The following is a 69,742-nucleotide window of genomic DNA, read 5'->3' on the forward strand; positions in this document are numbered from 1 at the left end:
AACCCAGCAAAAATACCTACGTTTTGATGTATAATTTGTGGAAGTTGAGTGAAAATTGAGCAAGTAGCAAGAAGTTGTTCGGACATGAAGAGAAGACTGCAAAACCTTCAGTGGCATACTGGAAGCCAAGTGCATAGCAACCATAACAACGCATGTATTTTGTGAAAAATCACAATTTTGCAACTGAAAACTTTAAGAGGCATAAAAGTAAAACGGTAAAGATTTGAAAAAGCTGAATCATACCTGAATAGCCCAATAATTTGAGAACATTTTAAGTTTGAATGGTTGTTCTACGTGAAAATATGAGGAAGTAGTTAAGTTTCAGAAACAAGCAAATTTTAGCAGAATTGCAGAAGTTTCCCATTCATTTCAATGGGACAAATTAAGCTTAATATTTTAAAAAGTATAATAGTGAAAAATACAAAAGACATAGCAGGAATTAGCAGAAATAGCAGAATATTTTAAAATTTGAACGGTGAAAATCGGCTGAAAATTGGTGGAAGTAGTTAAGTGCCAAAAAGTGTACGGAAGTCCCAAGAGGAACTCAATAGTGTGGATGCTTAAAGCATCCACACAACTAGAAAGATTTGCATTTCCTGCGAAAATGCAGTGTGGATGCTTTAAAGCTGAAGCTGTATGCAAAAACTAGCTGAAAAAGCTGAAAGTTGCAGAAATTGTAAAAACTTTGCAGAAGCAAAGGAACTTTGCTAAAATGGAATAACTTAGCAGAACTGCAATATCTTAGAGGAAACATAATACTTGGCAGAAATACAATAGCATAGCAGAACTTAGCAGAAATATTGTAACTTACCAGAAACATGATAACTTCTCAAAAATACAAGAATTTAGGAGAAATAGTATAAGATAACAGAAGAATATATTTAGCCAAAAATACTTAAGCATTACAGAAACACTATGATTTAGAAAAATAGTACAACAGAGCAGAAATACTGTGATTTACCAGAGACACTGTGATGAACTATGAATATTGTAATTTTAAATCAATACTATGTTTTAGCACAAATACTATAATTTGACAGAAATACTATATTTAGCACAAATCTTATAAAATAGCAGAAATAGTATGATTTAGCACAATAGTAATAACTTAAACAGAAAAATTGGAAAAGCAAAATGGACAGCTGAAAAAATGCTGAACATGCTAAGGGTCCCTCAAATATACTTGTTAAATGAAAAAAATTGGCAAAAAAATATAACAGCCACACAATCACAAATATGGACACATATGGAAACACACATGCACAGAGAGAGACACACACAAGATCCAATTCAGTCAACCAGTCTAAATATATTGAATTTGAATCTTACAATGAGATCATCCCATAAAAAGGCTCTCTCTCTCTCTCTCTCTCTCTCTCTCTCTCTCTCACACACACTCACACACACACACACACACACACACACACACACACACACAGAAGTAAGTTTCTAGCTCAGTCAAGCAGCCTTGGAGCTGCTGAATTTGAATCCACCAATCAGAGAGCCTGTGCACTTTTTCCCGCCAAAACAGGTGCATGCAGCACAGAGAGACACAGGATTTTTGCAGTCTATTTCTCATAATGACGACTCCCCTCAAACAAATGACCATAATTTCCTAACCGTAGGGGCTAGAACGGTCATTCTTACACCGTTTTGTTCAGAAGAGATGGGGGAATCTTAAAGTGTTGACAATTTATCATTAAAATATGAATTATTAAAGATAATTGACTTCTAATGCACCATAACTGAGTAGAGCAAAGCAAAACTGCCTTGACTTGCCCTCAAACAACGCTTTCTAACTCTAAATCTATTTGGAGTATCAATATCATTCTTTCACCGTAAGAGACAGCAGGCTTTGGTGAACAATCATGGAAATTTTCAGGTCTCTGTGGAAATCCATTAAAAAGATATGACGAGAAAAAAAAGTGGTTCATTTCCAGAGTTTGAAATCTGAAGAAATCTGAGCGAAGGACGAATTTCCTACCCTCAAACAAGTCTAACTCATTTCAGAACGGTAATAGGTGAGAAATAATTCTTGAATTGTGAGCGTCAGGAGTGTCTGAAGATATACTGGGACAAGCCTTATGTCTTAACTTTGCTTCGTTAAGGAGATATGACGATTCGAATATGCCTCTCATTACAGAAATCAAGCGGTGATTTTGAACAAGCTCTCCATTGACTTTCTATGGAGAGTTTTGCGACTTTGTGTTGGTCTGAGGAGATTTGCCAAAATTCTATAAATCCCACAACAATGATAGTGACATTTTCGGAAACCCAGCAAAAATACCTACGTTTTGATGTATAATTTGTGGAAGTTGAGTAAAGATTGAGCAAGTAGCAAGAAGTTGTTCGGACATGAAGAGAAGACTGCAAAACCTTCAGTGGCAGACTGGAAGCCAAGTGCATAGCAACCATAACAACGCATGTATTTTGTGAAAAATCACAATTTTGCAACTGAAAACTTTAAGAGGCATAAAGGTAAAACGGTAAAAGATTTGAAAAGCTGAATCATACCTGAATAGCCCAATAATTTGAGAACATTTTAAAGTTTGAATGGTTGTTCTACGTGAAAATTATGAGGAAGTAGTTAAGTTTCAGAAACAAGCAAATTTTAGCAGAATTGCAGAAGTTTCCCATTCATTTCAATGGGACAAATTAAGCTTAATATTTTAAAAAGTATAATAGTGAAAAATACCAAAAGACATAGCAGGAATTAGCAGAAATAGCAGAATATTTTAAAATTTGAACGGTGAAAATCGGCTGAAAATTGCGGAAGTAGTTAAGTGCCAAAAAGTGTACGGAAGTCCCAAGAGGAACTCAATAGTGTGGATGCTTAAAGCATCCACACAATAAATGTGGTTGTTTGTGTGTTGTCAGATTGAGGAATTTCTGAAATGCTTTGTGGACAGGCAACAAGGTGGTTAGGGTTCAGGAGTGAGCAAGGATCACTAAATGGAATGAGAGCGGTGAAAACACTTCATTAGTTCCACATTAGATTGACAGGTGGTGACTGTGGAGGCTATTTGAGTATAATAAACTGATTGTCACGTTCAAGAAACCAGTTGATGTGAGCTTTGGGACATGGAATGTTATCCTGCTGGAAGCAGCCACCAAGATATGGTCATAAAGACATGGACAGTACTCAGGTAGCCTGTGCAGCAGCCTGATCAGTTCATACAAGGCCAGATGGAATCATGCTTTCATTTTGCCTATGTCTAAATGTCACAGTAGAAATGGGACCAGACATCTAATCTTCTTTTGTCTAATTTTGGTGAGCCTCTGAATCATAGAGCCAGTTTTCTGTTTTTAGTTGAGAGGAACAGCACTTGGTGGGGTCTTCCACTTCTGTAACCAACATATTTTTGTGCATTCAGAGATGATGTTCTTCACACCTTGGCTCTAATGAATGTTTTATTTGAGTTGCTGTTGCCTTAGCATCAGCTCAATGCAGTCTGGCCATTCTCATTTCACCTTGGGCATCAACACGGTATTTTCACCCAGAGAACTGAGCAAAAATCCCTTCAACAGTTTCACTGGATATTTTCATTGGGTATTTTCTTTATCCTGGAATATTCCCTGTAAATGTAGAGATGTTTGTATAGGAAATTCCAATAGATCAGCAGATTCTTAAAATACTCAGACAGTCTGTCTGCACCAACAACAATGTCACATTCAAAGTCACTTAAGTCACTTAAATCTCCTTTCTTCCCTATTCTGATACTTGGTTTGAGCATTGTCACCATGTCTCCATGTCTTCTTGCTTTCTTTGAGCTTTCGCCATGTCTACCTGGTATGCCTAACAAAGTGGCTTGTGAGTGTACTTGTAGCTTGAGTAGGTGACAAAAATCAAATTCATTATTGTGGGGTTTAGATATAGGCAGCGTCTGTCGCACTGAACACAATGGCTAATTGTACAAAGATTGTTGTGGGTATTACCTGTTGGTTTAGTAGTTGGAGCTGGTATTTGGGCTAGAAAAATGGAAAGACAATGACAACAATATAAAAACATATTTATATTAAAGAAACATGTTAAATTTTAAATACATATTCTTAACATACAGTTATGACTTAATTTTTCTTGCCCAACAGGTACCAAAAGTACGAGGACTTAAATACATAGTAATGATATTACTTTCCTGCCAGTTTGAAGGTTCTTCTGCATCTGTACATTGCCAGACTGTAGCATAATGGCCTTGGCATCAGCATCAGCTCAAGCACCATGATAGATATTTAGAAATTCAGATCTACTCAGTCCATTCCTGAGATATGTATTCGAGCACTAGAACCAGCTAAAGGAGGCTCAGCACAGGGAAGTAAATATCACTAGAAAAATTTGCATTTCCTGCGAAAATGCAGTGTGGATGCTTAAAGCTGAAGCTGTCTGCAAAAAGTAGCTGAAAAAGCTGAAAAGTTGCAGAAATTGTAAAAACTTTGCAGAAGCAAAAGAACTTTGCTAAAATGTAATAACTTAGCAGAACTGCAATCACTTAGAGGAAACTGTAAAGCTGAAGCTGTCTGCTGAAAATAGTTGAAAATAGCTGAAGAAGCTGAAGAAATCAAAGTCAGTGTTTAAAAAGTTGCTGAAATTTTAATAACTTTGCAGAACAATATCAAGTTAAGAAAAATGTAATAACTTAGCAGAAATGCAATAATTTAGAATAACATAACTTAACATAACATAACAAACAAAAGTAGTGTAACCTAGCAGGAATAATATAATTTAGTAGAAAATTAAAAACTTGGCAGAAATATTACAACTTATCAGAACTGCTAGAAATTTGCAGAAATGTAATAATTAGGCAAAACTGTCAACAGATAACAGCTGAAAATGCTGAAGTAACCTCAAAGTTACTTGTTTAACTGTGAAAAATTACCAAAAACATTAGAAAAGGAAGAAAACGTGCCGGCAGATAAACTAATGTGGAACAAAACCAAGGTAAAATTGCGAGTTTGCACAGCTGGTGAAATCTAAAAATGGCAAAAAACATAACAAAGGCAAGACCCACACAAACAACATTTTAGGTAATAAATGCACAAGATGCTGCGGTCAGAGATTAAAACACCCAAAAATAATGTTATTGAAATGCCAAAAAGTGGCAGAAAGTTTAGAAAGTAGAAAACCAGTAGTAGAAAAGTAGAACATTCAAATATTTTTAGAAACATATGATACAAAATATTTACTCAGTTGTTTCCAATGATTACAATAATGGCATAAAGAAATAAAAATACCATTTGGGACAAACAGAAAAATATTAATAGAAAATGCAAATCAAATTGATCTAAAATCTATACAAACAATTGAAGCATCTGTTGGAATTGTGAACATATCCTTGTTTGCCATGTTTATGTTTATGGCCCTAAGATGCGCAGACACATGATAGGCTATTAACTGCAAAAATATACACAATATAGCAAGTGAGAGACAAAAATATATCCTCTGATTTGCTGGAGTTTTGTGTAAATACCATTTGGCAAGGATAAACAACATGTTCCTATGCCACATTAAATTTTCATAAGCTTAATTTTTTCAATTAGTTACAGTTTCCTGATTTGATGATAAATATGGTACCAATCTACAAAATACTGTCAAAATGAAGTCCACATTGTGATATATTTGAGGTGTGGAGAGTCACACAGCTGAACAATCGATTTGCATATTTAAAGAAACAAGGATCAAATAAAGAACATCGTTGTGGAATAAATTACAGTGAAAAATAATCACTGCTTTGCGTTAGAGAGTGACTTATGATGAGGTATTAATTGGCTTAACTTTACCTCTAACAGCTTTTCACATAGTGCTGTGACCAGGGTGAAATCCATCATAAAGTAACTGTAAACAGTAGAACCATTAGCATGAATGTCATGGTTCTACTCTGATCAAAACTCAAGTCAGCTGTTTGACCTGATATAAAATGATAAAGAGGAACACATATAAATGACCTTTATGAACTTTTCAAAATGACTTTATATGTCTGACCCATTATCTATATATATTACAGCAGCGGTCCCCAACCCCCGGGCCTCGGACCGGTACCGGTCCGTGAGTCGTTTGGTACCGGGCCGCGAGAGACGAGGCTCAGGTGTGAAATGTATAGTTTTCAGGGTTTTTATCGGTTTTCAGCGTTATTTTGTTATCGTTTTTATCGTTTACTTGGTTTTCCTGGGTCTTTTCACGTGTGTTATGAATAAATTTTCTTTTTTTCAGTACCGGTACTAGTTTTATTTTGTTATATTTATCCGCGACACCTTAAAGGCCGGTCCATGAAAATATTGTCGGGCATAAACCGGTCCGTGGCGCAAAAAAGGTTGGGGACTGCTGTATTAGAGCAGATGTGGAAAACCACTGTTAGACCTACTCTATACTAATGTAGTTACTGACACCCCATACTAAGGCAGGATTCATACAAACACACATTATTTATTCTCTTAAACACTTTCTTTTTTCACATTTTGAGATTGTGTAATTTCTAAAAAGAATACATGTAATGGTTCAATAGATATAGTTATTTAAATGTCCATAATAATCACATGATCATTTTTGTACATCCTACAATCCAGGATTTAGAGCTGTGTGTCTGTATGAATTCAGCTTGCTATACTTATAGACTTAGATATATTAATCCACTATTTACCCAAACAAGTTACATTGTTTGGGTAAATAGATTGGGTTTGTTCTACAAAATAATTATTCAACAATAAAAAAAAAACACAAAAAAAATCTGCACATTAATCCAGAGTTCAGTTTCATATGTCTGATATTGTTAGTTAAATCTGATGACACAAACACAGTCAATAATTCATTGCTAGTGTGACATGTGGTCCTTTTTGCCTTTGACCAATGATATGCTGGGTACTTGGACCAGTTTAGTATTTGCTGTCACAGAGGAATGTTAACCAGAAATCCAGAAGACAAAACTTAAAAAAAATATGTTAATTGCAAACATGTTTTGCTTAGTAAAAGGATTGAAATTACATGGAAAACTGTCACCTTAAAGCCTCATTGTAAATATCATCACAAACAGATGTTTTCCACACAGTTAACAAAGCTCCACCACATCCGATCACTGCACATAAATCTAAAAGAAAACAAAAACAAATAAAAAAAATAAAATTAACACAAGGGAAGACTTTTGACTTAATAACTACGCTTAAAATAAGTGTTACCTTTGAATATTTGTGGGAAAATCTGATGCTACCCCAAGAATACAAAGCCACACTGGAAACGATGACAGGCTTGCAGCCCTCTGTCTTCCTGGAGTCAGGTGCCTGATCAGTAGCAGTGAGTTGACAGAAGTCGGTGTCTGTAAGAGTGGCCAAACACTGATACTCTGTCCACTTGAGTAGAGTCTAAGAAGCTGGAATGCAGGCACACTGGACGAGCTTGTTCTAAAAAATACAGAAAAAGGAACATTTTATTTGTGTTAAGGCCTAAAAACTACAAATAAGTTATGCAATGAACAATGTTGAAATACCTTATAGGTGCTGCAGGCCACATAACCAGAATCCAGAGCAATCTCACACTCACATGATGGTGAGGAAAGACATGAGCTCTGCAATGAGGTTTGAATGTCTCAGTTGGGACACTGAAGAACTCAGAAGACAGCAATACCTGCACAGAGAGACAGAGTAGAAAAAAGCATAGATTTGTAATCCATAATGTGAATTAAAACTCAAAAAGTGTCAACAAGTATAATCATTTGAGTGTGGAATTATTTATGCACTAAACAGGATTTTAATTAATTAATTGAATTAAAAACACTGACATTTTTTATCAAAGATAAAGAATCATACCGCTCTCTGCTCTGAGGATCACTGAGCATCTCTGACAGGAAATACAGTTTCCTCAGTAGAGTCATCATTCATGGTCTCAGAGGTGTGTAGTGTGGCAGCATCATGATGGTCTCCAGATCAGGCAGGAGGTCAGGTGATGGGTGTGTCATCTTCTCCATTGAAGACATACTGGTATGGCAGTTCATAAAACAGCAGTCTCTGTGTGGCATGTAGTTATCTGTGCAGTCCAGCACTGATGGATCAGGTTTGGCTCAGCAGTTCATGAAGATGGTGTTAAGATGTTGTTGTTTCAGCTGAGGATGGTGAAGTTTGAAGGTTTTTCCCACAAAGGAAACAGGACTGTGTGTGCCCTGTCTGAAAAAAAATACATCTACAAAACATAAAGTGCTTTTAACACCACCCACCCCCCCCTCCCCACCCACCCATCTCAGCCCCCAAGTGTCTATATAATGCTGGTATGGGGTGTCAGTTACTAAATCTAATTAGTGCGTCAGAAAGCGGGGGCTACACCTAAAGCCCCCGCTTTCTGATGTCTTTGTTTATTAGCAGCTTTTTCCAGCTGCTCAGAGAATTCTGACTTGGCCTTTATCCACCCAAACCCAAACCCACCCGGATAAAGGCCAAGTCAGAAAATTGATGCAGAAACTTTCCATGTACTTCTAAATCAGTTTTTATACAAATTCTGTAAGCTGTGAAAATGTTTTTCTCTACATAATGTATAATTATAGACATCTCAATTATAGACATCTCTGGTAGCCTAAAGATAGTTTAAAACTTTTAACTTTTTTTACCTGTAAAACATGATAAGCAAACCTCATTCATCCAAAAAACATTTGATTCTACAAAATTTACTATAATCAAGAAAATATAATTGTCTGTATTTATTCATGTGACCCATAATAAATACCTGCATTTATCTGTGATTTATTTATTTACTATTTCATATTTGAAAGCATCTTGGAGGGGAAGATCTCGTTTGTTGAGATACATAGTCAGAGTAAAAAAAGTATCAAAAAAGGAGATGACAATTAACATCCATGAAAAAATGTATAAGTAGATTTAGTCATTTAAAACATGAGAATAAAAAAATAAATTATGTCCGTTTAATGCAGTATATTTCAGATCTGAGGTGCATGATAACAGAAAGCAGATCTCCCGGCTCTGCATGAAGTACAGCCATGATTTGGTGACATGATAATAACATTGCAATAAGAAAGGGTCTTCTTACAGACAGAGTAGGGAAGACCCTTTTTTCAATGAAAAATCTTTTTCATACTCTACAATCAGTAAACTCTGTAACAAACATGATCTGTAATTGTTTCAAAACTCACCAGACGACTTCATGATTGGCTCGAGGACAGGACACAAAACACAGGGTTGTGGTAACTGTAGTATGATCTCAGAACACCGGAATGGAGACATTGATCTGGCTGAGAAATAAAAATGAGGTCAAGCAGGGGTTCTTGTCTGTAGTGGCAGAAGTGATCAGCTGTGAATACCCTCTCGACTGAAACTGCTCCAGAATCTGTTTCTTCCACTCTGCAACTGGTTCTCATTAAAATCTCCACACACAATGATTGGGTGACAGTCCATTATTTCAAGGGCATCTAAAAGACTTACCAGGTTTTTGCATGAATGGTGTCAAACTGTAGTCAGGGGGTCTGTACACAACAGCAATGAGTGCAGGGAATGGAGCCTGAACCTTCAACACTAAAAACTCAAGATCAGTGACATTATGCAGATACTGTTTACCTGAACCTGAAAATGATTCCTCAAATACACAACAACTCCCCCACCACTTCGGCTGGCCATGTGAGGAAAGTTTGTGTAGGACACATGTCTGTTGCGTTTGAACATGGTGTAGCCGTCCAAATGAAGACTGTCTGCAACACAGGAGCCTTGGAGGTGAGACTCTGTGAGACACAAAAACATCTGCTAAACACATTTCATGATGACTCTGATGTCACTGATGTTGAGATGGGCAACCCTCCGTAGTTGTGATGGATCTGAGAGAGTTTGTTGCCAAGTCTGCTGCTGTTTGTCTGACCTGAAGAAGAGGCATCATTTCCTCACGCTGGCTTGTCTCATGGTTTGGAGTGCTGCAGTTACCCTCGGGATTGGAGTAAATCTTTTTCTCATCCAAGTCCTGCAAATAGAGTCCACTGAGAGGACGTCACCCTGCTGAGAGCAACATAAGCCATACCTGGTTCAAAAATGTTCTTCATTGAAACTACAGCTGTCTGTGTTGTAAGACCCTGAGTTTTGTGAATTGTGCAGGCAAATGCTAGCTTTACAGGAAACTGTCTGCGTACCGCTCCTTTAAACTTCAGACATCTCTCTGCTCTCTCAATGTAAACCAGATCATGCAGATGCTGCATTAGCACTGCGTTGTGTCTCATAGGCTGCCGGTTATCCATCCTGAGCCCAGTTTGATATGTGTCCTCATTTCAGATCTCACCACCTTTACCAGTATACAAAAGCACCGTTGACTAAACCGTTTAGTGTGTCCAAGTTTCTGGTCAGCATGACTCGAGCTCTCTTCAGCAACATTCAAGTGTCAGGTAAATCATTTCTCCCACTTTAAATGGTTTGGTCTCTTCGTTCCATTCTGCCTGTACGTTTATCCTTCTGGAAATCGTCTGCATTGATGATTATGATGTTTCGAATGAAGCTTCTTCAGGGTATCTGTGTTATGGGATTCACATTCTGTTGGTGGCATAAATGTGTAAGACCTCAGTTGGACATTCTTCTGGTGCAGTCACAGCCTGTGACACAAATCTCTGTCCGCACCTGAGAAAGCTCATCCATCTTTCTTTCACTCTAATCCTGTTCAGCATCTCTGCAAAGGCCACATCATCTTTCTGACGCATGATCTCGGTTTAGAGGTGATCATCTGAAAATGTTCCTGCCATAGTCAATCTGTTCTGCATCGTAAACGCAGAGAGTTTAGACTGTCGCACTGGTGGCAGCTGGTAAAATCTCCAACAGCTAAAACTGACATCCACACCAAAAGGTCTCTGAGTGCCTTGATTTGTTTCAGTCTTGCATCCACATAAGCAAAAAGGGGTTTTGAAACCATTGAATCTCATCAATAACAATAATTTCTGCATTCATCAGCTCAGATCTGACTTCATCCAGTTGTTACCAAGTCCTTGAATGGTGGTTTCAGACTCCTGGGTAGTTTAGTAGAGAATGTAATGTAGAGCCATTGATAAAAAAAAGCTGCTGTCCCGGTAAATGAAGTAAGTAAAACAGTTGGATTTGATATGTCAGCTTCTTCTGCATTAGCAGCAGTCTGCTCAGGGATCTTTGATGCTTCAGAGTGAATACATTTAATCAGATGTGACTTTCCAGTTCCTGCACCACCGTTGATATAGAAGAAAAATGGATCTGGGTTCAAACCACAAACTCGCTGAATACACCAGTCTCTTATGGCATAGAACACGCAGGCCTGCTTCTGGTTCAGATTCTGATACATTACACGTACCACGGCTGGATCTACTGCAGGTTGTTCCTGATGGTCTCTGATCTTTGTTACAGCATCAGACTGACGACTGTAGTCAGGGACATTTCCTGTTCGTTCTCATCATCAGAATGTCTCTCAGGAAGATTCTCATCACATTGCAGCCTCACAACTTCAGATTCAGGAGCAAGATTACACCATTCATCGTCACAACATCCCCTATTTTGTTCAAACTCTTCCAGTGCACTCTCAATATCCTCAGAGTTCTTCTCATACTTGTCTTTATTTCTTTTCACAATCCGTTTCACAGACTCACTGTGGTCTGAACATGGAAGTCGCACAAAACCCGAGTTGTAGAAGGACTGATAGGTTTGGAAACATTGTGGTTTCAGTTCCTGCTCTGATCTGTGTGGAAGGTAAAGTCTCAACAGTCGACCATAATATTGCTCAGGATCTTTTTCCTGTGAACAGTGGTAATACCTGATTATAGCTGGTTTATCATTCTTTCGCCTTTGTACAAATCCAAGCTGGTTTAGAAGAGGAAGCACATCTTTTCCTTCATTTGGACACTCACCAACCGGCACAGGGCAGCAAAATCAGCCAGCGACATTTCCTCATATTCTGGGGTCTCAGGTCTGCATTTGTATTTATCCACTCAAACTTGTCATCCAAATATTACAGCTGTCATGTGTTGTGCTTTCCAGGAAGCTCATGGCCGACTCATTTTTACTGGGTTATCATCTGTTGGTACAAATACAACACTGCGGGAACATTTTTCATTTTAGGCCACAGACTCGAGTCACACACTCCTGTGCGCTGATCTCTCTCTTTTTTTGAGTAAGCCTGCATCACAGCTCTCATTTCATCACATTCATTGACGGTGTTCTTATCAGAGTTATCGATAACTGTCTTCAGGTATTCGGAGAGGCCAGATTCTTTCTTTGTTATATATTTACAGAGGTATTCTACACATGAATAGGCATTCAAAATGAATGAGACATCTAAATTAGAGTTCCAGGCTTCAAGCAGATCTGGGTTGTAATTGTTGATCCAACAGTCCCTTTGGGTCACGTTTCAGAATCAGAGCTGTTTTCTTGTTTATGTTCTGGAGGCATTGTTCATACTCATTCATTTGTCAAGTTGCATCGTGACAGAATCTGCTCTATGGTGAGGGAAGCAGCTTCAGGTTCCTTCAGCAGGTTCAACAAAGTCTGAGTTTGGCTTTTGCAGCTTCAGTGTCTGAATCCTCATCCTGTCTCACCAATCATTGTTCTTGTGGATGGTGGTTTTGGAAACCCAAATCTACAACAGAGTTCACACTCTTAAAGCATGTCTTTGTGTGGTTCTTGCTGTGCTTTTGTAGTTCAGAGACTTTTTTGTGCAGTTCAGGTTGTTTTTCTGGATCAGGGAGTTGAGCTGAGATGTATCTGTCCACAAAGTCACAGACAGTTTGGCTCATCATCCACATCTGCTTCTACCTTTTCTCGAATCCACAGCAACATGTGTATATGCGGACTACCTCTGTGCTGGAACTCAACTCTGTAAAAGTAATCAATGATCTCACCAAGGGGCTGTGCAGGAGAAAAAAGCAAATCTCTGAACAACGCTCACACGCTTATCAAACATCCGCATGGTGGTACTGGAGTTTGATCTTAGAATTTCACACTTTTCTGACCAGTCCAGGGCTTCAAAATCAACCTCTTCACCTTGCTGTCTCTTTATTGCTTGGATCACTTCAGGCCATCTCATCTCAGCAGCAGAGAAAGTGACAAAGAACTGAGGTGTTCCTATTTGACGAATCATACTGAATAAATCTTTGGTAGTTTTCTGCCAGTAAGCTGGAGTTCCTCTGAGTGGCTGCATAAATCTGATTGCATCTTTATTTCTTACCAGCTTCTCTACTTCTGTCTTACTTTGTAACATTCCTGATGTGATTTTGCGTCCATCTTTCGTCATAGTTTTACCTTTCCTTAGCTGTATTGTCATGCTGGAATTAGCCAAATGTATTTCAGTGACAAACTGTGAGAAAAACAGGTAATTTGTGTCTTTAGCAAATCTTGCATCAATGTTGAAAAGCCTTGACTTGAAGTAAGCACTTGGTGTGAGTTTAAGAAGTCTCTTTTCATCCAGTGTATTCTGACCAGTAGGAAACTGCACAGGAAATGCCATGGCTTCCAAATGAGGAGTTCTGAAGAAGCTGACAGGATTGTTTCTTTCTGCAGGAGCCACACAATATGTGTTATCACTGAAACAGAGAATCTCTTCTGAAATGTCAACAGGCTGCAGACAACTTTCTAGAGCAAAACCTCCATTGTTCAAATCACTTTCTGGTTCATCTGGATTTTGTTCCTCTGGTTGTTCATCACAGGATTGCATATTAATAGCTTGTTCACTTTCAGACTCACTTTCGCACAAAAGGGCATCTTTTTCATAGTTGTCAATTTCCATTAAATCTGCTTCATCATAATCATCACTTCCCATGCTGGCTTCATCACTGCTGTCATCATCAGGTAATGTTGGATCACAAAGCAATGCATCATCTCTGATAACAATATCTGTGTACTGTGGGTGAATCTGTTTCAGTTTACGCAGAGCTTGAATGAGTTTAGACCAGGTGACAGTCTGGAACAGCTGATGGCCTTTGTAGCACAGTCGTCTTTTCAATTTCACCCTCATGATCTGTGATTGGCTTCTGAGCCGAGGTAGATAGTCAACTGTTTGTTGGACTTCAGATGGTACACACACCACATTACCACGTATGAGTCTTTGTCTGCCCTTTGGAAGAGGAATAATCTTTGCAAATGGTATGCATTTGGCAATCAGATGTCTCTCCAGAATGTTGAGATCACACAGTTCAGCTGGAATATCCTGCAGTTCTAAACCGTTGACAGCAGCAAGCCTGGGCATGCATCCACTTTTGAGGGAACTGTGACACGTGTGACAGATATACTCCTTTTTTCTCTCAACGGGAAAGCTGCAGTGATCATTACATGCTTCATCACACACATGAACAAATTTACCAGTTAGACACTGCTGAGCTACAGTTTGGTGTTTTGAGTAATTTTCTCTTTTGCAGATTTTCACCTGATTAGGAAAAGAAGCTTTTAGACAAACAGTACAAACATAAGATGGTGCTGACTTAATGTTGGATCTGAAACGAGATATGGCCTCATTCATTAAACTGTTATCTGGATGACACTGTAAACTTTCAGCTGGTCGATGCATCTGACGATATTTTCTTTTTATGTTCATTGCACATCTGATATTATGCATCTGTCTAAAAGAAAAACCGTTCCAATATTTTACTCTCATTCGTTCTCTCATATTCTCTTTGTGTTGTTGCTGAAATTGTCTCTCTTCTCCATAACGTTTAGTGATGTAACATTTTTTTTTCTGTCTAAATTCTACACTTTCTTTATATAGGTTAGAAACATATGACCTCATGTAAGCTTTATGTTTCTCTCTGAATTCGGCACAAGTTCTGTATGTTCTTGTTATTCGTTCCTTCTGCTTTTCTCGGAACACGGGAGATTCTCTGTATGTTCTTGCTATTCGTTCCTTCTGCTTTTCTCGGAACACGGGAGATTCTCTGTATGTTCTTGTTATTCGTTCCTTCTGCTTTTCTCGGAACACGGGAGATTCTCTGTATGTTCTTGCTATTCGTTCCTTCTGCTTTTCTCGGAACACGGGAGATTCTCTGTATGTTCTTGTTATTCGTTCCTTCTGCTTTTCTCGGAACACGGGAGATTCTCTGTATGTTCTTGTTATTCGTTCCTTCTGCTTTTCTCGGAACACGGGAGATTCTCTGTATGTTCTTGTTATTCGTTCCTTCTGCTTTTCTCTGAATAAAGAATCTTCTTTATACATCCTTATGACACGTTCTCTTTTTCTCTCTCTAATTTTAGCACTTTCTCTATAGATCCTTCTCATTTGCGCCTTCTGTTTTTCCTTAAAATCATCTCTTTCCTTATAGATCTTTCTCAAATGTTCCCTCTGTTTCTCTCTATATATAGGATTTAGCTTATATAGATTACTTTTGTACACACTCTTCTTTTGTCTGTGATCAGGATCCTTTCTTTTTGGTAGTTTTTGTTGGGCCAATGATCTTCTCCTCATTTTTTTCCTTCCCTGTTTACTATATTTCAGCAGTTTATGTGAAAGTTCCTGTGTTGTCTTTGTTGAACAGCGGTTGGCAGCGGTTGGATCCTTCTGAGGAACAGAATCTGATGTTACCTGAGGTTCTCTCACAGAAGATGCAGAGGTTTCTATTTCTAAATAATCAGAATTGTTCAGCTCAGCAGCTGGCTCATTTGAATAATCCACTCTGGATGACATCACTTCAGTAGCTAAAGTGTCGGCCACAGTTTTCTGTGTCTGCTCAGTGGACTTTGGGGTTTCAAATTCAGGTTCATTTAAAGCTGGTGCTGAAACAGTTGTAGCGGTTTGTCTGTTTTCATCAGCATTTCTTTGGTCAGCAGCGTTTTCACTGTGGAACTCAACAGGCTGTAGCTCATAAGCACAGGTTGGTGCAATGCAAAACATTTGGTACAAACGTTTGATCCTGTCAATCATGTCGTTAAGACGTGTGAATTTTAACATAACTGCAGTTCCACCACTTACACTTAGCGACAATGGCATTCCTGTAGACCTACGTGGGTGAGGGTCAAAGTATGCGTATTCACCTGAAGTCAGCCTGGAAACTGCGATGGCTGTTCCTCCCATGACTAGCAAAGCGTAGCGAAACTCTGATGCCAAACGCTGTAGTCCCTGTTCAAGGCTCGGAAGATGATCTGTACCGTCAAATGTGCCATAATGAGCAAACTGAGACATGTCGACTTGATACTCGTGTCTGCGGCTGATGATCACAGTGGGAAGTTCATCACAGGCTAGAAACACGCTGTTCACAAACCTCTTTCTGGCATCTGAATACACGGCATGGCCTTTGTCCAACACACGGTTGAGATCTGCTCTGGTAATGAATTCATCCTCGTGTAAGAATGACAGGAAAACCAAACTATTCGCCATGCATTGCTGATTCCGGTACTTTCCATACTTAGCATTGGCCTGGCTTCGAGACGCACAGATGCTACTCACTCGTGGACAACTTTCACTGTTTGTAACCTGTACATGAGACGGTCCTGGAGCTTCTCCATCATGCTGCGTTTGCACAGTTAGCTGGGGTTCAGTCTGGATTACCTGCTGTACTTTAGCATTTGGCACTGATGATGAGCAAACACCTCTCTTTACCACATCTGCATAAGACACTGCGGCCGTCTGAACGCTGAGCTGCACTTCTGGACTGGGAATACTTGTAACAGACACCTTTACCTGCTCACCGGTCTGAGAAAGATTTACCTGTTCCTTCTGCTTTTGCCATCTAAGCTTCTGGGACTGTGACCTTTGACCTTTCCTTGGCATTTTGTGCAAGTACAAATTGGACCTTATATGTATTTATACACAAATGTATACAAAACTCAACCTGTAAACACTGAAAAACTCCTCAAGTTTCTATTAAATGGATCAACTATACAAATGGTAAAGTGTTCTTATGACCGTTTAATTGATGTAAAAGGCTGGCTTAAATACAAACTCAATATAAAAGTTATTGAAAGATCCTTAAAACGTTTTATTGTAGCTTTTTCAACAACTGTATATTATTACTTCTTTTTTTTAACCAGACTGGTTAATGAATAGGTCTATACTTCTGTGAAGTAATATGCAGAATAAATCTCAACAATCAATCAACAGGCTATAATAAAACTCTTAGCTTTGAAGTAGACTTTGTGTAACTCTTTGAGATATCTAAAATCTAAAGCAAATATAAGGAGCTGTGGTGGTGTGGTGATCAGATGACAGGCGATGAGGATTCTTCAGCTGGATGTTCTGCAACAGTCAGGAAACAGGAAGTCTGGGTCCTCAGGGCAGCTTCTCAATGACAATTGTAACTCAATACTTACACTGAGTAATAGAAATGGGTTTGTCCTTAAATAATATTAGTATAAACTTACTGTAGTCAAATGTTATAGTCAATGATACAGACTTGAAAAATGTATTTGAATCTAATTTAATATTTATGTAAATAGAGCAGTCTGAATGTATATATTACAAAATAACCAGATTGTCTTATTACAAATAAACCTTTAAGAGGTGTATATTTTATATAATTTATCAAAGCAATTGCACCTGTAAGCCAATCAATGTTTATTCCAAAGTGTAATGCAAAATTAAAATGACAAATGTAGGGCTGTGTAAGTAGTTTCTACTGTGAGTTCTACTGTACTGTAATTCTACTACTGTAATTTTAACTTTCTACTTGTGATTTCCAGAAAAATGACTGGATGTGAGAGAGTTTAACGACAGGAAAGATGGAGCAGTGAGAGCAGAGATCTCTCAGAATTCTGAATACAGACTGACAAAGTTCAGGTAACTTCAATTCCAAAAACTTAGATTCTGGTAAAACTGGATTTCAAGTCACAGGATTGCGTTTCAACTCAGGTTCAAGTTTGTCAAATTAGATAGAGCACATGGCGGAGAATGGATAGAAGATAGAATGGCTTGTCAAAAAAGATTGAGCAGGGAGAGGGAGAGTGATAGGACAGACTGAATTGCTTGTTAATGATAGAGGGAGAGGGTTTTCTGCAGCAGGTCACCTGTAAGACAGAAAGAAAGTGGAATTAGACACACTTCCAATAAACCTGGCTTTACCGTATTTTTCAGACTATAAGGCACATTTAAAAGCCTTTAATTTTCTCAAAAATAGACAGTGCACCTTATGTATGGTTGTGCTTACTGATTTTAAACCAATTCTATGTGGTACACGGGCACCACTTGATGTATTGTCGGAGCATGGATACCATAGTCAGCACCCTCGTAGAGTAATTCGTACTGTGCTTCAACATAATATGGTGTGTGTGTATAAGGGCCTGGCACCTGTTGAGAGCCATGCTTATGAAGCAGATTTCAAACTGATCAATCCACATTCATCAGTCCATAAATCCTGAAAAGTGAGTGTATTGTTCTGTATTTTATGTCTTACAACTGAACAATTTTGAGAGTTATTGTAAATTAGTTGAATAAAGTTTCACTTATCTGTTTTGTTTGGCTTAATGTGCCTTAGAATTTAGTGCGCCTTACAGTCCGAAAAATACAGAACACATATATCATTACACACTGAAGAGTCGTACAGTACATTATTAGATTCAACTGAATGAAAATGTTTAGAAATGTTCCACCACCATATGATAAGGACATTTTTGCATTCTATTAACACAATAAAAACAAACACAGTCTGTAAACCAAGATATGGTGCTACAGTAACTTACTATAAACATTATATGGTCAAGCTAAACCCACACAATGAAGTCAGAGCAGACAGTTTCAGACCACCTGCTTTAAACACTTCACAGCACTCAACTCACATGATCCTAAATGCCCAAAGGTCTCAAATTCCCGTTTCTGTGTGTACTTACCTGGTTCAACAGTATATCATAATGTCTGGGGAGCCGTTAACATAAAAGTAAAAAATAATTTACTCAGTATGACTTTTGGCAAAATGAAAAATTTGGAGACAGATGACTCCTAAACAGCAGTTTCTACATTTTTCAGTCAAATATGGGGCATGTTTAATACACACTCCACTAAATCTACAATAAACTTAGCATGGCCGATATTAGGGCCTAATTAAAAATGTACTATGATGATAAGAGAGATCTGTAAGTCTGGAAATGTTTACACAGACTTTTCTACGATCTGATTATTCCCAAGAGCTGTGCTGACTCACTCCACTAAACTGAATGTCCTATAATGAGAAACATTTCCCAGCACTGTACCTCAGACAAACCTTTACTTACCAGACTGGAGACGATCAGATCAGCAGTCTAGAGAAAGGAAACAATTCATCAGATCACTGTTTGATGATTCAGACTGTTGAGCCTCTTCACACACAATCCAATTTACTGTGACATAAATTAACTAGTAAAATTCTTAATTTATTTAAGGCTTTATGAGCTTACTGTAGTCTAAAGAGGAGATAAATGAACTGCAGCGTCTCACATGGCTGTAGCAAGTGTAATAAAAGCATTCATTACTACAGAAATATAAAGAATAGCCACCAATATTTGTTGGCACAAGTGCAGGATATACCAAATATTTCCTACACAGAAGCTTTGTGGCTCCAACATTTTCTACAACAGGTCAGTACTACTAAAGTGTGAAAGCCAAAACTTTTAAAAATGTTAGATACAAAATAATTATATAAATCAGAAGCAACAGAAAACCTCGTCATGTCTGATATGAATATGTAAATCTTAAAATAGTTTTAAATATTGACATGTTACAATAGCAGAGGTGCACCATGTTTTGTAATTAAAATTAAATGTCTTAAATTTTTACACTAAAAAGTCCTTTCATTATACCTGTTGCTAGGAATATTTATGTATTTTGCAGTGTACCTTTTTGGCAACTTTTCTATAAAATTTTAAAACACATTATATTCACCAAATAAGTGATAAACTAATTAGACACACTGGCTGTAATGTACCTAACAATGTCCACTCACACCTCTGGTTCTCTTAGTTTTTCATTATTGCTTAACTGTACAAAATACTTCTACAGTGTTCTGACTTTAATGTAACACATCAGCAGAATTTGAGAGACAATATGAATCAATACCTGTGCAGCTCTTAAGTGTTTGAGCAACCACTTATACTGACTCCCCTAAAACACTTTCATTGTTTTGTCTGCTACTTAAATCCACAAACATAAGGAGAAAATGAACAACTGACATTTACCTATGTTTGGATTCAATAAGCCATAAGAAATTTAAATCATACATAAATGGGCTATTAAACTTCAGGGACATTTTCAGGGACAGTCAGAGGTCCTGTGTGAGGGCTTTGCTGCTACAGGTAATAAATCCTGACTTTGTGTTTTTGCCCATCAGTAAATGGAAACATATCACAAAAAGTCAAACTACTGTATGTAAGTTGCCAAATGTGCTACGCAATGCCAGGTTCATACTGCCTCAGTTACAATCACTGTTTACTTACCAGCAAAGGCAAAACCAAAGATCTCTTTCACTCTGTGTAACAAAAGACAAAGCACAAAAATACAGAATGAGACAACTCAAATCAGCATCACAGTCAATACTGCATCACTCTGTGTAGTCCAAAAGATTCAGTACACTTCTTTGTTTATCACAGCAACAAACAACTCACCTTTTTCTACACCTTATTAAAGATTACTGTCTTCATTAAGGTAAAATGTGGTTTCATCCATTTGTAATAAGCCACACACGTTTCTCAGTTATGTGATAGCTCTATTAGTTTGGTGCTATTAGATAACACAGTAGATTTAATAAGCAATGATTTGCTACACCTAGCTCTGCACACTTTATCAAATTCTGACATCACAATTTCAAAGCATGAACAATCATAAATGAAAGCTTGGATGATATTTTTGTAGGCTTCAACATTTGAGTTCGTCTGCATTCAAATTCTGCTTCCTAAAAATATTATCACCTGCACACAGTATCATTTAATATGCTGTTGTTTTAAATATCTACATATCATATTTATAATATTAATGGTGCACTGCTGCATTTTATTTATTTGAAGGTGGACTTTTTTATATTTCGTTAGTTTTTCACAAAGTGAGAAGTTAAACAGAGCTGCAGGTGTAGGTTTCATTTTAAAAAAAAAACAACCTGCACAAACAAGTGTTTGTTAAACAGTTCTTAAAAATTTAACTAAAAAACTAAAATTACCTAATTAAAAAAAAACTTCTTGTTAAGAGATGTTATTATTCTTATATTATGTGTTTCATCCTCACTCTCTCTCTCCCTTCTGTTAATTAACCCACAGCACAAAAACACACCGGTACAGGCACGTGACTCTTTTTCTCCCGGCTTTCAGTCAGAAGCTGTGTCCCAAAATGTCGGCTGCATCCTCCGGAGGCCGCATTTGAAGGCCGATTATGTCACAGCCAGTCGACGAAGGCTGTCTCAAATGCGGCCGACAAATGAGTCCTTCATTTCCCCGAATAAACTTTTAACATATTTTTAGGCGAGAAAGTAGCGGTGTAAATATCTGCTTGGTTTATCAAGACATCGCATATTTGCAAAAGTGTGCCGACGTTTTCAGAGACGTCTGTCACCCACCGGCTCGATGGCAAGCTGGGAGGGGGGTTCAGACCCCCGCTCTTTCGCTACTCAGGTTAAACATGATATACAAGTCACTCTGATAACTTAAAAATGTAATTGTTTGCCTTTTTCTGTGTTTTATTTGTTCTGGAGTAAATCGGTTTGGCTGAGATCAAAGTTATTAGATTATTAGATTAAATAAAGCTTTATTAATCAATCCGGTGGGTTCCTCCGGGATTTTCACACAGCTCAATAAACGTTAAACGGTCGAGAATTTACGCCAGTGTCCTGTTATATTTTAAATAGCAAGGAGCAGACGGCCGAGTTTATTAAACTCCAGCGAGACAGCGGTGACGCAAATCTGAAGGCTAGACCGTCCACTTTCACAGCCTTCTCGGTCCACGTAGACCGCGAAGGCTGGGTCCTCCGAAAGATGCAGCCGACGTTTTGGGACACAGCTAATGGCGGTAAAATGGCTCCTTTGAAGTTGCCGACCCTGCTGCTTCAGCAGCTAATCAGTGGTTCTAAAATGACGGCTTACAACCGAAAGAATGAGGCCGTTTTTAACTGACTGATTTGTGAAGAGAATTAACTTCAGCTTCCCTAACAGACTCAGAAACACTAACACACCGAATGAACCAAATACAACACAATAACTGTAATAAACAATCAAATGAACCATATTAATTTCACACTGGGCCTATAGCAGCTAGGCTAGGCGTTAGCACTTAGTGCTAGCATACCAAACACTCCTTTTAAATAGTAAAATTACAACGTTTCACTAAAAAAGCAGCCATTGTGTTACTTTAACATGACTTGTACTTCGACTGGCTTCATAAGTCACTAACAACAACTGGGTAAATCCCTCATACAGCTTATAGACATTTCATTTCAGAAAAGAGAGACAGAGAAGCAGCGCTTACCGGTGGGGATCGAGCTGAGAGTGGACGGAGATTCAGGAGTCAGGCAGAGACGTTAAAAAAAGAGGCATTCACGGGTAGTGGGAAACTCCGCAATTACACAAAATTGGCATGGAAAACGTGAAAAATATATGTAAATTTAAATATTATTATACTAGTTGCTAGTTGCTTTTTTGCAACAAAAAGCAACTAGCAGAAATTTAATTCTATAAGTTTAATAAATGTTTCAAACAGGATTCTTTGAATTTGAAATAATGGTTAAAAGACATAAATAAACATAAGGTCATTATGTTAAAATGTACTTTATTATGATAGATTTATTTAACTGACTGCAGTAATAAGAACAGTCTTCTGCTGAACACCAACACCAAGGAGCTGGTGTTGGTGATCGCCTAAGCATCCTCACAGTAGGAGCTGCAGAGGTTCATCTCACTCCACTGCAGGACTCAAGAGGTTCAGGAGGTCCCTTAACCCCACTGCTATGAGACTTTTTAACAGCGACTCCTGATATGTTCATTGCACATTTGTTTCTTTTATTCTACTACATATTGGTTGTAATCATGAATTCTGAATTGCTTTAAAGCTGAAGCTGTCTGCTAAAACTAGCTGAAAAAGCTGAAAAGTTGCAGAAATTGTAAAAACTTTGCAGAAGCAAAGGAACTTTGCTAAAATGGAATAACTTAGCAGAACTGCAATATCTTAGAGGAAACATAATTCTTGGCAGAAATACAATAGCATAGCAGAACTTAACAGAAATATTGTAACTTACCAGAAACATGATAACTTCTCAAAAATACAAGAATTTAGGAGAAATAGTATAAGATAACAGAAAGAATATATTTAGCCAAAAATACTTAAACATTACAGAAACATTATGATTTAGAAAAATAGTACAACATAGCAGGAATACTGTGATTTACCAGAAATACAATTATGGAGGACTAATACTTTAAAATGGGAGACATATTGATACACACACACATACACAGAGCCTAAAGGGAAGAGTATTTGTGCCATGGAGTCTTAACAAGAATGTGAGGTCCATATTAGAAAAGCTGGTAAAATCATAAAAGTTTGCAGAATTGTAATAAATGATGAATATGAATTACTGGTCTGTGACAGTGTATTAATTTGTAGGGAAAAAAACATGTTGACCAAGGTGGAATCGAACCCACGATCTTTGGCTTGCAGACCCATGTCATTACCAACTGCGCCACTGGGAAAGCGAGGAGCCATTTTGAAAAACAGGGTAATGAGGAGTCAGAATTAGATCGCGGCGAGAGGCGAAAAACGCCGTTTTTTGGAGTTACAAAACGTTGTGTAACTCAAAACCTAGGTGGACTAGAAGCATAATTCTTGTACTACTGATCAGGCACCTTACTCCAGGAAGACACAGGGCTGCAAGCCTGTCATCGTTTCCAGTGTGGCTTTGTATTCTTGGGGTAGCACATCTGTGCTTAGACTGCTCTAATATATATATAGATAATGGGTCAGACATATAGTTTGACCCATTAAGTCTATTTGAAAAGTTTATGAAGTTCATGAAGATCACATCCAGTCAGATGTGTTTCTGTTTATCATTTTATGAGGTCACACAGCTGATATGAGTTTTGATCACACTGGAACCATAACATTCATGTTAATGAGTCTACTGTTTCCAGCTACTTTATGATAAATTTTATCCCGGTCACAGCACTATGTTAAAAGCTGTAAGAGGTAAAGTTAACCCAATTAATACCTGATCATAAATCACTCTCTAACACAGGGCAGTGATTATTTTTCAATGTAATTTATTCCACAGCAATGTTCTTTATTTGATCCCTGTTTCTTTAAATATGTGCATCAATTGTTCAGCTGTGTGACTCTCCACACCTGAAATATATCACAATGTGAACTTCATTTCAACAATATTCTGTAGTTTATCATCAAATCAGGAAAGCTATACTAAAACTAAACTAAATGAAAAAAATAAGCTCTTGGGAGTTTTAATGTAGTTGTAATGTTGTTTATCCTTGCCATACGGGATGTGCACAAAACTCCAGCAAATCAAAGAATATATTTTGTCTCTCATTTCCTGTTTATATATGCATATATTTTTGCAGTTAATAGCCTATCATGTGTCTGCGCATCTTAGGGCCATAAATGTAAACATGACAAACAAGGATGTATTCACAATTCCAACGGATGCTTCAATTGTTTGTATAGATTTTGGATTAATTTGTAATGTAATTAATGTAAATTAATGTAACTATGTAAAAATCGTGTTTCTGTTCTGTGTCCTGTTCTGTTTGTATATCTGTGTGTGTGTGTGTTTTCTTTTTTCTGTGCTGCTGATACAACCAAATTTCCCCTTGTGGGACAATTAAAGGATTATTCTATTCTATTCTATTCTCATTGATATCATGTCTACCCAAAAATCTCAAGTTCATCATTTTGCGCTTCCACAATTATTTGAATAAAAAATTAAAAGAGCAGGAATGTTAAAATGAATATTTATTAGATTTTCAAAACAGTTAATTATGGTACAGGGCTAGATTCTAATGAACAGTCTGTACTTTATAATAAAAAACAAACAGAATAATTATTTTATATACCTGTGTATATAAATTTACACAAAGGTCTTCATCTTAATATATACTTTATAATAAAAATAAAAGCATATACAATATACAATTATAAATACATAGAAAATAAGAACTTCATTGTTTTTAATTTATGAAATATAACATTTTATATTTTTGAACAAACAAACAAGTAACAAACAAAGGAACAAATGAATACATTTTTTAAATTATTCACAGTGGGGTTTTTTTAATCTGCATAATTTGCTTCCCCTTAATTTGAATTTTTACCCTGACCGCTGCCTCCTCAAGTTCATTATCAAATGGTGTCCAGAGCTCACTGTCGATGAAGAGGCTCTGCCCATCATCCAGAAGAACCTCAAGCTGATTTGGCTTGTCACTCATGGCCACACCAATGATGAGGACCTCCTCTCTGTCCTCTACTTTTGTCTGTTGACAAAGCATAAGCACATATTTAGCCCTCCAAACATTTCCTTTTTTTATCCAAAAAGAAAATCTATGGTCATCATGTGGTTTAAGTAAGTCACCAAGACATACACATTATGTTTATACGTTTATATGTATGTGTTACATTATGCATTATATGATGCATGATCAATCATGCAGGTAATTAAATCCCAAAGACGTCTTGGGATTATGTTCATCTGGACATCTACACTCAACAAAAATATAAACGTAACACCTTTGTTTTTGCTCCCATTCCCCATGGGATGGACGCAGAGACCTAAAATTCATTCCAGATACACAATATAACCATCCCTCCCAAACAGTGGTCACAAATCAGTCCAAATGTGTGGTAGTGGGCACATCTGCTATATTGAGATAATCCATCCCACCTCACAGGTGTGCCACATCAGGATGCTGATCTGACATCATGAGTAGTGCACAGGTGTACCTCAGACTGCCCACAACAAAAGGCACTACTCATGATGTCAGATCAGCATCCTGAGGGAGGGATGGTTATATTGTGTATCTGGAATGAATTTTAGGTCTCTACGTCCATCCCATGGGGAATGGGAGCAGTAACAAAGGTGTTGCGTTTATATTTTTGTTGAGTGTATATATGTGTGTGTGTGTGTGTGTGTGTGTGTGTGTGTGTGTGTGTGTGTGTGTGTATAAGATAATTTGATATAGGAGAAATAGTATAAGATAACAGAAAGAATATATTTAGCCAAAAATACTTAAACATTACAGAAACATTATGATTTAGAAAAATAGTACAACATAGCAGGAATACTGTGATTTACCAGAAATACAATTATGGAGGACTAATACTTTAAAATGGGAGACATATTGATACACACACACATACACTGCTGGATTTTAGAGACTGAAAGAATATGTAGTTACATTTCAAAACCTAGTTCTAAACATTTGTTGTTGCTGTGAAATATTGGTACAAAGGTTTAGCTTCTTCATACCTCAACCTTCGTATAACTAGTGCTGTGCAGCTGTGGCCCATATGCGGTGTGGTTCAGCTTCATGTGGGAGAGGTTAATCTGGTCTCCCACATTAAAGGTGTGAATTCCTGCCTCCCTCCAGAGGCAGACTGATACGGTGTAACCATCCTGAAATCACAAATATGACAGAATTATAGATTTATTAATTAAATAATCCAAAATCCAGTAACTAGAAAAAGAAAGCCCACTGCTCATGTACCAGCAATGTCAAATTTGTCACATTAGTTTAACCAATTTCAATATAAAACTAAAATTGCATCATTACCTCCTTTAGCTGGAGATTTCGCAAGGGAACGTGCTGTTTTCCTGACACTACGTCCTTTACTGCAGAAAACTGAAAAGTAAATTGAAATAAAATATCAGTAATAGTTAGTGTATTGATATGTGGTAGGTTTTTATTTCTTCAGTAAGATTTTTAGATTATATTATTGCTGTTATTAAGTATTCTTCATTGAACTTATCAGGATGTTTTTCATAATTATGAAACAGCTTGAAGGAAATCTTTCTACAAACAATACATTTGTAACTTAGTTGGATTCTTAAGTGACAGCAACATAAATGAAAAGTTTGCCAGTTTCCAAATTCTAGTTGGTGTCCATTATGCCCAATTCAGGGTAATTTTGCCAGTTTCCATTGTATCTGCTTTTATTTTTATTATAAAGTATAGGTAAATTAAGATGAAGACCTTTGTATAAATTTATATACACAGGTATATAAAATAATTATTCTGTTTGTTTTTTATTATCAAGTAGAGACTGTTCATTAGAATCTAGCCCTTACAATACAAATGTATGTAGACACAATGCAAATTGGCTGCATAAATACCAGAAACGGTCTTAGGAAAATATTTTTAAAAAATTGTGCTTAACAATCTTAACAGAATTTAGTCTCTGCTTGACAGCAAAAATTATTTTTAACTGTAAAAAAATACACGCAATAATGGGTTATTTGGAAACCTAAAGCCATGTAAATTCTGATGGAACCACAAATACTTACCTCCACCACCTCCCCTTGGACTGTGATGAGCCCGCCATTTGTCGAGCTCATCTTCAGAGGTGTCAGTGGAGCAGGAGGATGTAGAAGGCACTCTGCTTCGGTGAAACGATCCTCACTAACAGTTAAGTTTGCAGCCCTAAAAAATTGGGTTCGTGCAGTTATGTTTATATTGTATGGTGGGGCCGTGCCCCTGAGTTCATACCCCCTCATTATGTAGCACCGCCCCTGCTGGATTTTAGAGGAAAATTCCTCAAATAGTGTGACCTTGGTCACAGTCTCGGTATCTGTGATGGCTGCCACAGTGTTCTTTTTGGTGATAAGGGGTGTAGCTGTCCCATCTTGGAAGCGCCAGCTAGTGACCCTCAGCTGGTCGCATGATCTTAACACTTTGAAGTGCAGTGGGGGTGGCCGGAAATACGGCGTGTCAGGGCAAGTATTTAAAAGCTTCATCAAAGCCATTCTGAAAAAAAGGCAACACAAAAATTATTAAGAAGTTAATACATTTCTGTTACAACCAAGGGTCATATAATATGGTAACACCTGTAGATTTTGTGCAGTCTCTTTGCTTTCTGATGTCAAACAAAAGTCAAAAATACCTTTCTGAGGTTCCCGCTTAAAAATGACAGGCCAAAAAACCCAGGCCTGTCTAAAAGTATTTTTCTGATATTAAATACAATGTTGGTTTTAAAATAAAGCTAACAGTTCTAAGATTTCATTGAATTAATGCAAATATTACAGCAAAGAGAGTTGGTCAAAGTAACTGAAGACTGAACACATACTCATAGAACCAATGAGATGTTTTTTCTTAACCAATTTTTATTCATTTATTTTTTGTATTTTCTAGCATATAATGTCCTTTGAAAATATGCTGGCAATACACTCCAGAAAATAAGGAATCATCACATCAATATTATCTGTGCAAAGATTGATGCTGCTGAAGTGAAACACAGTGAAACAACAGTTTTAGTTAAGACAAAGCTAGGTATTCATAATTTGTGAATAGCTTCTTTGGCTCTAAATTTGTGAACAAGAAATGATTTAACTTTATTTAAATGCCTAAAATATTTGTTGTTTGTTGGAGATCCCCCTCCACAAACGTAATGCACTTGCATAGTTCCTGTGGCTGTGGCTCTTTCTATTGGTCCCCCTTGTTAATCATTTGAGCCAATAGAATGACAGTAATCTAGCACGCTTTCATGTCAGTCACAACCTCTATAACCGCGCAGAAAATGGCCTTTTTTTGATGAGTAATGGCTCTGAGGCATTGTGGGAAATGAAGTTATTCAAAATATGGTTTCCATTAGGTTTTTGTTTAAGTCTTTTAGCCTAACTCCTATTGGTTATTCAGTTTTTGTATAGCTTAATTGAGAAAGTTCTAGAAAGTGTTGTTGCCAGGGCAGACTGCCAGCCTTAAGCAAAGTTAGAGACTCACAGCTCAAACTTAACATCTTAAAGTTTATAAAACTGTTATAGATCTTGAAGATTTGTCAAATTCGTTAAGATCTTAACCCTCACGTGATACTTTAAAAAACTTACGTTCATCACCCTAGGGACCGTTTTCTGCCACGCCCGAAAAAGTGCTATAAAAAATTTATATATTAATATAAGGCACAAAACGGTCCCTAGGGTGTTGAGTGTGAGTATTTTTGCTGCTAAGCCGTGTTAGGCTGATGTAAGAAAATCAGACTGAAAATTTGAAGATTTTACAAAAACGAAACCGGCTGGCAAGTTTGGCTATGTTACACCCAACACAGCGGAAATGGCGTTCATACGAATGAAAAAAGTGGCACAAAAAGAGCCCAGTATGACGTGAGGGTTAATAAAATGATCAGCGTTCTGCTCTACCAGGTGTAACAATTGAGTTTAACATCCAGGCATCCATGAAAACGGACATTTAACGGAGTTAGAAGTCGGATACTTACGTTTTATGAAGTTTTTGAGAAGAGTAAAAGCCGTCTCTGTCCCTCGAAGTATCGTAGAAAGATTCGGAAAGATCAAATAAGGTTTCCCGCCGGTCTTTAACTTGTGACGTAATCTGTTGTCACCCGCTCTGATTGGCTAACTACGATTGTGTTTCGTGATTGGACTGCCTTGTAATGATTTTATGTTATCACTGTTTTGGGTTATTTTTGTTTGTTAACTCGTCTAATTTTAATTATGGAATTATCATTACTATTTGTGTTTGTTTTGATTAAAATGGTGGCATGCTCCCACCATTTTATCAGGCCACGAATCAAAACAAACACAGTAAAATGCGTTTGATTTCCCTCCGAACATTCAGATTAGTGCAGCATAAATTCATTCATGAGGGGAAATTACAGTGGGAACATGTTGAGGCTCTGTTAGATGGATAACATAGTGAGTTCAGTGCACTGATATGACCATTGTCCTGAAGGATTTAGTCATTCTCTATGGTTAAAGAAATTGCACTAATGAATCCATATTTATTATATGTAATTCTAATTACACGTCTTGCTTCCGTGTTTGTGTGCTGTGTAACTAAAATACATTTTTTATTTTAGTTTTATATATTGATTAATGACCTGCAGATTTGATCATCACTTAAGTTGAACTTTATGTGTTGTCTTATAAATCATACACAAAATGCCACATTGAAAAAAGGTTTTATTATCATTTTGACACTTGAATTAAATTTATTTCCAGAAATAACTTTTAAAATTGAATATCAGTTACCTGTATTCTAGCGCTATTTATTAAAATTACATTTTAATAAAGGTATGCTATTTGGGTACTCTGTCGGACACTGAGAAAGGTCAGAGAAATTATACTCTGAGAGACTTGGTAAACAATGCATGCATGGTTGTTCAGTTCAGTTCAGTGTTGCTGTTTGTCTACTTGTAAAAAGATAAATTCACAGAATTATAAATGACTCTGACTAACTCGAGCTTCATTTTGAGTGCCATCATCTAGCCCTCTTTGTACCTGGTGGATGTCACAGGCCTCTGCCTCTCAATTATTGTATAGCCATTGTGTGTAAGACTGCCTCTCTGCTGGGCAGACACTGTGCGACTTTTTTCGGCCCGATTTTGGCCTGCCTCGTGCATCGTGTAGTATACGTGGGGTAACGAGAAGCGATTAACACCTCACGACCAGCTCCCGATCATCAATCGCTTGGTCCTGCCTCAGGACTGTCCTGAGGGTGTCACCGCAGCTTCTCACACTTCGCACGCGCAAACACAAATGTCAGCGAAAAAGACGGCGCAGCACGGCAGTGCAGCGTGTGATCTGGACACAAGCGATGGAGGAACAACTTGTAGAACTTTGGAAAGCTCATCCGAGCCTTTTCGATGTGGCCTCACAAAATTATCACGACCACAACAACCGTGAAAATAGTTGGATAGACATTGCTGCTCAATCACAGCTGCCTGACGTTTTTCATTAGCAATTTAGCAAAGTTGATGGCGGTGGTGTGTCTGTGTGAGTGAAAGACAGACAGGGAGAGCGACAGAATTTCTGTTATAACCTTCATTTTATGGACGCACAGTGTGAGCACTCAGGTCGCATCAGAGCATCGGGCGGTATAGTGTGAGACCCTGCATCGTGACCTACGAACTTCTAACCCATAGGTGTCAAACTCTGGCCCGCGGGCCAAATTTGTCCCGCAGCCTAATTACATTTGGCCCGCGAAGCCATACCAAATTACTATTAGAGCTGGCCTACTGGTATTATCCAGCTTATATATATATTGTTTAGTATTAAACTTTGCTTGTTCCATATTCAGTTTTTCAGCAAAACTTGTTTGAGTCCATAAGAACAGATTCATTCTTAAATCTGGAGGAAGATTTTTTTTTTTCAATGAATATTAATGTTAGCCCGCGACCTTGTTCCAGTTTTGAATTTTGGCCCACTGTGTATTTGAGTTTGACACCCCTGCTCTAACCCCTGCGAGTCAATCGTACAGTTTGAGCAGGAGCTGAATCGCGCGACTGACAAAATCACACAGTATGAGCCTTGCTCTTTCAATCAGAAATGAAGCTGCAGGTTGTCTCTTCACACCTACACCGAGACAGAGCAACCGTGAGACAAACACATTTAATTAAATAATTAATTAAATGTGGCAATAATTAATTAAAATTGGAATTAATTAATTAAATAAATAGTTATGACACATGTAATTAATTAATTATTGACACATTTAATTAATTATTTATGTATTTCACATTTTAATTAATTATTGACACATTTAATTAATTATTGACACATTTAATTAATTATTTAATGATATATTTATTTATTTCATTTTGGCAGTCCTGACGCCTGGCTCTCGTCATGAAATAATTTTATCTGTCAGCCTCACCCTGTGTACCGGGGCCTGCGCTTTGTCGGTGGGATTGCTTGCGAGGCGAGCGGGTCTATCCCACGCTTTGCCGTGAGACTGGGCAGACATCTCCGAAATCATCGAAACACTTTTGCAAAGAGGCTGTATCTTGACATAGACCCGCTCGCCTCGCAAGCAATCCCACCGACAAAGCGCAGGCCCCGGTACACAGCTGTAGTAACCCCCGCTGACTTCTTTTACTGAGGTTATATTTATCGATGTTTTATTTCCTGATGTTCTTATGTGTCCTACGTGTTTCAGTCGCCAATTCTGAATTATAACTAACATTAAAAACATGTTTAAGGAGGAGAGAGAGCAAATAAATCTGTTTAACATCTGATCTTTGGGTTTTTGTTCAGTAATCAGCGTGACCTGTGTATAAACACATAAAAGAGATAACGTTGGTGTTTCCGTCATGTAGTAACTGCTGGCTTTAACTGTACAAAGGTTGTTCGACACTATGAAACACATACAGACTTCATGATGTTCGGCTAATATTTTTATTGTGAATATTAATCATGCTGACCTCGCTCTGTACACCACGCAGCGAGGTCAGCATATCCACGATATCCTCAGCTCCATGAGTTAACACAAAGTTTCCCAGCTGACTATCTAACTGCCAACTATTCCAGAGACGTGAAAATATACAGCATAAAGAAAAGTGTAAGAGACTCAGCAGCAGATTAGAATAACAGTTATACATTTAATAAATCGCCAAATGAATCCAAGAAACGAGCAAACCTGTTCCGACAATTTGAATTTGTATTCCCTCAGCTGCAGACTCGCTGCTGTTTAAATGTTTGAAAAGGAAGATTAGATATAAAAAACGTCAAACATAGACTCAGTCTGCCTTCACATTTGATATGAGGCCAGCACGTATAGTGGCCTCAGCAGGCTATTACTGAAATACACGTGCTATATCATAAACTATGATATAAACAGGGAGGTCCTATTAACATGTTTAGTTTTAAAGGACACCTTCCTGCCTTTAGTCTCATTCATGAGCAGTATTAGTTTTCTTCTAACATCCAGAAGTCGGCACAATGTGTTTCATAGTTTGTAACAAGCCTTTGACAGGTAAACATAACATGACCGAAAAAGAAAAAAAAAGAAAAAAAAAAAGAGAGAGAGTGTTGACATAAGAAGAGAAAATTCTCTCAATTATGGAGACAGACAAATGGTTCATTTATGTTTGATGTGTGTTTATTCCTCCCTAAATATCGTCGGTGAAGTTCGCCATGCATGTCAGATTTTCCTGCGCATTTTTATACGTCTGCCAACAGAGAGAGAAAAAAATCACATTCTAACAGACAGCTGGTGCTTAGAATACAGTTGAATAACTATTAAAAAACAGATGATATTTAGATGATAGTTCAGTCTAACACATGTGCCAGTGAACCATTAAACGTCTGTGAAACTATGCAGTTATGAAACGTAACTTTAACCTCAGCCAAACCGATTTGCTCAGTTGTAAATAAAACAGCGAAGTAAACGTGACCCGACAGACAGAACCTGAGTGAATGAAGTCCAGCGTTTAACCACTGAGAGCTAAAACTCAGCTGAGGTTTGAAAGCTGTGTGCTGGTGATTGGACATCAGCCGCTGATAAAGCTGGCTCGCCTATAAAGTGCTCTGTAAGGAAACAAGCTCCAGCAGCTCTGCGCTCGGGGAAAAAACTATATTTACTTATCTTGTGCAGAAAAATGCGCTGACATTGCTTTATATCGAGCACCGGCTGCCCAGTTAAACTGTGACTATCACCAGGTAACGTAGGCGTGTTTCTTGAATTAGCAGCAGGTGTTAAACAGCTGACAGATGAGGAGGAGGATGCATGCAGGTAAACTGAGGGTCTGTTGAGCTGATCGCTGGTTTCGTGAGAAAAATGTCAGCTCGTTCTTTATGTTACAGAAGCACAGAGACACAAGACCAGGCGGAAAGAGACGATCGTTCGATGAAAATGAGAATCTGCGAATGCAACATGTGGAACACGGAGAGTGGAATATGTAAACAAACCGGTTAATGTACCCCCTCGGTGCACTCTGCATGCTAACTGTTAGCAGAGCTAGTGAAATCTCTGAAAACATCTGAGCACTTTTGCAAACATGTTCTATGTTGACAACCTGACCAGACATACGTCGCGACATTCGCGGCTAAAACACTGTTAAAAGTGTAGCTGGTGACAGAAAAACGGGGTATTTTAAAACTACACCACCACCATTGCTGCCTGTGATTTGATCTGCATTCTGGGATAACTGGCTGCCCCAAGTCTACACAAGTAATCGATTTTCTAGGATCGACCTGTTTTGACTTACTTTGCACGGCAACCAATCAAATGTTAGAGAAGCTGCAGGCTCAATCAAGTCAAGGAGGAATCAGGTGAGATAGTAAGCTGCTGTTATATACAATATTAGTGTACAACAGTCAGGTAACATGCTCCAAGCACAATAGAAAGTGCAATGTTTAAATATAATTAATATAATTATATATACATCCTACAGCAGCTATTCACAAAAGTAAAGACAATAAACATAAACAGTAAAACTTGTAAACAGACCAAAAACTGTCAGATATTGATAATCCAGTTAAAAGTGATTTAAGTGATGAATAAAGTGCTCTAACTTTAAGTGCTCAGGTGCAAAACTATTGTGTGCGGGGTAGTTTTTAAGTGTATATATTGTTGTTGTTGTTGTTGTTGTTGTTGTTATTATTGTCATTATTACACAGATGACTTTCACAGTGCCTCATTTTACCCTCATATTATTATGTGAGGCATTTAACAGAAATAAACTGTACAACGACTTGGCTGGTGACCCACTTCACATCTCCTTGCTAAACACTGGAGAATCATGCAAAGACTTTGATGTAATAGATTGACCTCTAACAGCAACCATGGGCATCAGTGATGAGAAAACCTGTGTTGAGACAGCATTGGTGAGTGTGCTTTGTTACCAGCAGCCCAAATTAGCCACAACATCTGTAAACATTTACCAAGATCCTCTTCTTTACCTGCCACTGCTCCTCTACACTGTGAGTACGTTGTCCACCCTGACGCTCCCTGGCTTGGTTCCTCACGAGATGGGTTGATCTTTGATCCATCTGCACAGCCACCGTTTGGACTGCTTGAGATAAAGTGTCTTTATGTGAGGAATTATGTTCACTTCAGATACCTTCAACTAAGAATAGCACCCTGTCTCTCTGTAAAAGTCACTCGTAATGACTATGTTGACACAAAGTTAACAGCAGCATCAGAGAGAGCGTGAACTGGTATTACTTTCATGTTCACACGCTGATGCACTTCTCTCTTAAAAATAATTTGATTTCTATTGTGTGGTCTTAAAAAAGTACAGGTGATTTAAAGATGTCAAGTTAAATGTTCAGTATGTTGGTCACACCAAACACATGCACTCTCCAGTTTCTTCTTCTCATCTAATGCAATCTTAATGGTAAATCAACAGGGTACCTGGTTGCATAATTAGGTACCCTGTTGAGGGTACCAGGGAGCGTCAGGGTGGACAACGAGGCCATGAGGCCTATAGTTAAAGTTTTTCAATTTGCAGTTTTCTCCAGCTACGTTAAACTCCATGTCTGTCCCTGTGCTCACGTCTGCAGTCTGTCTCGTTCCTTTGAGGATTCTCTCTGCACAGTTTCACCCCTCATATAACAAACCTCTTAAACATGAAGATGTAATCTTGGCCTCTGGAACTGATGCCACTCCTGGTCGGCTGCCTGTTCACCTGTTGGTGTCTCAATCTTATTTGCCATGTCGTCTGTGATTTCATCCTCACTGCAGACATGCACACACTCTGTGGGGTCCAGCCTGTACTCACAGTGTAGAGTAGCAGTGGCAGGTAAAGAAGAGGATCTTGGTAAATGTTTACCAGATAATCACATTAAAAGGCTTTCTCTCTCTCTCTCTCTCTCTCTCTCTCTCTCTGACACACACACACACACACACACACACACACACACACACACACACACACACACACACACACACACAGACAAACAGGGAAAGAGAAGTAAGTTTCTAGGTCAGCCTGGGAGCTGCTGAATTTGAATCCACCAATCAGAGAGGCTGTGTACTTTTCCCGCCAAAACTGGTGCCTGCAGCACACAGAGAGACACAGGATTTTTACAGTCTATTTCTCATAGTGAGGACTCCCCTCAAACAAATGACTATAATTTCCTAACCGTAGGGGCTAGAGCGGTCATTCTTACACCGTTTTGTTCAGAAGAGATGGGGGAATCTTCCAGTGTTAACAATTTATCATTAAAACATGAATTATTAAAGATATTTGACTTCTAATGCACCATAACTGAGCAGAGCGAAGCAAAAACTGCCTTGACTTGCCCTCAAACAACGCTTTCTAACTCTAAATCTATTTGGAGTATCGATATCATTCTTTCACCGTAAGAGACAGCAGGCTTTGGTGAACAGTCATAGAAATTTTCAGGTCTCTGTGGAAATCCAACAAAAAGTTATGACGAGAGAAAAAAGTGGTTCATTTCCACAGTTTGAAATCTGAAGAAATCTGAGCGACGGACGAATTTCCTACCCTCAAACAAGTCCAACTCATTTCAGAACGGTAATAGGTGAGAAAGAAATTCTTGAATTGTGAGCGTCAGGGGTGTCTGAAGATATTCGGGGACAAGCCTCATGTCTTAACTTTGCTTCGTTAAGGAGATATGACGATTCGAATATGCCTCTCATTACAGAAATCCAGCGATGATTTTGAACAAGCTCTCCATTGACTTTATATGGAGAGTTTTGAGACCTTGTTTTGGTCTGAGGAGATTTGCCAAAATTCTATAAATCCCACAACAATGATAGTGACATTTTCTGAAAGCCAGCAAAATACCTACGTTTTGATGTATAATTTGTGGAAGTTGAGTGAAAATTGAGCAAGTAGCAAGAAGTTGTTCGGACATGAAGTGAAAATTGCAAAACCTTCAGTGACACACTGGAAGCCAAGAGCATAGCAACCATAACAACGCATGTATTTTGTGAAAAATCACAATTTTGCAACTGAAAACTTTAAGAGGCATAAAAGTAAAACGGTAAAAGATTTGAAAAAGCTGAATCATACATGAATAGCCCAATAATTTGTGAACATTTTAAAGTTTGAATGGTTTTTCTAGGCGAAAGTATGAGGAAGTAGTTAAGTTTCAAAAACAAGCAAAATTTAGCAGAATTTTGGAAGTTTTCCATTCATTTCAATGGGACAAATTAAAGGAAAAAAGCTTAATATTTTAAAAAGTATAATAGCAAAAAATAGCAAAAATCATAGCGCAAATTAGCAGAAATAGCAGAATAGTTTAAAATTTGAACGGTGAAAATAGCACAAAAATTGTGGAAGTAGTTAAAGGACGAAAAATGAGCAACTTGAAGAATAATAATAATAATAATAATAATAAAGAATAAAGAGAAACAGGAACTCAATAGTGTGGATGCTTAAAGCATCCACACAATAACTAGAAAAATTTGCATTTCCTGCGAAAATGCAGTGTGGATGCTTAAAGCTGAAGCTGTATGCAAAAAGTAGCTGAAAAAGCTGAAAAGTTGCAGAAATTATAAAAACTTTGCAGAAGCAAAAGAAGTTTGCTAAAATGGAATAACTTAGCAGAACTGCAATATCTTAGAGGAAACATAATACTTGGCAGAAATACAATAGCATAGCAGAATTTAGCAGAAATATTGTAACTTACCAGAAACATGATAACTTCTCAAAAATACAAGAATTTAGGAGAAATAGTATAAGATAACAGAAAGAATATATTTAGCCAAAAATACTTAAACATTACAGAAACACTATGATTTAGAAAAATAGTACAACAGAGCAGAAATATTGTGATTTACCAGAGACACTGTGATGAACTATGAATATTGTAATTTTAAATTGAGACTGTTTTAGCACAAATATTATAATTTGGCAGAAATACTATAATTTAGCAGAAATACTATATTAAGCACAAATCCTATAAAAAGCAGAAATGGTATGATTAAGCACAAATACTACATTTAGTAGAAATACTTTGTTTTAGCACAAATCCCATAAAAAGCAGAAATACTGTACTATGATTTAGTAGAAAAACTATAATTAATCAGAAATACTAAATTTAGCAGAAATACTATATTAAGCACAAATACTATGAAAAGCAGAAATAGTATGATTAAGCATAAATACTACATTTAGCAGAAATACTATATTAAGCACAAATCCTATAAAAGCAGAAATAGTATATTAAGCACAAATCTTATAAAATAGCAGAAATAGTATGATTTAGCACAATAGTAATAAGTTAAACAGAAAAATTGGAAAAGCAAAATGGACAGCTGAAAAAATGCTGAACATGCTGAGGGTCCCTCAAATATACTTGTTAAATGACAAAAATCTGCAAAAAAATTTATTACAGCCACACAATCACAAATATGTACACATGAGGAAACACACATGCACAGAGAGACCCACACACAAGATCCAATTCAGTCAACCAGTCTAAATATATTGAATTTAAATCTTAGAATGAGATCATCCCATTAAAAGCCTTTCTCTCTCTCTCTCTCTCTCTGTCACACACACACACACACACACACACACACACACACAGGGAGAGAGAAGTAAGTTTCTAGGTCAGCCTGGGAGCTGGTGAATTTGAATCCACCAATCAGAGAGGCTGTGCACTTTTCCCCACCAAAACAGGTGCATCTGTTTACACACGCAGCAGCACAGAGAGACACAGGATTTTTGCAGTCTATTTCTCATAGTGACGACTCCCCTCAAACAAATGACCGTAATTTCCTAACCGTAGGGGCTAGAACGGTCATTCTTACACCGTTTTGTTCAGAAGAGATGGGGGAATCTTCAAGTGTTGACAATTTAATATTAAAATATGAATTTTTAGAGATATATGACATGGATGACTTGTTGACTTAGAAGCCACGAATTCCCCAATATGCAAATTTGAATGCCTGAGACCACATATGTGATTGGCTGGCTGGGAAGCCGTGCAGGCCCTGATTTGTGGATTTGAATTCCTCAGCCCTCAGATATGATTGGCTGGCTTAGAAGCCACGAAGGCCCCAATATGCAAATTTGAATGCCTCAGGACACTTATTTGATTGGCTGGGAAACTGTGCAGGCCCTGATTTGAAAATTTGAATGTCTCAGTCCTCACAGAGGATTGGCTGCCTGGGGACCTGGCAGAAATATATAGAAATACTATTATTAAGCATAAATACTACATTTAGTAGAAATACTATGTTTTAGCACAAATACTATAAAAAGAAGAAAAACTATAATTTAGCAGAAATACTATGTTAGGCACAAATCCTATAAAAAGCAGAAATACTATAATTTAGCAGAAATACTATGTTAGGCACAAATCCTATAAAAAGCAGAAATACTATAATTTAGCAGAAATACTATGTTAGGCACAAATCCTATAAAAAGCAGAAATACTATAATTTAGCAGAAATACTATATTAGGCATAAATCCTATGAAAAGCAGAAATAGTATCATTTAGCAGAAATACTGTATTTAGCACAAGTACCGAAAAGTACCAGAAATACTATGATTTAGCAGAATAGTAATAACTTATTGAAACACAAATGCACAGAGGGACACACAAACACAGGCTCTAATCCAGTCAACCAGTCTAACTATGTTCAATTTAAATCCTACAATGACATGCTGCCAAATAAGGGCAGGGTCCTCTCTCTCCCACTAAACACACACACACACACACACACACACACACACACACACACACAGGGAGAGAGGACTAAGTTTCTAGGTCAGCCTGGGAGCTGCTGAATTTGAATCCACCAATCAGAGAGGCTGTTTACGTTTTCCCGCCAAAACAGGTGCATCTTTTTACACACGCAGCACAGAGACATAGACCTGCTTCTTTCAGTTTATTTCACATAGTGAGGATTCCTCTCAAACAAATGACCATAATTTCCTAACCATAGGGGCTAGAGCGGTCATTCTTACACCGTTTTGTTCAGAAGAGATGGGGGAATCTTCAAGTGTTGACAATTTATCATTAAAATATGAATTTTTAGAGATATATGACATGGATGACTTGTTGACTTAGAAGCCACGAATTCCCCAATATGCAAATTTGAATACCTGGAGCCCACATACATGATTGGCTGGCTGGGAAGCTGTGCAGGCCCTGATTTGTGGATTTGAATTCCTCAGCCCTCAGATATGATTGGCTGGCTTAGAAGCCATGAAGGCCCCAATATGCAAATTTGAATGCCTCAGGACACATATATGATTGGCTGGGAAACCGTGCAGGCCCTGATTTGAAAATTTGAATGTCTAAGTCCTCACAGAGGATTGGCTGCCTGGGGACCTGGCAGAAATATATAGAAATATATAGAAATACTATGATTAAGCATAAATACTACATTTAGTAGAAATACTATGTTTTAGCACAAATACTATAAAAAGCAGAAATACTATAATTTAGCAGAAATACTATATTAAGCACAAATCCTATAAAAAGCAGAAATACTATATTAGGTACAAATCCTATAAAAAGCAGAAATACTATATTAGGCACAAATCCTATAAAAAGCAGAAATACTATATTAGGCACAAATAGTATAAAAAGCAGAAATACTATAATTTAGCAGAAATACTATGTTTGGCACAAATCCTATAAAAATAATAAATACTATAATTTAGCAGAAATACTATATTAGGCACAAATCTTATGAAAAGCAGAAATAGTATCATTTAGCAGAATAGTAATAACTTACAAAATTACAAATATGGAGGCATATTGAAACACAAATGCACAGATGGACACACAAACACAGGTTCTAATCCAGTCAACCAGTCTAACTATATTCAATTTAAATCCTACAATGACATGCTGCCAAATAAGGGCAGGGTCCTCTCTCTCCCACTAAACACACACACACACACACACACACACACACAGACAGACACAGAGGGAGAGAGCTGCCGAATTTAAATCCACCAATCAGAGTGGCTGTTTACGTTTTCCCGCCAAAACAGGTGCATCTTTTTACACACGCAGGACAGAGAGGCACAGGATTATTGCAGCCTATTTCTCATAGTGACGACTCCCCTCAAACAAATGACCATAATTTCCTAACCGTAGGGGCTAGAGCGGTCATTCTTACACCGTTTTGTTCAGAAGAGATGGGGGAATCTTCCAGTGTTAACAATTTATCATTAAAATATGAATTATTAAAGATATTAGACTTCTAATGCACCATAACTGAGCAGAGCGAAGCAAAAACTGCCTTGACTTGCCCTCAAACAACGCTTTGTAACTCGAAATCTATTTGGAGTATCGATATCATTCTTTCACCGTAAGAGACAGCAGGCTTTGGTGAACAGTCATGGAAATTTTCAGGTCTCTGTGGAAATCCAAAAAAAAGTTATGACGAGAGAAAAAAGTGGTTCATTTCCAGAGTTTTAAATCTGAAGAAATCTGAGCGAAGGACGAATTTCCTACCCTCAAACAAGTCCAACTCATTTCAGAACGGTAATAGGTGAGAAAGAAATTCTTGAATTGTGAGCGTCAGGGGTGTCTGAAGATATTCGGGGACAAGCCTCATGTCTTAAAGTCGCTTCGTTAAGGAGATATGACGATTCGAATATGCCTCTCATTACAGAAATCCAGCGATGATTTTGAACAAGCTCTCCATTGACTTTATATGGAGAGTTTTGAGACCTTGTGTTGGTCTGAGGAGATTTGCAAAAATTCTATAAATCCCACAACAATGATAGTGACATTTTCTGAAAGCCAGCAAAAATACCTACGTTTTGATGTATAATTTGTGGAAGTTGAGTGAAAATTGAGCAAGTAGCAAGAAGTTGTTCGGACATGAAGTGAAAATTGCAAAACCTTCAGTGGCACACTGGAAGCCAAGAGCATAGCAACCATAACAACGCATGTATTTTGTGAAAAATCACAATTTTGCAACTCAAAAACTTTAAGAGGCATAAAAGTAAAACAGTAAAACATTTGAAAAAGCTGAATCATACCTGAATAGCCCAATAATTTGTGAACATTTTAAAGTTTGAATGGTTGTTCTAGGTGAAAATATGAGGAAGTAGTTAAGTTTCAAAAACAAGCAAATTTTAGCAGAATTGCAGAAGTTTCCCATTCATTTCAATGGGACAAATTAAAGGAAAAAAGCTTAATATTTTAAAAAGTATAATAGTTAAAAATAGCAAAAATCGTAGCGTAAATTACCAGAAATAGCAGAATAGTTTAAAATTTGAACGGTGAAAATCGGCTGAAAATTGTGGAAGTAGTTAAGTGCCAAAAAGTGTACGGAAGCAACTAGAATAATAATAATAACTAGAAAAATTTGCATTTCCTGCGAAAATGCAGTGTGGATGCTTAAAGCTGAAGCTGTATGCAAAAAGTAGCTGAAAAAGCTGAAAAGTTGCAGAAATTGTAAAAACTTTGCAGAAGCAAAAGAAGTTTGCTAAAATGGAATAACTTAGCAGAACTGCAATATCTTAGAGGAAACATAATACTTGCAGAGATACAATAGCATAGCAGAATTTAGCAGAAATATTGTAACTTACCAGAAACATGATAACTTCTCAAAAATACAAGAATTTAGGAGAAATAGTATAAGATAACAGAAAGAATATATTTAGCCAAAAATACTTAAACATTACAGAAACACTATGATTTAGAAAAATAGTACAACAGAGCAGAAATATTGTGATTTACCAGAGACACTGTGATGAACTATGAATATTGTAATTTTAAATTAAGACTATGTTTTAGCACAAATACTATAAAAAGAAGAAAAACTATAATTTAGCAGAAATACTATATTAAGCACAAATCCTATAAAAAGCAGGAATACTATAATTTAGAACAAATAGTATAAAAAGCAGAAATACTATAATTTAGCAGAAATACTATGTTAGGCACAAATCCTATAAAAAGCAGAAATACTATAATTTAGCAGAAATACTATATTAGGCATAAATCCTATGAAAAGCAGAAATAGTATGATTTAGCAGAAATACTGTATTTAGCACAAGTACCGAAAAAGTACCAGAAATACTATGATTTAGCAGAATAGTAATAACTTATTGAAACACAAATGCACAGAGGGACACACAAACACAGGCTCTAATCCAGTCAACCAGTCTAACTATGTTCAATTTAAATCCTACAATGACATGCTGTCAAATAAGGGCAGGGTCCTCTCTCTCCCACTAAACACACACACACACACACACACACACACACACACACACAGGGAGAGAGGACTAAGTTTCTAGGTCAGCCTGGGAGCTGCTGAATTTGAATCCACCAATCAGAGAGGCTGTTTACGTTTTCCCGCCAAAACAGGTGCATCTTTTTACACACGCAGCACAGAGTCATAGACCTGCTTCTTTCAGTTTATTTCACATAGTGAGGATTCCCCTCAAACAAATGACCATAATTTCCTAACCATAGGGGCTAGAGCGGTCATTCTTACACCGTTTTGTTCAGAAGAGATGGGGGAATCTTCAAGTGTTGACAATTTATCATTAAAATATGAATTTTTAGAGATATATGACATGGATGACTTGTTGACTTAGAAGCCACGAATTCCCCAATATGCAAATTTGAATGTCTGAGACCACATATGTGATTTGGCTGGCTGGGAAGCCGTGCAGGCCCTGATTTGTGGATTTGAATTCCTCAGCCCTCAGATATGATTGGCTGGCTTAGAAGCCATGAAGGCCCCAATATGCAAATTTGAATGCCTCAGGACACTTATTTGATTGGCTGGGAAACTGTGCAGGCCCTGATTTGAAAATTTGAATGTCTCAGTCCTCACAGAGGATTGGCTGCCTGGGGACCTGGCAGAAATATATAGAAATACTATTATTAAGCATAAATACTACATTTAGTAGAAATACTATGTTTTAGCACAAATACTATAAAAAGAAGAAAAACTATAATTTAGCAGAAATACTATATTAAGCACAAATCCTATAAAAAGCAGAAATACTATAATTTAGAACAAATAGTATAAAAAGCAGAAATACTATAATTTAGCAGAAATACTATGTTAGGCACAAATCCTATAAAAAGCAGAAATACTATATTTAGCAGAAATACTATGTTAGGCACAAATCCTATAAAAAGCAGAAATACTATAATTTAGCAGAAATACTATATTAGGCATAAATCCTATGAAAAGCAGAAATAGTATGATTTAGCAGAAATACTGTATTTAGCACAAGTACCGAAAAGTACCAGAAATACTATGATTTAGCAGAATAGTAATAACTTATTGAAACACAAATGCACAGAGGGACACACAAACACAGGCTCTAATCCAGTCAACCAGTCTAACTATGTTCAATTTAAATCCTACAATGACATGCTGCCAAATAAGGGCAGGGTCCTCTCTCTCCCACTAAACACACACACACACACACACACACACACACACACACACACACACAGAGGGAGAGAGCTGCCGAATTTAAATCCACCAATCAGAGTGGCTGTTTACGTTTTCCCGCCAAAACAGGTGCATCTTTTTACACACGCAGACAGAGAGGCACAGGATTATTGCAGCCTATTTCTCATAGTGACGACTCCCCTCAAACAAATGACCATAATTTCCTAACCGTAGGGGCTAGAGCGGTCATTCTTACACCGTTTTGTTCAGAAGAGATGGGGGAATCTTCCAGTGTTTACAATTTATCATTAAAATATGAATTATTAAAGATATTTGACTTCTAATGCACCATAACTGAGTAGAGCGAAGCAAAAACTGCCTTGACTTGCCCTCAAACAACGCTTTGTAACTCGAAATCTATTTGGAGTATCGATATCATTCTTTCACCGTAAGAGACAGCAGGCTTTGGTGAACAGTCATGGAAATTTTCAGGTCTCTGTGGAAATCCAAAAAAAAGTTATGACGAGAGAAAAAAGTGGTTCATTTCCAGAGTTTTAAATCTGAAGAAATCTGAGCGAAGGACGAATTTCCTACCCTCAAACAAGTCCAACTCATTTCAGAACGGTAATAGGTGAGAAAGAAATTCTTGAATTGTGAGCGTCAGGGGTGTCTGAAGATATTCGGGGACAAGCCTCATGTCTTAAAGTCGCTTCGTTAAGGAGATATGACGATTCGAATATGCCTCTCATTACAGAAATCCAGCGATGATTTTGAACAAGCTCTCCATTGACTTTATATGGAGAGTTTTGAGACCTTGTGTTGGTCTGAGGAGATTTGCCAAAATTCTATAAATCCCACAACAATGATATTGACATTTTCTGAAAGCCAGCAAAAATACCTACGTTTTGATGTATAATTTGTGGAAGTTGAGTGAAAATTGAGCAAGTAGCAAGAAGTTGTTCGGACATGAAGTGAAAATTGCAAAACCTTCAGTGGCACACTGGAAGCCAAGAGCATAGCAACCATAACAACGCATGTATTTTGTGAAAAATCACAATTTTGCAACTCAAAACTTTAAGAGGCATAAAAGTAAAACAGTAAAAGATTTCAAAAAGCTGAATCATACCTGAATAGCCCAATAATTTATGAACATTTTAAAGTTTGAATGGTTGTTCTAGGTGAAAATATGAGGAAGTAGTTAAGTTTCAAAAACAAGCAAATTTTAGCAGAATTGCAGAAGTTTCCCATTCATTTCAATGGGACAAATTAAAGGAAAAAAGTGGAATATTTTAAAAAGTATAATAGTTAAAAAATAGCAAAAATCGTAGCAAGAAAGAGCAAAAATAGCAGAATAGTTTAAAATTTGAACGGTGAAAATCGGCTGAAAATTGTGGAAGTAGTTAAGTGCCAAAAAGTGTACGGAAGCAACTAGAATAATAATAATAATAATAATAATAATAATAAAGAATAAAGAGAAACAGGAACTCAATAGTGTGGATGCTTAAAGCATCCACACAATAATAATAATAATAATAAAGAATAAAGAGAAACAGGAACTCAATAGTGTGGATGCTTAAAGCATCCACACAATAATAATAAAGAATAAAGAGAAACAGGAACTCAATAGTGTGGATGCTTAAAGCATCCACACAACTAGAAAGCGAAAATTTCTGAAGAAATTTTAAGTGTGCCTATGCCGCCGCTAATCAGTATAGTTTGCCATTCAAACGGCTACAGAGAGCAAAACTCAGCAGAGCAGCCATTCTCCACCATGAACTATGGTAAAACCAAACACCGCTCGCGCCTCACAGATGACAGCTTACAGTTTTGTGTAAAGATGAGGTGACTTCGTACAGCCCCAATTTGTAGACGCTGTGCGCAGAGGTTCATAAGCAGACCCAACAATGTTTGCATGAACACACTTTGAAGCATTACGTTATGGACCACTTTTCACACATAGTTGCTGTACCTACACAGCCGGCTGTAGCTTTTCATCTCATAGCCCGACACATACACAAAAAAAAAAAAAAAAAAAAAAGCAGAGAGAGCACAGACTTTACACCTGAGAGGCGTGATTGCAGATGCCGCTGAGGTGGGTCCACCTCCCCTGCAGCGGCACTGCAGACCACGCCCTGCCACACACATCAAACACGTAAAATAAATATTTATGCACTTTTCATTCACTTTTTGTTTTTTGTTATTTTTACACAGTGTTCTGAATGATTAACAATGGTCTACAGCCAATCTTGTGTATTATTATACAAACTTTGGTTGTAAGATTCAGATAACTATTTAATAAAAGCTAAATATTTTATATGAGAGTAAGAAAGAAAAGTATATCTTTGTCTCATACTCTCATCAGACAATACATGAACCTCTCAATAAACAAAATATATGCTCAGCTTAAATGACAAACCGCTATTTTACACAGTGGAACACTTATTTTTAAACAAAACCAATGCAGTTCGCCACTGACAGTGCTTACCTTTGCACATCACAGTAAACACTGAACCAAGATGGCGCCCACGCGAACGAGAAATCTGAACTACGGTGTCCTGCAGAGGACAAATGGTCAAAATTGCTAAAATTTACAACATATATGCAGCTCAACAGCGACACCTTGTGACTTATTCCAGTCACTACCTTACATATACATAACGTCTTACCTGACATTCAGTTCACCGGACACTCATACTGAATCACCAGCCCATATAAATGAAAAATAAGTCCAGCAGCCAACCAAGAGTCATCACGAAAGACTAGGGGTGACACGACAGCGTGAGCGGGCCTGGGTGTCAGCCAGCCCAGCCTGGGTGTCAGCCAGCCCGACCTGGGTGTCAGCCAAGCCGCGCTAGCCAGCTAGCCGCCATGCGGCGGTGAAACGAGAGCGTGAGCCGGCCTGGGTATCAGTCAGCCCGGCCTAGGTGTCAGCCAAGCCGCCCTAGCCAGCTAGCTGCCATGCGGCGCTAGCAGTAACATCGTGAGAGATATGGGACTTCTTGATAAAATATGGGACTTCTTGATAAAACGAGCAGATATTTGAAGTTTACACCCCTACATTCTCGCCTGAAAATAGGGGAGGCTGTCATAAAGTTCAAAATCAGTAACTTAGCGCGCACAGCTGTATAGAAACTCCGTCGTGCTAGCTAGCACGCAGTACAGTTATTGTAACTGTCAGCACAACGAAAATAAACTACACCTAAACTCGGTTTATATCTGACCCAAATAGAGTGCAGTTAATAACGTCTTACCTGAAATTCAGTTCACCAGCCGCCTGCTTCTCCTGCATTGGGTTTCCCTTATCCACGATTGAGCTCCGCGTTAGCCACCACCGGTCGATCGGTGTTTCTTTTCCCCGCATACGAGGGGAAGAGACATATACCGGTGGCTAACGCGGAGCTAGCTAGCCACCGGTATATGAACAACTCAGTTATTTTTTTCCACATCGACCAGCATCATCGGCCCATATAAACGAAAAATAAGTCCAGCTAAGACAAAGACTGTTTGCGGAGCGATCGGGGGTGAAAGGAGTTAGAGACGCCTCACTGAAAGCCAAGCCTGGGTGCTTTTGAGCGAAGCGGCGCTAGCTAGCCGAGCTAGCTAGCCGGCCGGCCAAACTAGCTAGCCGGCTAGCAGCAACATCGTGAGAAATCTGTTGCTAATATGGGATGTTTTGACAAAACGAGCAGATATTTGACGTTTACACACCTACATTCTCACCTGAAAACCGGTCGATCGGCGGCCGCCTCACATGTTTCTTTCCCCACATATGAGGGGAAAGAGACACATACCGGTGGCTAGCTAGCTCCGCGTTAGCCACCACCAAACAACTCAGTTAGTTTTTCCTCATCGACCAGCATCATCGGCCCATATAAACGAAAAATAAGTCCAGTGTGAAACAGTCGCTTGGCGAGCGATCGGGTGGTTTAGCGAGTGTCAGCCTCTTAAGTTTAAGACAAGCCCGGCTGCTTTTTAAGCGACGCGGCGCTAGCTACCCAGCTAGCGTCAGTACACAGGAACTACTTCCGGTAGTTATACAAAATAAAAGCGTCCACAGGGACACAGCGGCCGCCTCGCATTACTCCCGACATACCACTAGAGTGAGCCAGCACACCACAAATGAAGTTTTCTTGTTCTCCATTCATTTCAATGGGAAAAAACTTGCATTAAAATATTCATATTTAAAAAACTATAGAAGTAATAAACACCAAAAGTCATAGCAACTCATTCCAGCTCCAGCCGCACACAATGATATATCATATGTGAACCTTGTCTCAAAACTGTGGGGCGAGTTAAGGTCCAAAATTTCAGGCGGAAAAAGAATAATAATAACTAGAAAGCGAAAATTTCTGAAGAAATTTTAAGTGTGCCTATGCCGCCGCTAATCAGTATAGTTTGCCATTCAAACGGCTACAGAGAGCAAAACTCACCGGAGCAGCCATTCTCCACCATGAACTATGGTAAAACCAAACACCGCTCGCGCCTCACAGATGACAGCTTACAGTTTTGTGTAAAGATGAGGTGACTTCGTACAGCCCCAATTTGTAGACGCTGTGCGCAGAGGTTCATAAGCAGACCCGACAATGTTTGCATGAACACACTTTGAAGCATTACGTTATGGACCACTTTTCACACATAGTTGCTGTACCCACACAGCCGGCTGTAGCTTTTCATCTCACAGCCCGACACATACAAAAAAAAAAAAAAAAAAAAGCAGAGAGAGCACAGACTTTACACCTGAGAGGCGTGATTGCAGATATCGCTGAGGTGGGTCCACCTCCCCTGCAGCGGCACTGCAGACCACGCCCTGCCACACACATCAAACACGTAAAATAAATATTTATGCACTTTTCATTCACTTTTTGTTTTTTGTTATTTTTACACAGTGTTCTGAATGATTAACAATGGTCTACAGCCAATCTTGTGTATTATTATACAAACTTTGGTTGTAAGATTCAGATAACTATTTAATAAAAGCTAAATATTTTATATGAGAGTAAGAAAGAAAAGTATATCTTTGTCTCATACTCTCATCAGACAATACATGAACCTCTCAATAAACAAAATATATGCTCGGCTTAAATGACAAACCGCTATTTTACACAGTGGAACACTTATTTTTAAACAAAACCAATGCAGTTCGCCACTGACAGTGCTTACCTTTGCACATCACAGTAAACACTGAACCAAGATGGCGCCCACGCGAACGAGAAATCTGAACTACGGTGTCCTGCAGAGGACAAATGGTCAAAATTGCTAAAATTTACAACATATATGCAGCTCAACAGCGACACCTTGTGACTTATTCCAGTCACTACCTTAAATATACATAACGTCTTACCTGACATTCAGTTCACCGGACACTCATACCGAATCACCAGCCCATATAAATGAAAAATAAGTCCAGCAGCCCACCAAGAGTCATCACGAAAGACTAGGGGTGACACGAGAGCGTGAGCGGGCCTGGGTGTCAGCCAGCCCAGCCTGGGTGTCAGCCAGCCCGACCTGGGTGGCAGCCAAGCCGCCCTAGCCAGCTAGCCGACTAGCTGCCATGCGGCGCTAGCAGTAACATCGTGAGAGATATGGGACTTCTTGATAAAATATGGGACTTCTTGATAAAACGAGCAGATATTTGAAGTTTACACCCCTACATTATCGCCTGAAAATAGGGGAGGCTGTCATAAAGTTCAACATCAGTAACTTAGCGCGCACAGCTGTATAGAAACTCCGTGGTGCTAGCTAGCACGCAGTACAGTTATTGTAACTGTCAGCACAACGAAAATAAACTACACCTAAACTCGGTTTATATCTGACCCAAATAGAGTGCAGTTAATAACGTCTTACCTGAAATTCAGTTCACCAGCCGCCTGCTTCTCCTGCATTGGGTTTCCCTTATCCACGATTGAGCTCCGCGTTAGCCACCACCGGTCGATCGGTGTTTCTTTCCCCGCATACGAGGGGAAGAGACATATACCGGTGGCTAACGCGGAGCTAGCTAGCCACCGGTATATGAACAACTCAGTTATTTTTTCCACATCGACCAGCATCATCGGCCCATATAAACGAAAAATAAGTCCAGCTAATACAAAGACTGTTTGCGGAGCGATCGGGGGTGAAAGGAGTTAGAGACGCCTCACTGAAAGCCAAGCCTGGGTGCTTTTGAGCGAAGCCGAGCTAGCTAGCCGGCTAGCCGGCCGGCCGAACTAGCTAGCCGGCTAGCAGCAACATCGTGAGAAATCTGTTGCTAATATGGGATGTTTTGACAAAACGAGCAGATATTTGACGTTTACACACCTACATTCTCACCTGAAAACCGGTCGATCGGCGGCCGCCTCGCATGTTTCTTTCCCCACATATGAGGGGAAAGAGACACATACCGGTGGCTAGCTAGCTCCGCGTTAGCCACCACCAAACAACTCAGTTAGTTTTTCCTCATCGACCAGCATCATCGGCCCATATAAACGAAAAATAAGTCCAGCTAAGACAAAGACTGTTTGCGGAGCTATCGGGGATGAAAGGAGTTAGAGACGCCTCACTGAAAGCCAAGCCTGGGTGCTTTTGAGTGAAGCGGCGCAACATCGTGAAAAATCTGTTGCCAATATGGGATGTTTTGACAAAACGAGCAGATATTTGACGTTTACACACCCACATTCTCACCTGAAAATATCTTAAAAGTTTACTTTGTGACCTAGAAACACAAATAAGAGGAATATATTAAACCAAGTGGCAGCCGCCATTGTTTGACTGGTAGAGGCGTGCTTTGAATTGTGGGATATGCAGTTTTCCACCAAGCATACACCCTTGCCGTTACCGTAACTATTCAATGCTTCGTGCAACCTTAAGAATTCCAATGGTTCCTGAAAGCACCGACGCTGTGCGCGCCGTTGATATTGTCGTCATTATGGTAATCCAAATACGGGGACATACCACTAGAGTGAGCCAACACACCACAAATTAAGTGAGTGAGCAAACACACCACAAAGTAAGTTAAGTTTCACTTTCGTTCGTTCCCATTCATTCCAATGGGCAAAAACTTGCATTAAAATATTCATATTTAAAAAACTATAGAAGTAATAAACACCAAAAGGCATAGCAACTCATTCCTGATCCAGCCGCACAAAATGATATAACATATATGAAGCTTGTGTCAAAACTGTGGGATGAGTTACGGTCCAAAATTTCAGGCGGAAAAAGAATAATAATAATAATAAATCCGAGCAATAGTAATAAGTGTGCCTTCGCATAGGCACACTTAATAATAATAATAATAAATCCGAGCAATAGTAATAAGTGTGCCTTCGCATAGGCACACTTAATAAATCCGAGCAATAGTAATAAGTGTGCCTTCGCATAGGCACACTTAATAACCAGCACTATCAACTGGTTTGGGATCTCCACCAGTTTCATGTCTTTGCAGCTTCTCCAACAAAGTTCCTGTAAAATCAGCATGTTTGTCTTTATTGGTTTGATAGTGATTGATTATTCAGTCCCAATCTGCTGTCATCTAAAGAACAAAATGATGTTTCTATGAGTCACAAAGCTCCAGATGTTGTCGGCTTCACAAAGAAAACAAAGAACTTAAACACAAAGTGTTTGGAGCCAAAATGTTCCCAAGCTGCTCTTTTTGAAATGGCAGAGGTACAGTGGTGTCTAACAGCACACTGTGGAAGGCAAACATGTTATTGTTGGATGAAACTTCATGAATCCTTTGTAGATTTGAGCTGTTGGAGCCTTTCTTTTCTCTTCAGGTGTACAGATGCTGAGGAGGCAGGTGAAGCAGGTGGAGCTGTTGTGATGCTGGCAGAGGGTGTGTCTTAGTAACTCTGTGAGGCAGAACTGGATCCAACATTGTGGATGTGTTGATGTTGGAGCCATTAAGAGTCTCTGGCCACACTGTAGGATTTCCCTTTGATCCACTGTGGGGGCATTTTGGAGTCTGTCAGTGAAACTCTTCATGTTTGTGTTTGACTCCAGTTTATAGAAACAGAGGAATGTGTCATGCTTTTGTTCGGCCTCCACAAATACACACATTTGTTCATTGGTTGGACTTTTTGGAAGGAGACACATTGAAAACCATGTTAATAAGATCTTGTTTCCTGTGGATCCGACACAGAGAGTGGACTTCAGACAGAAAGCGTGGAAGAGATTTTAGAGGCCGTGTGTGGCAACAGGAAGTTTCTGTGTGTTTGCTGATCTTACATGTGGAAAACAACACGTGATGTTTGTGAAGTTCTACAATGATCATTGTTCTCACAGCATTTTGAGTGGGAACAGTTCAAACTGGGAGTAGTGGGAGTTATTTACTGATTGAAACAAGCTGAATGTTTCTGTGACGATGAAGATCAGCAGCTCAGCTGATCAATGAACTGACATCTATCAGTCGTTTCATGAGATGAAGTCATCAGCAGACATTTGTTCTGACTGTGTGATGAATGTCAGAACGTCAGGGCTCTGCTTTAGTCACTGCTTGATGATCATTGGCTCATTGTTGAATCCAGGGGCCCAGTCTGACCTCTGACCTTTGCTGCAGGTCTTCTGTGTTATCTCCACTTTCATGTCTGATCTTCTGCTGTATCGTCCAAAATAAACATCTGGATCATTTCCAACACTTCAGCAGATCTTTAGTTTGGGCAGTGCAGCACAGAATAACACATATTGTACTATACTGCCCACTTCCTGATCTTATTGGATCTGTGTGTGAGGTTGGTGAAGGAAACACATGTTTACTGAGTGAGTCGCTGCCATTAGGAACTAGTTTTTATATCACAGCCTGGAAATCACACAGGACCATTTCTGCAAGTGAAAAGTCGTCATTGGAGGAAAATGATTATGTAGTTTGTGCGACTGAAGAATTGTCCCAACTACATGTGCTGCTGACCTTTGACCTTTCCTTTAGGTGCACAGAGGAGTCTGTGGAAACATCCAGAACTGAGGCAGTGCTACAGATGCTTCAAATAAAGTGGTGTATTATCCATGTTTTCTATGGATCACATCCAGTATCCTGATCTAACGAGCCCCCTTTTTGTGGATTTTAGAGCCTCTGACTTTTGCTGCGTCTCATTTCAAGCACAAGAGCAAGAAGTGGATGAAGAAATGGGGCGAGTGGGGTCAGTGTGGTGCATGTCAGCTGTGCTCACACATGCTTTCACAAAGAACATGTGTGTTCATCGGCAGCATTAAGGTGCACTTTAGTCTTCATAATAATAAAGTATTCTGACTTTATTCTTCTGAATCCTCACAGTCATGTTGCAGCTCTGCTCTGCTTTAAGAACATGTTCTACCAGGATGTTACTTTCCTAAACGTGTTCTCCAAATGTTCCAAAGACTTTGTTCTTGTCAGAGGTAGTGTCGTGGATGAGAGAAGGAGGACCCAAACGCTGGACTCACAGGCAGGTAGGTGAAGGTGGATGTTTATTGCCGAAGGAGCGAGCAAACAGTACAGAGGGAGGAAATGGCTGGCTGACTGAATGAATGAATGAATGACCAAAGGACTGACTGACTGACTGAACATACAGACGACATAGACATCAGACGTACATCATCAATGACCCGACACTGAATGGGTAGAACAGAGGGCTTAAATACACAGACTGGTGATAATGATGATAATGAGAGAACGGTGAGTACACAGCTGAACATAATGAACTAATGATAATGGGAAGAGGACTGAACATAATGCACACAGACCAAGGCTAACACAATAAAACAGGAAGTGGAACAGGCAGTAGATAAACAGTGAACGTGAACTGAAAATACTGGGTCACCGACCCAGGAACCCTGACAGTACCCCCCCCTTCAAAGGCCGGCACCCGACGGCCAAAAGAAAAAGAACCAGAACAGGGCGGGCGGAGGGGGCCCAGGACGGAGGGACGGAGTCCACACAGAGACAGTTCAGGTGGGTGGCCACGTGGAAGGCAGCAGCGACCACTGAGCCGGTCCGGTAGGTGGCTGCGGCGGTCGAGACGAGACTGTTCCGGTGGACCGACCGTGCGGAAGGCAACGGCGGCGGCGAAGGAGACGACGGAGCAGTTCAGGGGGCCGACCGCGTGGAAGGCAGCGGCGGCTCTCCAGTGTTAGGCGTGCTGGCCACGGCCCGGTGGGCACAGGACCAGACGAGGCCGGCCCAGGCGACGACGGGGCCGGACCAGGCGAAGCACAGGCTGGAGCTGCAGCAGGTGAAACAAAAGCCAAAGTCGAGGCTGGGCCAGACGAGGACGAAGACTCTGAGGCTGGGCCAGACGAGGACGGAGGCTCTGAGGCTGGAGCCGGACCAGGCGGAGCAGAAGCAGAGGCCGACGCCAGACCAGGCGACGTTGAAGGCGATGCAGAGGCCGGGCCGGGCGTGGGTGCAGCTGAGGCAGAGGCCGGGCGTGGGTGCAGCTGAGGCAGAGGCCTGACCAGGCGTGGGTGCAGCTGAGGCAGAGGCCTGACCAGGCGAAGTTGAAGCCTCTGGCTGGAGACAGGCCGGGCCAGCGGGTGCGGAAACCCCTGGCTGAGGAGCGGCCGGGCCAGCGGGTGCGGAAACCCCTGGCTGAGAAGCAGGAGAGCTCACAGCTGGCTCTGGGTGCTGTGGCTGCAGGTCCGGGAACCGAACAGGATGGTGGACAGGCGACTGGGAAACAGGAGGCGACTGGACTGACTGGACAGGGGACTGAGCTACAGGAGGTGACTGGGGGACAGGAGCAGACTGGACTGACTGGACAGGGGACTGAGCTACAGGAGGTGACTGGAGGACAGGAGGGGACTGAGCTACAGGAGGTGACTGGAGGACAGGAGGGGACTGAGCTACAGGAGGTGACTGGAGGACAGGAGGGGACTGAGCTACAGGAGGTGACTGGACTAGAGGTGAGTGAACTGACTGGAGGGCAGCAGGAGACTGGACAGCAGGTGAGTGAACTGACTGAAGGGAAAGCTGAACAGCAGGTGAGGGAACTGACTGGAGGGAAAGCTGAACAGCAGGTGAGGGAACTGACTGGAGTGGAGATGCTAAGGGAGGAACAGAGGCAGGCGTGGCTGACGACGGAGCTGAGGTTGGTGTGGCTGATGGCTGAGCTACAGACTGGGCTAGACAGGGAGATAAAGCTACAGCCTGGGCTAGTAAAGCTGGTGCCTGAGCAGGGGACACTTCAGCCAGCCTAACCAGGGATAAAGCTAGTGCGTGAAAGGCTGGATCAGGTGGTGGATGAAGTGGTGGACTGATTGGCTCTTCCGTGCTTCCAGAGCGTGAGGGCACTGGCTGGAGAGCCTCAGCTGAGTCTCTAGGGGGGTCAGGCCGGATCCTGGCCGCCCTCAGCCTAGGTGCTGGGACAGGCACGGGAGGTGGCTGGACACTAGTGATGTGACGTTCTGTATCGGGGCTTCGAAGCGTGTGTCGAGTAATGGAGGGGGCGTTTCCGCGAAGCGCGTATCGAGGCTTGCTTCATTTATGGGAGGAGCTGAAAATGATGACGTCCGAAGCCTCGCTGCCCGGCTGTACCACGTGACTGGTTCATGAAGCGGTTCGAACTTTGCCGCAAATAATCATTTTCCACACTGCCAGTATAAATATACACAGTACACTGCATCACTACACTATAGGTGTTTTACACACTCCTTTTGTTGTTGACATTTACAGGCTGTGTGCAAAAGGCCACACTCTTCAAATTCATGCCAACTAATATTTTTACGTCCAGTAGGTGTCCTGCTAGAGCAAATGAAGCTTCAAGAAGCTTCGCGTTGGGGTGAACCAATTGGATGAAAAGCATCAGTGCTTCATGAGGCTTCATCTGCCCATCACTACTGGACACCAGTCACCCCCACCCGAGGAACAGAGGTGGGTGTGGAGGTATACGGGGTCACAGCTGCCCTCGTCCTGGGTGCGGGCACAGGTGTGGGTGTCGGCTGACTGACAGGAGTGGAAATGATGACTGGGCGAGTGATACTGACAGGTCTATCTGGATTTATTCTGGTCCTTCTGCCACCACTATTTACAGTCTTTGACTGAACAGTCTTTGGGGGAGCAGAGCAGAAAAAATCTTCCCAGTCCACTTCATCCTCTAGGAGGCGAACATCCCATGAATCAGAAAAGAGTCTATTGTGTGTTTTAAGTGAATAATCAGATGGTGAGTGCGAAAAACAGTCACTGGAGCTCACCATTGGGAGTTGCTGGAAATAGTCCTTGTTATGGCGACGTGTGCGCCGCTTTCTCCGGGAAGAGGCAGTGGGCGGGGTACACAGCCGAGCCTCTGGCACGGGAGCCTCCATTGAGCCGAGGTGGGAGGCGGAGCCACCGTGCCATGGCGAGGTTGAAGGTCCGGTGAGTAAAATGGCTGGTGGGCGAGCGAGGAGCGGAGCAGCGGAAGAGCGAGCGGCCGAAGCCTGGCCTGTGACGCCCACTCTCCGCGGCGAATGCTCCGATGCAGGTGAGGCAGCAGGTGGAGGACCGCGGCGTCTCCGAGGCCCGCCCAGAGCCAGGCGAGTCCCCTCAAAGACGTGCTCCCTCTCTGAGAAGAGCCGCTGTTTCCACCTGAGCTTCTCCGCCCAAATGGAGAGCGCTACGTCCTGCCGCTCGAAAAGGTCCGAGTCCGCTGGGTCCACAACGCGTGGTCGGGTCATTGTGTCAGAGGTAGTGTCGTGGATGAGAGAAGGAGGACCCAAACGCTGGACTCACAGGCAGGTAGGTGAAGGTGGATGTTTATTGCCGAAGGAGCGAGCAAACAGTACAGAGGGAGGAAATGGCTGGCTGACTGAATGAATGAATGACCAAAGGACTGACTGACTGACTGACTGACTGACTGACTGACTGACTGACTGACTGACTGACTGACTGACTGAACATACAGACGACATAGACATCAGGCGTACATCATCAATGACCCGACACTGAATGGGTAGAACAGAGGGCTTAAATACACAGACTGGTGATAATGATGATAATGAGAGACCGGTGAGTACACAGCTGAACATAATGAACTAATGATAATGGGAAGAGGACTGAACATAATGCACACAGACCAAGGCTAACACAATAAAACAGGAAGTGGAAAAGGCAGTAGATAAACAGTGAACGTGAACTGAAAATACTGGGTCACCGACCCAGGAACCCTGACAGTTCTAAGTAGTTCTACATGATGAAACATCCACACTAAGTTTAAGAAGGACACACAAACACCATCTGTCCTTTCATCATGTGTACAAACGTGTTCAGATGTCAAATGTACCGTGAATGGATGCAAATGTGGATCGTTCCAATAAAATGAGACAGTTTTGTAAGTGGATCACAGTTTGAAGTTCATTGAAACCTATAAGAACATGTTATTCAAACCAATTTTATCCAACAGGAAGAAGCATCAGGGGAACAGGAAACATTCAAACATGTTTACTGTAAGAACTGCACAAAGGAAGGAAACACAATCCTACACACGAGCACTTTAAAATGGACATTTAGCTTTTCAAACATCAGGGAGCTGCAATAACAACACTGAGCCCATTCTGATCAGACTGAAAGATTTATAGAGATTTATCCATGTGCTGGAAAATGATTTGATATCAACATAGATGCAGATTAGCAGGAGCATTTTCTTCATATTGATTTAGAGTTCAGTACCAGGAATATGTAGAATTAACATCTGTGTGCATGACGAGTGATGAAAATTCAAAGTCAGGCTTTCAGAGGATGTCAGAATTGGTGTCTCTATCTGTGACTGTCCCAGAGGAACCTACCTGGGGGATTATTACAGATCTGTCTATATAGAAAGACTTGCATTGATTCACAGTGTACAATTCTTTCTAATCTATTAACATCTTCCTCCAAATCCTGTTTCTGCTGTTTAATGACATATGTCTGAATACAGACAGTGGAAAAATGTCAGTCCTAGTCTTACTGGATCTCAGTGCAGCATTTGATACAGTTGACCACAACATATTACTCAAACGACTGGAGAACTGGACAGGTCTTTCAGGAACTGTACTAAACTGGTTCAAAACATACTTAGAAAACAGGAAATACTTTGTATCAATAGGTAACTTCACATCTGAGCAGACAAGTATCACATGTGGAGTTCCCCAAGGTTCCATCTTGGGACCCTTTCTGTTTAACATTTACATGCTCCCACTGGCACAGATTATAAAGAACAACAAAATAAACTGTCATAGCTATGCAGATGACACACAAATATATATCACAATGTCACCAGGAGACCAAGGCCCCGTACAATTTTCTCCAGCTAAACAAAACAAAACTGAGGTAATAGTCTTTGGCGCCAAAGAAAAACGATTACAGGTCACCAGAGAACTTCAATCTATACATCTAAAAACCACAAACCAGGCGAGACATGTGGGTGTAGTGATGGATGCAGACCTAAACTTAGAAAAACACATTAAGACAATAACAAAATCAGCTTACTATCGCCTCAAGAATATATCAAGGATAAAAGATCTGATGTCTCAACAGGACCTGGAAAAACTAGTCCATGCATTCATCTTTAGTAGGCTTGATTACTGTAACAGCATCTTTACAGGTCTACCTAAAAAATCAGTCAGACAACTACAGCTCATTCAGAACTCTGCTGCTCGAGTCCTCACTAAGACCAAAAAAGTGGACCACATCAGTCCAGCTCTGAGGTCTTTACACTGGCTGCCTATCCGTCAGAGGATAGACTTTAAAGTTCTGATGCTGGCCTATAAAGCTCTGAATGGTTTAGGACCAAAATACATCAGTGACCTCCTGACCCAGTATGAACCTTCCAGATCACTCAGGTCATCTGGATCCGGTCTTTTATCAGTTCCCAGAGTCAGAACCAGACACGGAGAAGCTGCATTCAGCTTTTATGCTCCTTATATCTGGAACAAACTCCCAGAAAGCCTCAGATCAGCTGAAACACTCAGTTTATTTAAATCCAGGTTGAAGACTCACCTGTTCTCAGCTGCATTTGAATAAAGCACCAAATCCACACTTTTAAGCTTAAATTTCAAAACTTACATTTAACTACTGATTTTATCTACTGTTCTGATCTGTTTTGATTTTATATACTGTTTTGTTTGTTTGTTTGTTAATTAGTTAGTTTGTTTGCTTGTTTTAATCAATTTTAAATCATGCTTTTTATTTGTTTTTGTTTCTAATGTCTCTGTAAAGCACTTTGAATCACCTTGTTGTTGAATTGTGCTATACAAATAAACTTGCCTTGCCTTGCCATCAGAAGGGCTCAAACCTCCTGCTGTTTCTACTGGACCATAAATTCTACTTTATGATCATCTTCAAAAATAAAAACGTGAGTTTATTTGTGAACTCTGTGAAATGTGTCTGATGTTTAGTTTGAACCAATCCTGTGTCAGCTGCAGCCACATCATTGCCACACATACAAATGGGTGCGTTCCTGTTTAGACCTGCTGGCTGTCAATGGGCTTCATTCCATTTCAGACTGCCGGTGGTCGGCTGTGATCTAAACTCAACATGGCTCCTGTGTTAGAAGAGCCTCTGATTTTAAACTTTGCACATTTAATAGTTTCTTTCCAACACTGTGGAGCTACCAGCCCAGTATATGTAGCCACAGTAGATGGAGTTATCAAGCTGACTGACAAACATCAGGACTCATGTGATCCCTACATGTGGACCTTTCACAGATGGATCCAAGTGCAGATTCAACTCTGCATTACATTTGACTTCAGCTGTTACACGCTTTCTAGCTGTGTCACTTCCTGCTTTTTGGATCAGATAGTTTATTCATGTCCACAAATGTTTGGCTGCATGTTTGTATCATCTATATTTCCAGTCTTCATACAGCCGATATTTCATGTGAACTCCAACCTGCCAGCTGCCATGTTTTCAGGGTTCATTCAGTGTTGAAATGTAGGACAAACAGCAGCACATGTTCTCTAAATGTTTGCAGTCATTTTAAATGAAGCTGATACTACATGAGACATTTTCCACATTTACTGTCTTTGAACAGAGAATAATAAAGCCATCAAACATATACAGGCTGTGCAAATACAAACTTCTGTGGTGCATTTGATGACCTGCAGAGGAGAACAAGTCGGGCTTTTCAGCCCTAACACAACCTCTTTGTTCTCAATACTACAAAACCTTCAAAGGCTGATATGCAAGTTTGCATGAATCACCAACACAGTAGTGTTTGTTTCTAGTATAATTATAAATAAGCTGATCAGATATCTGCTGACTGATTAGATCCTGTATCTATTACAGATGAACTGGATATCACAGCGCATGTTGTTAATCCGTCATATCAAACTAAACCGTGTTGCTGGTGTAAATATCCTCCAATAAAGTCAGATGAGGGCTGCTGTTGCCAGGTAACGATGATGTCACACTGGATCTTCTGATCTTTAGCATCGTAGCGCTCGGAGTCTGATGTTGGCTCATGTGTTGTTAAACACCAACATGACGTTCTACTAGTCAAGGCCTCAGCTTATTATATACCTATTATATTCTAGTATCAAATACACAATTTTCAAATGGAGGCCTAATAACAGATTATATTGTTCTCTTCCAAGATGGTTGCTGGCATCCACCAGTAACCTTTCAAAACAAAATGTCTAATTTCACTGCATTGACAGTAGGTAAAGAATTAAACTGACATTACTCCTCCACTGAATCTACATAAATCAACAGTTAAATAATGTCAGTTCTTCCGTGTTCTCTGGAATCAATCACAGCAAAGAAATTAGACTGTTTCTTTTGAAAAATGTTGGGAAAGAACAAATCAAGATCAAAAATCAAGATTCAGTTAAACAACAATTATAACTAAACAATTTGAGATAATGTTAGTTTCCATTAACATTAAATTAGGTTACTGAATTGGCAAACACCTTCCTATTAACATTACCCATTTTACCCCAATAACTAAAGAAATTAGCACTTGCAGGTCAAAACCTTTATTCAAGAGATGCAAAAATAACATTGATACAGTGACTGTCAAAAATTACAGCACTGATCATACTGTGACATGTTGGTTCAAAACAGCACACTTAGAAATATTCAACGTTCTTTACTTCAACTGAATGAAACTGAAAACACCATTTCACACGACCCATATGGGATATTTAGACTGTATAACTGTTCACTCTACATCTCTTCACTAGTAAAAGAAAGAAAAAATACAAAGAGAAATTTAAAAATGCTGCCAAAGTGCTGCACAGAGCAAAAGGAAAAACAAACAACAACAAAAAAATGGCCCTGTCCTCATGGCAGTTGCAGTGTATATAAAAATGAACCCTGCGATCTGTTCCTCCAGCTTCAAAAATGCAGCAGAACAAGTGTGAGATTTAAATGTCTTCTCACCTAGAGCTGATCAACTTAAGATAAGATAAGATAAGATAAGATAAGATAAGATAAGATAAGATAAGATAAGATAGAACTTTATTAATCCCTCGGGTGGGTTCCTCTGGGAAATTCGATTTCCAAAAAAGCACAGCACCGACAGAAGTTACAGAGTTATACACACACACATATATATAAATACAGAGACAATATAAATAAAATATACGAAGGGGATAAATAGAATAAATAGGAATAAAAATAAAAATACAAGTGAATTGCACATTTCAAGTATTGAGTCTATTGCACCGTTGACTATTTACAAAAGTATTGCACAAGGTATTGTACAGTGAGGTGAAGAGGCACTACAGCTTAGTTGTTCCCCCCTCCTTTGTCCTCCTGTTTCTCCTCCCTCTCCCCTCCAGAGAGGAGTTAAACAGTCTGATGGTGTGTGGGACAAAGGAGTTTTTAAGTCTGTTAGTTCTTGTCTTTGGGAGAAGCAACCTGTCACTGAACAGACTCTTCTGGTTGTTAATGGCCGTGTGCAGAGGATGCCTGGCATTGTCCATAATGTCCATCAGTTTCTTTAATGTCCTTTTCTCTGCCACTGTCACCAGAGTGTCCAGCTTCATGCCGACCACAGAGCTAGCCCTCCTTTTTTTTTTTTTTTTTTTTTTTTTTTCTAAATGACATCAGAAACAGCAGTATGCGACATTACGTGATGGCAGAGCTTCAGTTCATCCTTTGTCATTTTTTTTTTTTTTTTTTTTTAATAAATAGGACAGGGGGAATGAATGAGAGAGAGAGGGGGAGAGAAAGAAAGAAAACCCAAGGGGAGAAGAGACGGTGAGAAGGGGGGGGAAGAGAGACAAAAAAACAAAACAAAAAAAAACAAAAAAAAAAACTCCTGGGTCACCTGTATGGAGAAAAAACAAACAAACAAACAAACAAACAAACAGAGGAGACAGCAAACAACAAAGAGCAACATAATAATAGAGAAAACAAAGCACCATCACAATAAACTAGCTAGTCATAGATATCAGTATTTACTAAGTAATAAACGATATTGTGCAGCACGCAAGATAGACAGCGCACAGTGTGCTTTGAGGCAGCAGCCAAGAAAGCTTTAGTCCGCGTCTGTGAATACCCATGTGTGCATACCTGTGTGGATCAGCATGCTTGCATTCCAAAGGTTTCTCCATGTAATGATCTGCTAGGGAGTGTGGGGGGGCCACAGCCCCGTCCTCCAGGGTGTGAAGCGGGTATGGAGGAGATCAAAACTCCAGACATCCAGAGGCCCCCAGAACACAAGAGACCATGGAAGACCAACAGAGGGGCAGCCGCGCCACTGTTCCAGAGCTAGCCCTCCTGATCAGTTTCTCCAGCCTGGATGAGTCCTTCTTTGCTGTGCTGCTCCCCCAGCACACCACAGCATAGAAAAGTACTCCAGCAACCACCGACTGGTAAAACATCCTCAGGAGCTTCCTGCAGATGTTAAAAGACCTCAGCCTCCTGAGGAAGTACAGTCGGCTTTGGGCTTTTTTATACAGGTGCTCTGTGTTGCATGACCAGTCCAGTTTATTGTCCACCCACAGCCCGAGGTACTTGTACTTGTTGACCACCTCCACCTCCTCCCCCTCTATCTGAACCGGCAGTGGACCTGCTCTAGACCTCCCGAAGTCCACAACCAGTTCCTTAGTCTTTGAGGTGTTGAGTTGCAGGTGGTTTGTGTGACTCCATGCGACAAAGTTCCTCACCAGACTTCTGTACTCCTCTTCCTGATCATCCCAGATACACCCCATGATGGCTGTGTCGTCTGCAAACTTCTGAATGTGGCATAATTCAGAGTTGTAGCAGAAGTCAGAGGTGTACAGGGTGAAGAGAAGAGGGGACAGCACAGTTCCCTGTGGTGCTCCTGTGCTGCTGACCACTGTGTCAGACGTGATGTCCTTCAGCCTGACGTACTGTGGTCTGTCGGTGAGGTAGTCGGAGATCCAAGCCACCAGGCAGGGGTCCACCTCCATCCTGTTCAGTTTTTCCTGAAGCATACAGGGCCGGATGGTATTAAAGGCACTGGAAAAGTCAAGAAACAGTATCCTGACCGTGCCTTTTCCCCCATCCAGGTGTGAGTGGGCTCTGTGTAGGAGGTACAGGATGGCATCCTCCACTCCGACACCCGCCTTGTATGCAAACTGTAGTGGGTCCTGGGCATGTTGTACCTGTGGTCGGAGGAGGTTGAGGAAGAGCCGCTCTAGAGTCTTCATAAGATGTGACGTCAGTGCCACCGGTCGGAAGTCATTCAGCTCATTGGGCCGGTTCTTTTTGGGGACCGGGACGATGCAGGATGTCTTCCATAGGGCGGGCACTCTCCCCAGTCGCAGACTGAGGTTGAAGACTCGTTGTAGCGGCTCCCCAAGTTCAGCAGCACACGCCTTTAGCATCCTAGGACACACCTTGTCTGGGCCTGCTGCCTTTCTGGGGCGAAGCTTCCTCAGTTGTCTCCTGACCTGATCCACTGTGACACTGGGAGATGTTTGGGAAGAGGGGAGGGGGGGAGATGTCTTGCTGCTGAGAGAGGGATTGGAGGAGGGGGGTGTCATGGTGTCAGGAAGGGGGGGAAGCGAGGGAGGTAGGAGAGTGGGGATTGGACTCTGTAGTGAAGGTGAGGGTGGGGGGGTTGTGGGCTGGTCAAACCTGTTGAAGAAGTTGTTGAGTTCGTTTGCCTTCTCCACAGTCCCCCCCACTGTGCTTTTCTTGGTGTTGTGGCCTGTGATGGTTTTCACACCATTCCAGACCTCCCTCATATTGTTCCTCTCCAACTTCTGCTCCACCTTCCTCCTGTAGGTGTCCTTTGCTTCCCTCAGGCAGCGTTTCACCTCCCGCTGTGCTGCCTTCATCTCCTCCTTCACTTTGCTCCTGAAAGCCTTCTTCTTCATGTTGAGGACAGCTTTGACTTCCTGTGTTACCCACGGTTTGTTATTAGGATAACACCGTACCGTCTTAGCAGGGGCGACCGTGTCCACACAAAAGTTGAGGTAGTCTGTAAGACAGTGTGTCGCCCCCTCTATGTCCTCACCATGTGGGCTCAGGAGCACATCCCAGTCTGTGGTGTCATAGCAGTCTCTCAGAGCATCCTCCTTTTCTGGGGTCCATCTCCGGATGGAGCGCGTTGTGACAGGCTGCCTTTGGACGAGGGGTGTGTATTGTGGCTGTAGGTAAACCAGGTTGTGGTCTGACTTCCCTAGTGGGGGGAGGGGGGTGGCTCTGTATGCATCTCTCACATTAGCATACAGTAGGTCAATTGTCCTGTTGCTCCTTGTGGGACAATTCACAAACTGGTGAAAAGCAGCCAGAGTAGAGTCCAGTGTGGCATGGTTAAAGTCTCCAGATATAATAATGAAAGCCTCGGGGTTTTGTGTCTGAAGTCTTGCTGTGACTGTGTGTATTTTCTCACAGGCAGCTGTTGCGTCGGCCCTCGGAGGGATGTAAACATACACACAGATCACATGACTGAACTCCCGAGGTAGATAATATGGCCGCAAGCTAACAGCTAGCAGCTCCAGGTCCGGACGGCATACCGAAACTTTAACGGAGACGTGTCCAGGGTTACAGTATCTGTTGTTAACGTAGACAATGAGTCCCCCACCTCTGCTTTTTCCGCTGGCCTGCGTGTCCCTATCGGCTCTCACGGGTGTGAAACCGCATAGGTCTACGTTAGCCTGCGGCGTTAGCTCGGTTAGCCACGTCTCCGTGAAGATAAACAAGCTGCACTCACGGTATAGTCTGTGGTTGTTCAGAGCGCACAGTTCGTCAATCTTATTCTGTAACGAGTTCACGTTGCCCATGATCACTGTCGGGATTGATGGTTTGAATCGCCTCCGGTGATCCGCTCTCCTCGCTCCAGCTTTGCAGCCTCTGTAGCTCCTCTTTAGCTCGGCCGGGATGTTGTGTCGCATGCCGGTCTGTCCCTTTGTTTTTAGTGCCAGCAGCTCCGCTCTCGAATAGATGAAGGAACTGGTTCCAGAAGTTTTAAAAAGTGCATTATCCATCTTGTATCGCTATATCTAAGAGGTATAAGTAGAGGAAGGTGAAAAAAAAAGTTTGAAAAGCCTAGTCTAAAAAGTTAAAGTTAACAAAAAGGTGCGGTGTTGCAGAGCTACTTGGAAAGGCTGCCGTCACTCCAGCGCCATCTTGATGATGTCATCTTGATGACTTGCATGCATAACAGTGAGCTTTCCTTGCAGGAGCAGTTTTGTCTTAGTTGTGAGCTTTTCTTGTACCGGACTCTGCGCCCTAATTTTAGTGTCAGACCACACATTCAGAGTATTCCATCAGAACCAACCACGACGCAAGAGGAACACTGATGACGTGCAACCCCATGACCCAATCTGGGGCAGTGATGTACCAGCGGGAGTTCAAGTTGTGGACCACCAGACAGAAGGTCCTGCACTCACTGTTCCCATGGGTCGGAACTGGAAAAAACACGTTAAGAATTGAGACTCTTGACTACCGATTTGGACTTTTCCTGAACAGCTCAACAAAGATAAATAAGGCTCAGAATGAGGAAATCAACGCGATCAGAATAGTGGTCATGCAACACAGGGTCGCCCTGGACATGATTCTCGCTGAGAGAGGGGGCCTCTGTGTCTTATTCAACACCACTTGTTGCACCTATATCCCGGACAACGTGCACTCCTTGACCATGACCACCGCCCTAGACAAGTTGCGACAACTGAGTAATGCGCAGCAACAAGACTATGTCACGAACAATGAGGACTGGCTGACCTGGCTGCTGAGTGGCAGCTGGAAGACCCTCGTGATAAAAGGACTCGTACTGATAGGAGTTCTGCTTCTATTATTGTGCTTGTTTTCTACATGTATCCTACCATGCATAAGATCCATGATTGACAAAATGGTACAGGCCACAGTAATTACCTATGTTGGACTGCCACTAGAAGATGAATCGGATGAAGAAGATTTAGTATAGAAACACACACACACATACTGAATGATGCTACAATTGAAAATGTTATAAGCAAGTGATTGTTGGCTGATAATAAAGTATGATTAAGTGAAAAATATTAACATCAGGAGGGGATGTTAAAGAAGAAACGCTTTTATGAGTTTTATGTTGCATTAAAGTATATGTTCATATTTTACTCTTAATAGGAAAAGAACAAAATGTACTACTCGCTCTGTTTATAGAAAGAGGAAGTTCACCCTATGACATTTATACGAACTTAGACACACACACACACATATATGCAAAATTAGAGGAAACTGCTATGCTTGTTTCACCCTGCTATAAATAATAAACGACTACTGCAGCTCGGTGTGAGTCCTCTCTGAGCCCTCACCCGTGCAGCACGTTAACCGTCTCCAAGTGTCTCAGTGTTGTTTATTCACCTGTTTGATAACTGTAAATCTCTGACAAGAGTTTATTTATATCATCTTCACGTGAACACATTCAAGAACATCACAGATGAAGAAACATTAAAAACTTCCACACTACATGAAGCAAGAAAAATAGTTTATTCCTTTATGTAGAAAAAACAGAAACATCAAACATCTCCAAGACTCTCTTTGAAAGAACTAAAAACCTTTGTTCTCATGGTCCAATCATGAGTGAACTCCCCGATGAAGCCTTGTGTGCTAAAACATGTCAGAGTTTTAAAGGTTAAACATGAGTTTCCAAAACGTTTTGCTGGAGAACAATGAACTATTTGACTGAGTTTCAATCATTTACAGACGAGCAAAACCAGGACAGAGAAAAAAGGACAAAACTGACTCAGTAAAAAACAGAAAAGAAGATCCCATGTAGATCTGTATTATGTAGAAGTTCAGCCCAGCAACCAGTTCAGTTCAACACAAGTTTAAATGATTCTATCTGAACTCTGTGGAGCCTGATCTCAAGCTTTTTGAGTCTGACACAGAAACCAGAGGATCTTTCTGTGTCTTCAGATTCACTGTGATCCAGTGATGGGAGTGATTTCAGCCCTGAGTGATCGCGCTGATGTTTGCACAGAGCAGACAATGAGGTGAATGTTTGGGCACATTGGTAACAGTGAAACAGTTTATTAGTAACGTGGGATCGTTTGTGTGCAGAGTATGAACTGAGATTCCTGAAGCTCTTGTCACACTGGTCACAGCTGTAGTTTCCTTCTATGTGTGTTCGTTCATGACTGTTACGATGACCTGAATGCGAGAAGCTTCTCTCACAGTGTCTGCACTTGTGTGGTTTCTCTCCTGTGTGGACTCGTTTGTGTGATTTAAGGTCCCTTGCAGTGGTGAAGGATGACCCACACTGATCACAGAGGTGCTTTTTAACCCCACTGTGAATCAGTTCATGTTGTTTTAACTCACTTGGTGTGGTGAAGCTTCTCCCACATTCTTTGCAGTATTTCAGTTTGTCTCCAGTGTGTCTACGTTGATGTGTTTTAAGGGCAGCTTGCCAACTGAAAGTTTTTCCACAGAGGTCACAATGAAAGTCTTTCCCACCACCACAGTGATGACAGGGTTGAGAACTGGATCCATCTGTGTCGCTCTGCTTCTAAACAAAGACACAAAGACAGTGTAAGTCAGTCCTTCAACATTTGTATCCTGAACGTCGCCTGAAATAAAGAGCATCTCTGCAGACGTCCAACTACATTTGACTGTTTCAGTTAACACACTCAGTTTACTGGGCTGCAATAACTACAATACTACCACCATAATACTACAGTAATACTAAAATCATAACTGAAAGGAAAATCTGAATAATCACTCAGAGCTGCTTTTCCATGCAGTAGAATTGCTAACATGCTAACACAGTTTAATGAGCAGAGTTGTTCCAAACAGTCAGGCTAAAATGACAAGATAACAATATAAATACATACCTCACAGTAGCTGCACTTGTAGAGTCTCTTTCTGGTGTGGATCTGTTGGTGTCGTCTCAGGTGACGTGGAGATTTAAAAGTCTTCTCACACAGGTCACATTGATAAGGTCTCTCCTCAGTGTGGGTAAACATGTGTCGTTGTAAGTCTGTGTGAGTTATAAACTCTTTGCCACACTGTTCACAGCAGTACACATCATGTCTGTTGTGAATGCGTAGGTGTGTATTTTGGCTCTCTCTCTGGCTGAAAGTTTTTCCACAGATGTCACAGCTGTATGCCTTAATTCCAGAGTGGGTAACTAGATGCCTCTGTAAGTGGCTACTGTTAGTAAAAGCTCTGCCACACTGATCACAGCTGTATGCCTTAATTCCAGAGTGGGTAACTAGATGACTCTGTAAGTGGCTACTTTGAGTAAAAGCTCTGCCACACTGATCACAGCTGTACGCTTTAACTCCACTGTGGATGAGTTGGTGTTTTTTTAGGTAACCCTTCCTGGAAAAAGACTTTCCACACAAGTCACAGCTGAACGGTCTCTCTCCAGTGTGGATGACCTGATGCTGTTTTAGTTTATCCTCACAGTAAAACCCTTCCCACACTCGTCACAGCTGTATGGCTTAATTCCAGAGTGGGTAACTAGATGCCTCTGTAAGTTGCTACTTTGAGTAAAAGCTCTGCCACACTGATCACAGCTGTACGCTTTAACTCCACTGTGGATGAGTTGGTGTGTTTTTAGGTGACCCTTCAAGGAAAAAGACTTTCCACACAAGTCACAGCTGAACGGTCTCTCTCCAGTGTGGATGACCTGATGCTGTTTTAGTTTAGCCCTCACAGTAAAACCCTTCCCACACTCGTCACAGGTGTGTTTTTTCTCTCCCTTTCTTCTGTGAGGTTTGTCGGCCTCCTGAGAGCGCTGACTTCTGGCTCCATGTTGGTCCTGCAGTGACAGAGATACAAACAGAGGCAGTGAGTGAAATGCAGTCGTGGAACAAACTCAACCTTCAAACTCCATTAACACTAGTTTTAAACCTGAAGGTGGAGCGTGGCACCAAACACCTTAAAGGTCTCTTATCCCCACCTGCTGGTAGTTCTAACACATTACATCCAACCTGCTGTTAAAGATAATTCATGACTGTTCAAACACTAAAATCATGCACACACACACACACACACACACACACACACACACACACACACACATTATTTTATAATTTAGATTATTTTGTTGTTTCCTATTACATATTTCTATAGTTTGTATAGATTTATACAGAATTATTCAGTGATAATAAATCCTATGTTTGTTTATTCTAAAGGAACCCCGTTAGCTTCCACAACAGATGTTGCTCGTCTTCCGTCAAATACTCACATAAAATATTACACAATAAAGTGGATTCAAGATATCCACATAATTTCACTCTTACATCCACAGTGAGGTTTCACAATTGTTCAAATATAAGCAATCAATAATAATAATAATAATATCAATAACATTGAGGCACATTACACAAATTTCAAAA

At 40.1% G+C, this 69,742-nt stretch overlaps 2 long non-coding RNA genes across 2 annotated transcripts; both read right to left on the bottom strand.

Moving 5' to 3' along the window:
- Positions 1–17,861: 17,861 nt before the first annotated feature.
- LOC146557373 (uncharacterized) lies at positions 17,862–22,341 on the bottom strand. The gene is made up of 4 exons (XR_014889064.1): positions 22,316–22,341; positions 20,302–20,333; positions 19,105–19,131; positions 17,862–17,904 (listed from the first exon to the last, which is right to left on the bottom strand). It is a non-coding gene; the product is annotated as an uncharacterized LOC146557373 (long non-coding RNA).
- Positions 22,342–66,868: 44,527 nt separating this feature from the next.
- On the bottom strand, positions 66,869–68,681 carry LOC146557374 (uncharacterized). Its single transcript, XR_014888961.1, has 2 exons — positions 68,231–68,681; positions 66,869–67,905 (listed from the first exon to the last, which is right to left on the bottom strand). It is a non-coding gene; the product is annotated as an uncharacterized LOC146557374 (long non-coding RNA).
- Between the last annotated feature and the right edge of the window lie 1,061 nt (positions 68,682–69,742).

The sequence above is a fragment of the Mchenga conophoros genome, linkage group LG16 (assembly GCF_057382185.1).
Source record: "Mchenga conophoros isolate Kocher_MC1m ecotype Shallow Benthic linkage group LG16, M_conophoros_male_GT1.1, whole genome shotgun sequence".
Classification (NCBI taxonomy): Eukaryota; Metazoa; Chordata; class Actinopteri; order Cichliformes; family Cichlidae; genus Mchenga; species Mchenga conophoros.